Source organism: Pipra filicauda, unplaced genomic scaffold (genome assembly GCF_003945595.2).
Source record: "Pipra filicauda isolate LSUMZ 115617 unplaced genomic scaffold, ASM394559v2 scaffold78_size3787270_pilon, whole genome shotgun sequence".
Lineage (NCBI taxonomy): Eukaryota > Metazoa > Chordata > Aves > Passeriformes > Pipridae > Pipra > Pipra filicauda.
In genome coordinates, this window is record NW_024104964.1 from 2,956,439 (window position 1) to 3,028,527 (window position 72,089).

A 72,089-nucleotide genomic window follows, 5' to 3' on the forward strand; every position below is an offset into this window, starting at 1 on the left:
AAAATCCTGCTGCTCTGGTTCACCTGGGGAAAAGGGGCTTGAGCACCACCAAAACCCTGGGAGGGAGTGACTTAGGAAGGTATAAAAAGGGCTCCTCTTAGCCTGGCCTTTATTTTTTTAAGTGGATAACTGTGTTAAGCCCTAGATTTTTTTATTTGCAGTGAATGAGTATTGGATGGTCCCTTTCCAGCTCTTTCAGGGCTTCAGAGAAAAGGATCCAGCTACAGTGGAAATAAATCAAATAAGCAGCACAAGGTATCTCCTCTCGATATTTTCCAGCTGAAACCCTACACTAGGTAAGGTCATTTGTTTCTAATCACATCCTAAAACATGCTTGCAAGCTTTTATTTTTAATTGAATCTGTTCTAATGTTGCAAGGTAGCTAGTTTTCAAATCAGGTGCTTATTAAATCTGTTAAACATCCCCTGGTTGGGTGAGATGGTTGTGTGAGCAGGATGTGCTCAGTGGATGCTTTTAAGGGAGTGCAGGTGGAAATTTCTCTTGGAGTGTGATTTATACCTGGAGCAGTGGATGCAGAGGGAGAGCAGAGCTGGAAAAATGCTCTCAGGTTCCTGGGAGCTTCCTCCAGTTTCAGCTTCAGGTTTTTTTTCCTGGGGGATTCCTCTGAGATTAATTGTGATGTTCCTGGTTGGAAGCACCAAGGACATGTTGTAGGTGTTGCTCCAGCCCTGGGCAGGATGTGTTTGCTGGGAAAAAAACCCCAACAAACCCACCCAACAGAAAAAGAAATAAACCAAAAAAAAAATCAGAATAATATTTGGGAAGGGGCTGTATTTCACAAATCAGTTGCATTCTAAACTGAAAAACTGCTGTCCATGTTTTATTAGCTGAAGTAATGAGGGTGGAAAGAGATTTAGATGTTGCTACCTAAATGCCAAGGTGATTTATCCAGTTGGTAACAATGTTCAGTGGAAGATATCTTCAGGAAGGATGTAAATCAAAGCAGACCTGAGAAAGAAAAGCTGCATATCATCTATAATAAGATTGCTGAATGGGAGTTACAAATGTTTTAATGTAAGTACGAAATTACTGGGATGAGTGAGACATGGCTGAGTGAGAGAAGTGACTGGGGATTTAAAACATCAGGAGTTTATGGGAATGATGTACAAAATAAAAGAGGAGACCTGGGGGTGTTATTGGGGAGGGATTATGGAGGCTTGCAGAGAAATGTGTGTATTTAGGTGATGTGGCAGAGACTCTTTGCATTGGGGTTAAGAGCAGTGAAAGGAGAGAGGTGGGTTTGGTATTTTGTCTTCAGGGAATTAAAGTCAGGTAATTTTTTTTTTTTAATAAATATAATAAGCAAAATGGTTGGTGCATAACTTACTGATTGATAATGTGTATATTAGAAAGGGAAAAACTTGCAATAAGGATTTGCCCCTGGAATAGTCTGTTCAGCAGGAATAGCTGTGGAGTTGAACAACGCACAGCAAGTGAAATGGAGGAAAAAAACCCCAGTTTTCAAATATAAATTCAATATCACCCTTATCTGCCTGTTTTTGGAAATGTCCACATGTGGCATTAAAATACTTTGCTCCAAACCTGCAGCAAGGCGTTGCCTGCAACTGATAAACCTGGAGTAGGGAAGAGCAGCAGGAAAATTGCAAAGTTATGGGGCATTTCTGTTCATATTCACAGGAGCTGGGTAAGAGCTCTTGTAACACCTCTTTGTTTGCAAGTCTGGGAGATACTTCCTGTCACTGGCGTTAAAGGTGACTTAATTTGCCTTCATTTTACTTAAATTTACTTACTTTATCTCTGAAGTTTATCACGTTATCACTTGCTGCAGAAAGGCCTGTCTTTAAATCATCTCAGAAATTTAGGTGTTTTTTTTCTTTTAAAAGGCCATTTCAGAGTCCCAGATTTCAGTTGATACTAAAGGGGTCAAGTGATGGTGATTTGTATGACCTGTAACTGCATCCCTTGGAATTTTCCACCTGGAATACAGGCTGCTATTAATTGCAGACGAGCTCTATTGGTTTGGTTTCTCCAGGAATAAAGTCTGTCGCTTCTTTTACATCCCATTTTTCTGTTGCTTCCCCTTTTTCTGAATCAACTCTTCCGCCATTTATTCTTCTCTGACTCCTGTTTGCCTTTTAAATGGCTCACCCTGAGCAGGGCATTGATCCCCCTCCTGCATCTTCCCAATTTCATTTCTCATCCTGCCCCTTTGAACACGTCGCTCTCTGGTGAAACAACTGCCACCAAATTAATCCAAAAGTCAGCTGGTAACTCCCTGTCCCCAAACCTGCTGTTTTCAGACGTAAAACATCTCCTTCCCTTTCTTCATTTCTGTTTTATCTTTGTAATAAACCGATTCCTATCAAATGATTGCCCAATCCATCTGTCCACCAGGCTCCTTTATAATCTCAGGGAGATTTGACACCACTTTAACTCTCTGTTCCAGCCACTTCATTGTCTTGCTTTGAGAATTAATCTCTCAAAGCACTTTGCCTTCTCCTTTGCTTTACTGCTGTTTTCTCTGGCTTATTATTTTCTCTAACATGCATCAAGTTTAGAAATAAAACCTGACAGTGGCCTTTCAAGACCTATAAATATTGATGTTCTGTGTTTTCCTTTCCTTGGATGTTGACTTATGTGATGGCTCATATCAAAATTTCAGTGGTTCTCCCACCTAAAGCGTCTCTGTAGGTGGAGACAGAGGAACTGATTAAAAAAAGGAGGTGGCAACCCTAAAAAGAGGTGAAATTATGGATAATAGGAATTTATTAGGAAAAGATTCTTCATGGAATGGGTTGTCAATACCTGGAAGGGGCTGCCCAGGGCGGTGTTGGAGGCCCCATCCCTGGAGGGATTTAAGAACATGTGGATGTGGCACTTGGGAACAGGGGTTAGTGGTGGGCTTGGCGTGATGACTCCATGATCTTAAAGGTCTTTTCCAACCTAAATAATCCCATGATTCTCTAAGTTTTGAGTTCTTTTGGAATTGCTGTGCCACCTCTGTTTACCGTGTGGGATTAATTCAAACAATAAATATGAGAAATCATATAAATTGTGTTCTGAAATAAGAGAAAATATTTGAATCTGGTGTGGTACAGGCAGTTTAGTCCATGATGGCTTGGAAAGAGAACAATTAAAAGCTTTCAGGAGCTCATTAACCTCCCTTTTTAGTGCCTTGGTTCATCAATATTCTGGATGACCAAAAAGCACAATTGGCAGAGGTATCACTCAAAAGAAGTGACACTTTTTTGTTCAGCTTGAGAAACCATTTGGTCAAAAAAGAAATAAGATTTGTAAGGCTCTTTGGCAGATTAATCTGTATTTCTGTGTGCAGGTATTTTCCTTTGACATGTTTGTTGGTTTAACAGGTGTTAAAGGAAAAAATCAAGTTGTAATGTGGTAGATCTATAGGGAGGTATTGCTTGGACACAACAAAAATCCCACAGACCACAAGTGGAGTAAAATTAATATGGGATGTGGGGGCTGTGCTTCAGCTGGAATGGGTTCTTGCCTACATTGGAAAACTGAGGCAGAACCCTGAAAATCCATTTTTAGTTTCTGGTCATGTGGTCTCAGTCCCACCATGTAAACCTTGGAATGTTTTTTTAGATCCCATCACCTAAATAAAACCCTTATGTTTTCAGGTGGGTTGTGATTATTTTTCTCCTATCTAAATATCCAATATTTACACCAAAATGTTCAATTAATTTATTGTGAAATGGGTATAATTAACTGTTTCCACTTTGGTCATCAGGAATAGGGGCGAGTTTTAGGGATCAGACTTGATTTTTAGCTTTCCCTAGATGTTGCAATGTTAATTCAGTTTTTTAGGGTGGTTTGTTATTAAAAAAAAAAAGGTTAAGAAATGTTTTCTATGTCCCCAGCTGTGGTGTGTTTCTAATGTGATGGGAAAATTGCTGTTTGTGAGTTTGGGAAGTCCTGAACAGTCAGACCAGTTTTCCATAACTTTCCAGTGCTCAGAACAAAAGCAGAACTCCTCCTGTTTCCAAATGACACAACCATTCCATAATTCCATGTGTGTGTTCTGTCTCTGTCAACCAAGGGTAGAGTCTCAGTACTGCCATTTTTAAAATCAAAAGTAAAATGGCCTAAATTCTGAGTGTGAGGCCAAATACCCTCTTGCCTGATATTTGTTATGACAGTTTATTGCCTCAAACCAATAAAAAAATATCATCATTTATCCAGTTAATGATTCCCACAACTGCAAAGACATTGGAGTGCAGTAACAAGCTATCTACTGTCATTTAATAATGACCACGAGGCAAGTGCACCTATTTATTCTGATTATTTATCAGTCAGAGGTTGGTGTTTAATAGGCTCATAATCTCCAAATGAATGCAGTTTAAGTGTCTATACGTGAGGCTGTTTAATTGTTATTTAAAGCACAGGATAATTCCTGAAGTTGCAAAGCCCCAGACAGAACAGGCTTCCTAAAAAAAACAGCACTTCCAACAAAATTCCTTTATGTGGTGTATTAAACTCGACCCAGGGGTCAAACACACGCAGTAAAACCCAGTTTTTATGGACTCTTTGGCTTTTGAAACATCCTTTTTCCTCTTTTTTTTTTTTCCACATTTGTACTGTGTATATGAGTGTTTCTTGATTTATAAGACCATCTTTTATTATAAACAATCCTCCTGGTAGTTTTTCACTTGCAGAATATTGAAACTTGGGGGGTATTATTCCTAAACACGCATTTAAAAGCCAAAAAGTAAACCCAGTCTCACCTCCTGCTCTCCTTGGGAACAATAACTGTCTGTACATTTTAGGTAGACCACAATAGAATGTCATGAAATTATTATTTTATAGTGATTTCTACTAGGAAATATTTTTTTTGAGTTTGAATTGATATGTTTCAGCTGTCCCACTAAGTGCTAAAGCTCCTTTAGAATATAAGTGAGTGCTTTTCATGGTTATTAAGTTAAATTAGTGGCTTAAAAATATTTCAGGATGGTTTGTGGTTGGACTTGATCTGCATCAGTTGGAGGTTGGTCGGTGCCTACAGGGAGCATCATATAAAAATCAAAATTCAGCTTTTTGGGGCACTTCTGTAAAGATATTTAGGCCCTGTGACTTCTTCACCAATGTCATGATACAAGAACAGCTAATTCATACTGTGTGTAAAGAATTAGACTTCGAAAACAACTTTTTCTTTGCTTCAGTGGCTTTAAAACTTAGTCCTTTCCATGTTTCCAGTGGCCCATTCAAAAGAAATATTGCAGTTAAACCTGCACATGGATCTTTGAATGGGAAGAAATAATCTTTATATGGAAAACAATCATACCCAAATTAATTGTAGAAATGGGCATAACAAGCACTGTAGCCTTAAAAATTAGTTAGAGAAGCGTAAAATTATAAAAAAACCCATAACATTGGGGCATAAAAATGCTTCAGCTTTGGAACCAGGGGAATGGCCCTGCCTGGCTTCTTGGCTTCCTTGTGCTCCAAACTTTCTTCCAGTTCTCTGTTCCCATTTAACTCTGGCACACAGTCATAGCAATAGATTTCATTTCTTCCCCCATTAAAGCATCCAGATTTAAAAATAAACATATGAAAAGCGTGGAGTGAGTAGGTGGAAACCCTTTGTTGTTGAGCCAAATGGAGAGATGGACATTGTGAAATTTTGTGACACAGTGGGAGCTCTGCATGAAGGGGGGGAAAAAAGAGCTCTGGAAGCCACATTTCCCTTTATCAGTTCATGTGCCTTGAGTGCACTTTCTAGTTTAAAACTTTTAAATGACTTTAATTACAGAAACTAAAAAGGGCTGCAGCAGAAATCATCCCCACGCAAGTGAAAAAGGTCATTAAAAGTTGTGGCTCTCCAGCTAATTTGTGAACAATGCAGTGGGTGAGGAGGTGTTCTGGCAGCAATAATTATATCAATTATCCTGCAAGATCCACTTGGTGCCACGGCATTTCCCTGCTCCCTGCACAGCCCCTGGCACAGGGGGTTCTTCAAACTGCTCTGCAAGAGAAATCACCAGTGGTTGGTATCACAGGTGAATAATTGTGAGCCTCAGCCAAACTCAAACACGTGTGGGGCTGAAATAAAACCCTGAAGGGTCAGGCTGTGGTTGGGTTCACCTGAAATTTTGTGAGCTGAGTTTTGTGACACTTCACAAGGAAGGAGGTTGCTGTCTTTCCTGGAAGATTATATCAGGAAAAAAAACAGGGAGGCTGAGCTTTGGCCAAGTAATATCCCAGAATATCATAATATCCCAGAATGGTTTGGGTTGGAAACTTTAAAGATCTCATTCCGTTCCTTGCCATGGGCAGGGACACCTTCCACTAGCTCAGTTTGCTCCAAGCCCTGTCCAGCCCTCAACACTCACCTTTCTTACTTTAGTTCAGACTTGGTAAATAATCAATGTCTTGCTGAATCTCTTTCACTAAAGATGAGATAGAAAATTTTACATGGAAAATCCTGACCTGGAGTAGAATTGGTAGTTTATAAACATTGCAGAAACCTTCTGGCAGTTCTACAGCTGGAATTTCAAACATCTGACTGTGACTTTTACCTGTCCCAGGGATTTGCAATAGAATCAGAGAATTGTTTAGGTTGGGAAAGGTCTCTATGGTCATGTCCAACCATCCCCAGCACTGCCAAGGCCACCACTAACCCTTGTCCTCGAGTGCTGCATCCACAGGGCTTTTAAATCCCTGCAGGAATGGGGATCCATCACTGTCCTGGGCAGCTGTGCTGGGGCTGGACAGCCCTTTCCAGGAGGAAATTTTCCCCAATATCCAACCTGACCCTCCCCTGGTGCAACTTGAGGCCCATTCTTCTCATCTTGTCACTTGTTCTGTGGGAGAAGAGACTGATTCCCCCCTGGCTCCCCCCTCCTGTCAGGGGGTTGCAGAGCCAGAAGGTCCCCCCTGAGCCTCCTTTTCTCCAGCTGAGCCCCCCCAGCTCCCTCAGCTGCTCCAGCCCCTTCCCAGCTCTGTTCCCTTCCCTGGACCCTCCCCAGCCCCTCAAAAATACATATTACAAAATAAACTCTTCTGCTGTAAGTCCAGGTGAACCAAACCATGATTTCCAGGTTCAGGAGCTCATTCCCTGCTTTTCAGCTCTGCCAGGCAACATCCCCCAGTCTGGGGCAAGGAATGGGAACCAGAGAGCTCTTCCCCTTCCTCCCCTCCCCTACTGGAAGTTCAAGTTTGGTTTGCAGACAGGTTATTTCATCTTCCATTCAGGCCATGGAATTTTGTAACTTTATCTCCTTTCATGCACATTTAAATGCTGTCACTCACACAGGGGCTTGAAAACTAAAGGTGGGAGCTGAGAACACATCAAGCCCTTCTCCTGTCTCTGCTGGCTCAGAGGAAAGAGGAGCATCTCCGTGGGCATGTGAGGAGCAGCCTTGCAAAACAGGGCGAGATTTTGAAGAGGTGACATATTTTTGGCGTGAAAAGAACAAAAAGGGGTGAAAAACTCGCTGGTGTAACATGGGGAAATAAACTGGAGTCACTGAAGTGCAAAACCTCACTGAAATATCCAATTTCATCCCACTGAAGGGGTGGTTAAATGTTGGCACTAGTTAGTTGAGCTAAAATATCTCACTTTTCCCTTTGTGTATTTATAAAGAGACTTGTGAGTATATACCATAAATGCACTTTGCTTTGTACTTTTTTGCTACTTTGCTTTGAAACCCAGCACCTTTAGGTACAATTTTCTCAGTCCTTTCAGTGACAAAGTAACAAAATTTAGTTTTCAGTGTGGAACTGTTGCCTTACCTCATGTTTGGTGGCTTTTTCTTTTATTCAATGTAGAAAAAAGGTATTTTATACAATAAGATATCTATCTATAATTATATAGATGTAAGTATGATATAGATATGTATAGGATATATATAAATATTTTATTTTTATAGAAGATATTTCATATAATAAGAGATGTATATATACACAGCATATATAAATATATGTATAAAGATATTTTATTTTTTAACTAACTAGGTTACAGAGCTCCCATACATGTAGTGTTTTTTTTTTTTCTCAAGGAATTTTGACCTGTACATATTTTCTCATGTTACGACATCAACCTGCTTTTCCCACACTTTGGAAGCCCTTTTCCCCATCCCATTTTTACTGACATATATCCCACAGCAGTAAATTCCAGCTTGGTTGAACCCTTAATGTGATGTTGGCAGCAGGAGGTGGTTTTCCTTAAGCTCTTGTGATAGTTATAACACCAGCACAGCCCTTAAGTGTGACAGGAGAAATCAAGCCTGAAAAGCTGATTTTTATTTTTTTTTTCAATCTTGTAGATAATATTTTCTACCTCGAGAACGAGCTGTGAAATATTAAATTCGAAGCATAAATACATAAGTTTTCTAGTCATACTTTGCTGAGCAGGAGTTTTGGTGTTAATGAAGATGTTGCCACGATGGGATGGGACAGCTGATGGTGGTGTGGGATTAAAATAACCCAATAATTTGGGTACCTGAGAGTTGGTATCCTGTGAGAAAGCTGATATTACATCCTCTGGGGCAGAGTTAGTTTTTTCCATGCTTAATTCCCACAGAAAATGTCCAGTTTCAGGCATCTGAACAGCTCCCTGTGCCTCCAGCGTGTCCCAAAGGCAGGGCAGGAGCTGCCTGGTGACAAAGGCTAATAAAGAAGAGGAGATTATTTAGGAATATTTCATGGTTAAACACTTTAAAACTGTCTCTCTTTAAAGAAATTAAATTATTCCTGCCTGTGAAGTGCCATTAAATCCTGTTAACCCCCTTGGGATGGACAGTAGGATCCTGGGGGCTCTTTGGCACATTCCTCCAGCACATCAACATCACCAAAGCTGTGGCTTCCCCCAAGGAACCAGGAGAATAAACCCCACTTTTTATTCTTCTCTCTTGGAATTCAGGGCTGTTTTCCCACAATCCCAATCTGTGGAAGTACTTGGTGATGCTCTGGTTATTTCCAGCTTGAAAACTTTATTTATTTCCTCAGCTCTTTAAGCAAACAGACTTTGTTGCCAGACTCTACATATCCCTCTTTCTTTTTTAAATCTAATATAGTAACCATATTTTATTATTCCCTTATTTAGAGTAATAAAGCACAGCCTTGGAATAAAGGAGGAGGAATACAAAAAAAATTACCAAAAAAAAAAAGCACAATATAAATGTAAATCAGGCACAGTTTTACTTTTCAGAGCAGTGTTAGGCTTTCATCAGCTGCTCCACTGTGGTAAACCTTCTCAAATTGGTTAATTTTCTTCCCTAAACCCGTGGTTTCATTAAATTCACATTAAATTATACCAGTGATATACAATTATTAAAAAACAAAGCAACTTTGCCACTCAGACTCAGTGCTCAGAGACTTTTCACTGGAGGCATCAAGGTGTTGTCAGGTCACAATTCCAGAAAGTTCTGGAAAGAAAAGCTGAACCTTCTCATCCCACTCTCCCCAGTAAGCAGCCAGTCCAAAGAGCCTTAAATATGTAATGGGGGAGGTCAGAAAAAGCAAATTTTAAAAAAAAATGTTAATGATAAATCCACTCCTCTATATCATTTATTATTTGAACAAGTTCAGTAGAAAACAGTTCTGAAAACATTGCTTTAATGAGATATTTTATTCTTTCTCTACTAAAAAAAAAAAAGAAATAAAGACCAGCTTCAGAAAGCAATAAAAATGAAAATAGTTTTCCCTCAGTAAAATCTGCCTGGTCAGACCCTTCAGTGGAAAAAAAACTATTCTGAGAAAGGCTGTAAGAAATAAACTTCCATAATATATTTTAAGGAGAATGAGAAGGAATGAAAGGAGTGAAGAAATCTGTTTCATGTCCAACTTTTTTAATACATTTCTCATTCTGAAGTGCCTTTCAGGTGAATATTTCTGCTTTCTTAAGCCAATCCTGGCCCTTCTTTTGTGTCTGGAGATTTTAATTAAAGCTGACCAGGGAAAGGGCCATTATTTGAGAGAGAAGCAGCTGGTGAAGGTTTCCTGGAAACAAAATTTCTGCCTTTGTTCATGATTCTTTATTCTACTGCTGCTCCCTGAATAAGACCGAGCAAAATGGGTAGGCCAGTATCCCATTTTTCTATGGATTGCTCCCTAAGTTGGCTTGTAAAGAAATATTTTATTTAATTGAAGTACTATAGGTGTTAAAACATGACATGAAGTTGGTAAGATTTTTCTTTCCTGGTGTATCTCCACAGTCACTGCTCTTAAAATTCTGCCATTATTAGTGCTAAACCCCCAAATAAGAGATGAATAATAAGAGTCATTAATAAGAGTCATTAAGAGATCTGCAAGTTTGCATTTAAAGATCTTTTTTTTCTGTGTAATGTGGTTCACCCCTTCAGGGTAATTCGTGTTCCTTCAATGCTGTGTCCCCACTGTACATGAAATAAAAAGCTAAGAAAAGAAAAGGCAAATAAAAAACGGTTGGTAGAAGTGTCAGGAGTGGTAAAAAAATGCATATTCTGGCTGAAGTTTGGCATCATTCCAAAGGTAAAATTGGGGTGAATGTGTTGGACCACGTGGCTGTCAACAGGGAAAGGATTTGTGGAGCATTGGGAAGCAGGAATTGCAGGGATCCAGCTATAACAGGCTGAAATAATTCCTTGCACCTTAAAGATATTCTTATTTTAATTTGTAGGTACTGATTTAACTGGCTTCTACGTTTTCAATCTATTTTTAACAGAATTATTGGATCAAATATAAGACTAATACTTTGTCAGACCTTGAACTATGGTGTGTTCAGTGTTTTGTGAGGAGTTAAGAGTTGTTGGGGGGGGTTGATAATATTTGAGAGAGTGCTGAATTAGCTTTTGGGTATTGAAAAGGTGTTGTGGCGACAATCAAGATGGATCAGGTTCTCCAGAAAACTCAGGAAAAGCTTCAAGGCATGAGAATTTTTGGGGGGAAACACGAGGAAAACGTGCAGGAAAGAAAAATGCTGTTTTTCAAAGAACAAACCTCATTCTTTTGCTCTTTTCTGAGCGAGCACAGTGGGTTTTGGAGCTGCTCTGATGTTGGTTTCTCTTTGATGTGTGCTCAGGTGACAGGGTCACACAGCTGCAGGCAGGGCTGTTGGTGGGGAATAACAATTAAAGCCCCAAAATTTCCCCCAGGCACACAAACCCCACGTCCTGGGTAGGATTGGCTTCAGGCTCTGCCAGCACGTGGTGCCCTTTCCCACCTTCTGCTGGGAAAGCAGGAGTCAGTCCTGTTGGAATCATTTAGGAACAAGTATTTAGTCCAGCCAGTGTTTATCCCAACCCTGGGAATCTCAGCAGTTGCTGGGAGCACAGATGTTGCCCACCAGCTCTACACGGACACCAGTGAGGATGAGGCCAACCCTGGACAGCTCCAAAGTCATTCCCACTGCTGGAATCACTGCCTGGCAGCTCAGCTCTTCAGCTGAGGGAGAACAGGTGGGAAGCTCTACTTTTAGGATATGGATAACACAGGGACCAGGACAGATATTTTGTGGGGGAACTGGTGATGTTTTTATTTTGTATTTTTGTATTTTTTTCCCCAATACCAATACTCATCTCGGGCCTCTGGACAGCTGTTAGAGGGGTCAAGACTGGGTTGTTGTCTTTCAAACCCTCCTTACAAGTACTTGTGATATCAGAAGCCAGGGAAAAGAGTCACCTTTTTTTAAATGGTGCTTTGTATAATTTTGGGTGAACCAACACTCTCAGGGCTTGTGCTGCTGATTTCTCAGTGAGAGGAGCAAAGTGGTGGTGCCTCTGTGTGGGACTGCATTTCTTCTCTGGTTTTACAGAAGAAGAAATAAAACCAGTCTGAGCAGTAAGAATTGCAGAGCAAGAGGAAGGAAACCTGCAGTAAATACTGGCTGTGACACCACTCAAATATCATTATTGGTGTTGCAACTGCAAACAGCGATCCAACCAGGGGTAAAATTAAAGAAATCCCTTTGTGCTGACAGTCTTCAGGGTTTTTCCTGCGGTGTCTCAGCCTCCAAACTCTGAAAATATCAGGCAAATCCAGGGCTTTGGGACTTCCACGTAACCAACTCCAGAGCAAATCTGGGTGTATTAAATAGCAAGTTCCTAATTGCTTGCTGAGAAATGCGTGGGCAGTCACAGTCTGGCAGTGCTGCCTCGTCCTAAATCCTACTATTGTGACATAAAACAAATGTGACGCTTTAAATCTGACAATACTGGATAGAAACAGTGTCTGCTTTTGTCAGTTGTCTATGCAAGTCCTCCACTCCTCACAAATTAATTGGACTTCCAGCCCCTAGTAAGTGAATAGTTTTCCCAAACACAAATAGTTCGATGCCTCCAGCTGGGAATTTCTTCGGCCTAAAAATTATTTTCCTGTGTTCCACGTGTTAAATTGCAAATCAAAGGCACTGAGTCATCATTAGATTTAAAGGTGCATCTCCCCTTTTCAGTGTCTTTATGCAACCTCTGCACATGGACAGGGCTTGGAGCAGCCTGGGATAGTGGAAGGTGGGTGTGATGGGATGGGCTTTAAGGTCCCTTCCAACCCAAATCATTCCCTGATTTTCTGACTAAGACCTCAGACTGCGAAAACCATTCAGACCAAATGGAATTAAAGCTGAAGCCTGGCAGATGTAGCACTTCTGGGTCCAAATTCCAGGTAATATTTCACTCCTGAGTGCAATCTGCAGCCAAACATAATGTGTTATTTTTGCCCTCTCTAGACAAGCAACAGAAGGACATTAAAAATACACAATGATTTAATGCAGTGAGTTGAGTTTTATACTCTCTAAATCCACGTCCATCTTGCTGATTCACTTTCCAACTAAATATTGGAAGTGAAAGCAATAATGGCTGAGGAGGAAACACTTTGCAATATGCAGAGGAAATATCAATAAACTGCTGTGGAAGAGCAATAAAAATCACTTGTTCTCCAGAGACTTCTGTAATTATTAAATTCTATTTATTAATTAATTAAATTCTATTAAATGCCAGTAAAAAGTGGTTTACTCATCACAGAGCATGTGGGCTGCTATATGATGTAGTTCCACTATTTTATGTCATCCAACCTTGCTGAACACTTGATATAAAAAAGCATCACACCCTCTGTACATCCTAAATTAATCACTCTTCAAATTTTTAAGTTGAATTTTTCAAATATTTTTCAAATTTGAGATAGTTATATTTCTTTGGGATAACGATATAAAGATAATAAAATATTGAGAAAGTTAATATTTGATTTTTAGTCCCCTCGAAATGAAAGATATTGGTTTTTATTGATGCAAAGAGACTTGTAGAAAGAAATAATTGCTGTTCATGTCATCCCGTAGCATTGCTCTGACTGAGCATTGGGGGAAACCAGGGTGTCTTAATAGGAATTATATAATGAAACTAAAAAGACAGTTCTTGGGAAGCCTTTCCTAGGAAAAAATGAATGCTTTCCTGCTGTTAAGTCTGAGGTTTTTTGGTGAAAATCACATTTTTTAGTTTAGTGCAGAAATAAACAACTAGAAATACGTAACCTAATAATTTCTAGGAAAATACCTGGAAGGAGCTTTGTCTGAATTCAACATTCACACCTCCAAGAGGGTCAAATGTAATTTTTTTCAGTACAATGTGGTTTTTATAGTCAAGGAACAAAGAGAGGCAGATAACAAGGAGCATTATCTGAAAGGTCAGGAATAAATTCAATAAAAGATTGGAGCTGTCAGTGTTGTTGATTGTTGCGTGGAAGAAACAGGGGTGTCTAATAATATATTGCATTGATGGAAGGACAGTATTCAATGCTGGTAGTTGTGATTTCCATGTTAATGGTGATTTTTATGGCTTTTATAGTGAGGAAATTATTTTCTCAACAAGTCCACTTAGCAAAATAAACCCCTTCTTACCTTTATTTTAACATATTTGACATCCCGGTCCCTTCTTTCCTTGTAAAAATTTGATTTAGTCGCTGTAGTTATCTGAATATAATGAAACACTTAAAAAAGCCACAGAAAACAAATGGATGAGCAAATGTGTTTAAACTGTTCAATGTGGGAGGTAAAAGTATTTTTCATTCCAATTGTAAAAACTGAAGGGAGAAAAGAAAAGAACAATCAAAGAAGCCACTTGTGGTTGCTGAATTTTCATTTTTAAAAAAAAAAAAAAACAAAAAAAACCCCAAAATTGAAACAAAAAAACTAACAAGTGAAAACAAACAAACAAACAAACAAAAACCAAATAAAACTAAACCAAAATCATTAAAAACCAGTCAATTGGAGGCCTGTTTTCATCTTGCACCAAAGCTTTTCAAACAAATCCACAGGAATTTCCAACATCTGAGGCTTTCTGGGAAGACACTTTTCTTTAGACTTGATCACTGCAGAGTCTAAGGAGAAAAATGAGTTTGCCCCCAGGGCAGAAAAGATGCCTGAAACAAATGTCTGAGGAGAATTATACTTTTCTTTATGCTGTGTGATTCTTTTTTTAGGACTTAACATAAAATTTTCTCTGGTAAAGGGATGTCTTGACTGCAAAGTCAGCCAAGTGAATCATTGAATTATTTCTTAAGGTGCCTGGAGTTTTTCCCACCTGGAAACTGTCAGTCAAAAGCCATAAAAATATATGTACTTCATGTTATCACCCCAGTTTTATAATGTAAAACTAAATCTCACCCTCTTACTGTCAGCATATAATTCCATTTTCCATTTATGTTCCTCACTCTTATACCTTTCTTTTTTTTTCTTTGACAATCAGGCTACAATAAAGTATCAGTTATAATTTGAGTTTATTTAATGAAGAACTACTGGAGAGGTGGTACTTTCTAATATTCAGTAAACAGAACTCAAGAATCACAGGTAATGGTCCAAAGCTTGGTTTAGTCTGATTTTTTACGTTTTTTTAATTAATAGGGCATTTCTATAGTGTAATAGCTGGAATATAATATTTATAATAATAATCTATAATAATAATATCTAAAAATAATCTGGAAATAATTCTGTGAATCTCTGAATGAAGGGAGAAAGAAGGTGGGCAGGGAGGGAAGGAAGGAAGGTGGGGAAGCCAATATTGCTGTCTTAGACAGGATTGGTAAGATTTGCTCTGTGGAACTGGGAAAATCCATTCTCTACATTCGGAATCAATGACATTTTGTGTAAGAAATGTGTCTGGAAATGTGTGTACACATGTGATTACGGGAAGGCAAACTGAATTACAGCCTCACAAACTATTGCACTGGAAGGAGCAAATAGCTGTGGTACCTCTTCAGAGAGGACTTGCTGTAATAAAATAGGAAAATCAATATGCAATATGCAGCTTTTATGGGCACTCTTGTTCAATTGGTTTAGAGAGTTTAGGGTGATCTGGGTGACAGTGGCTGGAGTATCTGCTTTTGTGATTTGAGCAAAGGCGTTTGCTCCATTTTCTACACCCAGATTTCTTTGTAACTTCAATATCTGTGCACGAGCATCTCCCTGGGCATCTCAGGATGGGCAGTGTGGGCATCCTGTGCTCTTTGCAGTGGTGCTCTGAGGCTGCCAGCTGTGACCTCCAGCAGAAAGCTCTGCAAGATGAGTTTTGCTTCTTGGAGATGCCAAATAACTTGTTTAGACTAATTTTTTGAACATACCCACTCTAACCACATCCTTTTTGTTTCCTTCCATCTCTGGTTACATCTACGCTCGTGAAGGTTGGCAAAGGGGCAAAGAGCATGTGAAGGATTATTATAGAAGAGCATTTACAGTATTTAATGTATTACAATGAGAGCTTTAATAACTGTAGATGCCAGAACTGCACTGAAGTACAAAGAGATGGGATGTAATGTGTGTATCCATAGTTGAACTATCACTGCTACTTAAAGTGCAGCACTTACACCCAGAGTGCTCCCTAATCCATTTTAAATTGAATATCATACTTCAGTGATAATGTCATCTTTTTTCATCAGTGTGTTGGCTTTTTTTAAACACCATCATTGATCCTATAAAAGCTCTGCATTTCTGCCTGAGCCCATTCCCAGACATGGGGTTGGATTTGCTGTGCCTGGATATTTGCTGGCAATAAGGTTTGGGTTTAGTTACAGTGTTGATGTACTAAATAAAAGTTGCACAATGAGTGGCACAGAAAGAGATTCAGCCTTGTGAACCACCCCTAAAATGTTATTCTTTATTTGTGTTAATTTATTTACAAAAAAAATTATAGAATATCCATACTTATTAACCAGGCAATACACGCTTGGATGTGTTGCCCAGTGCTGTGAGCACTTTGCCTTTCTCTGGTTGCACAGGATTTGTTTCAGGGCTCAGTGAAGTCCCCCTTTCTGTAACAAAGTTTTAGACCCTTTGGGAGGTGTGGGTTTTGTTTCTTGTCTAAGTTGTCAGTGAAAGGCTGTAAAGCCACATGGTCAGCAGAGCTCATTGCTCAGCAGAGGGTCTCAGATCAATGTGCTCTGAATATTACACTTTATTCTAGAGTTGCTCTCAATCTTTGGAAGTGGATTCAGTGTGAATCCACTTTAGGGTCCCTTTAGGGTCCCTTCTCTATTCTTGCTGTTGGAGAATGCACAAACACATTAAAAGTGCAGCAGACATTGCTGAAGGTAGAGGACATTGTCTGGGGATACAGGCACACGTGGAGCTCCAGGGGACCAGAGCTGGTTGCTCAGGGCTTTATCCAACCCTAAATACCTCAAGTAAATAAAAATCTCTCCTCTGCTACCTCCTGTGTTTTGGCAGCTGTGCCCATGGAAGCACCTTCTCCCAGGGCACTCCAGGGTTTCGGGAGGGTGTGGGTCCGGGAAAGGGAAGTCAGGATCCCACAAGGCTTTCACACATGAACCCTGTGGTCACCTGCCCCTGCTTCTTGTGTCCTTCTCTAAAAACTCTCAATAAATCCCAGAATATGCTGGACTGGGAGAGACCCACAAGGATCATTGAGTCCAACCCTTAGCCCTGCACAGGCCCATCCCCAAGAGCCAGTGGTTTATAAACATGTGCAGGTTAGGTGGGACAGGGATGGTTGAAACAGGTTAGACCTGTATTAAACAGCACTTCTGTGAACAATTTAACAACATCCTGTTCTTGTCCATCCTTCCAGAGCCACAGAATCATAGAATATCCTGAACTGGAAGGGACCCACAAAGATCATCGAAGTCCAGCTCCTCACCCTGCTCGGGACAATGCCAAGAATCCCACCCTGAGCCTCACAGCATTGTCCAAATGCATGTTTTAGCAAGTCACAGGTAAATATCGATTATTTTTATTCTATTTATTATAAATAATAGTTGTTGTTATTAGCACAAAGTCTCCTCTGCCTAGAGATGGTTTTATTCCCACCAGATTTGCTCATGGCATGGATGCCGTCTGGGAACATCCTTGTTCTTCTGGCAGGAACCTGGAAATGCTCAGATTTCAAATCCAAATTGTTGTGAAGTAGCTGAACCAGTGAGGGGTCGAGGGGGGACGCAGCTCTGTGGGGTGAAGGGCTCGGGACTGAAGCACTGCAGTATTTGAGATTAAATACTCAAGAGAAAAGCTGGGCTTCCCCATCAATTTTGACCAGGGTTTGGATACTGCAGGATTGTCTGGTTTGATGGATATTGCCCCCAGCACCTCAAGGGCTTTGGTGAGGAGCAAAATGTTTTGGAGCGACCGAAAGCTGGAGCAGTGACAAGAGCTGCTTCTTTCCAGAGGAAAATAAATCCAGAGCTCCTCCAGCCCTTCATCACTCCTGTCCTGACAGGGTCTGGTGCTGCCACTTCATGGTTTCTATTGTGTTTTCTGTTGTGAAACTCCCTGGTGAGACAGAAGCAGGTGGGGCTGCAGTTTGAGGTAGAACCTCACCAGCCCTTCTGAAAGATGTTGCAGGAGCAGAATCCTTCTCTTCCTCCTTCTTGTCGTCATTCAGGGGGCTTAGGGAGTGGATTTTAGGGGATGTCTGTCCACTCCCCACCTGCCCCTGGGGTGTGCAATGTGCACTTCCCTTCCTTTTCCTCGTTCCCTCCTGGCTTATCCATGGAGCAAACCCCCATTAAACGGGGGATTGCAGCAGCATCTGCTGAAGTGTGGCCACCTTCATCTCACAGACCTCAAAGGCCTCCAGCATCCCTGCCCTGCTGAGATGCAGCAGAGCCAACAGACACAACACCTGGCACAGCCCAGCGTGGCACGAGGACACCAAGAGCCTTCCCAATATCCCCAAAAAGTGCCCAGCAGGACAAACCCAGCAGGGGCCCAACCAGCACCAGGCTCCTGTCATGCCTGGCACCTCACAAACACAAAATGAGAACCATCTCCCGCTCTGAAGGGACCTAAAAACCAAAACAGAGCAGATAAGAAACAAGAATGGGAAGGGGGGGGAAAGAGGTGAAGTGTTTTGATGAACTCAAACCAGGTGTTTGGCAAAGCTAAATAGAGACCTTCAGGTTTTCAAGCTGTGGCCCAGAGACTGTGTTGTTCTCCCTGCTGATAACACTATCCAACACTTAGGAAAATCAGGTTCATTAAACAGTGATTTCTTTAGCTTTGCTGCCAAGATATGAAATGGAGGAAATACATGAAAACCTACCAAAAAAAAAAAAAAAAAAGCTTTATGGGCTTTCAATTAGAATTTTCTTCTTGTTTTTTTGTTAGACTCAGCAGAAGAGACCCAGAGGGACCAGGCATTTTTAGGGATAAATGTGGTGTTACCCCAAACTGAGACATGTTGGAGTGAAATTAATGTGTCACAGAAATTTAAATTGTTTCTGGCCAGATTGGAATTGGAACATGTTTGGGTTATGCTGCTCTTTTGTAATGGCCAGATTTGACAGTATTTATTTTTTTGGGGGAGTAACAACCTACCAAAACAGGAGCCAGAGAGGGCAATAGCAGAGAGTTTGTTATATTGTGGAAGTTTCCATTAGGATTTTTTCCTCTGAATATCCCCCCTGGTGATCCCTGTCCTCCAGGTGAGATGAGCCACATCCATCCCTCCCACATCCCTCCCTTCCCTGTGGCACCACAAATCTCTTCAGCTCCCCACGTGCAGCTTTGTCTCCAGCTCTTATTCTAAAACTTATTTACTCAGCTCCCTGCATTCCTGTGGATGTTGTATTTTCTTTCATTAAAATGAATGTCCTGGTTCTGTACATGGATATTCCTTGCTCCTGTGAAGGATGGCAGGCTGCAGTGATTCATTAGGAAGGTTTTGCAACAGCGATTGCCCTGCGCTGACTTTTCCTTAAAAAATTCAATATAATTCTGGGGTTTTTTTCTTAAGAAGGCTTGGGAACACAATTAATTTTTTATTATTGTTTCACCTTGAGAGGGGAACTACATTATAAATGGGTTCAGAAGTTTGTGCAGCTTAAAAACTGCTTTTGGAAGTCTCTGGGGTTTGGTGTTTTGAGGCCCTGTCACAGGTTGCCCAGAGAAGCTGTGGCTGCCCCTGGATCCCTGGAAGTGTCCAAGGACAGGGTGGAGCAACCTGGGCTAGTGAAAGGTGTCACTGCCCATGGCAGGGGTGGGACTGGATGATCTTTAAGGTGCCTTCCAACCCAAACCATTCCGTGATTCTGTGATCAGAACAAAGTCATTCTCTTAAAGTTGTGATAGATCAGGTCTCAACGTTCTTACATCAGTACCATGTGCCCTGTACATTAATACATGTTTTCCTTCACCCTTTTGTCTGAGGGAAACTATTTCTGCTCCTAAAGAAACATCACAATGTTTATTTTTCTTTCCAAGACTTTATTTATCATGGAATACATACAGCAGCAATTGGCTGGACTGATATACAGACACTGATAAAAATAACATCCAGGAGTTGTTTGGGTTTTTTATTAACATTGCAGGTTTTCAACAGCTCTGAAATTAATTAGTCTTTTCTCTTTTTTTTTTCTTTATTTGCTTTATTATTGTGGATTTGCTCTCTGGAATCACAGAGCTGTGGTCAAGTTGCTTTGCCCTTGAATCAGGTCCTTCTCCATGACAACAGGTGGCACTTGTTTCCTGCAGTTATTAGATGAACATGTATTCATTGAAACCATCTTAGCCTTGTGTTAATCAGCACAGTCATCATGGAATTAGCAGGAGGAGTTCACACGGGCAGAAGAAAGTGTCTCCACCTAATTACAGCCTGACAGATGCAGTAGATTCGGGGGGTTTTTTTAATCCCTTTTTTCTCCTCCTGCGGAAGGAGCAATGGAAGGCAGTGTGCAACTGTGATGTGACTTCCCCCGGCCCCTGCTTGCAACAGGATTCTAATAAACTGCATTCAGAGAGCGATTTTTCATTTGGAACTAAACAATAAAATGACATCTCAGCAGCAGCAGCAGCGGCTCCAGCGACCTCCAGATCGCCCGTCACGGGCCATCAGTCCCTGAGCACCTGTCACAGTTTGGGATTTTGTTAAAAAAATGTCACAGTGGCAACACATTTACCATCTGAAACTTTTCTCTCAGCATCTCCTCTTGTTTTATGCCCCCATCACTCAACCCTAAAGCGTTAAAATTCCAGCAAAAGCTCTGGAAGCGGAGCAGGGATGGTTGGTAAAGGAATGCTCATTTCCTTTAAGTACTTCCATCCAGCCCTGAAGAAGTAATCACTTTACAGCAGCTAATAAAGAATGGATTAAGCTGCAGCTTTGAAGAACTCATCTCAAAAGGGCCCTGAAACCACTGTCTAAAAGCAATATTATCAGTATTAGAAGCTGAAAAATTACACCAACAGATCTGGGTCAGTGCATTATAGGGGGAAACAATAGAACTGATGTCAGAAATATTACCAAAAATCTGCCTCTAGTAGTCTGGGGGGATTTAAGTCATCAACTTGGTCTCCCTCTGAAAGGTTTGTGGCATGGCTGGATGTAAATTTGCATCCTCATGTTTGAGATTTGGCTCCCAAGGAACAGTTCTGCCTTGGTGGTTTGTTTTAAAGGCCAACCACTGGAGGAGAGACTTTCCTGTGTGTTTATTAAGATGTGTTGACTACTGAGAGTAAATATCTGTATATTAGTCAAGTTGTGCCAGGGGAGGTTTTAGATTGGATATTAGGAAGAATTTCTTCATGGAACCAGATGTCAAGCATTGGAACAGAGTGCTCAGGGCAGTGGTGGGGTCACTGTTCCTGGAGGGATTTAAAAGCTGTCTGGATGAGATACTTTGGGACGTGGGTCAGTGGTGGCCTTGGCAGTGCTGGGTTAAGCTCAATGATCTTAGAGCTCCTTTCCAACCAGACTCTCTGACTCTGTAAATATTGTATAAATCCTGAGTTTCCTTCGGAATGGTTTTTTTGGTTGCACGCTCATGTTTCTGTGTTGTGCAGGGAGCCACAGCAGCACATCCTGACTCACTGGGACGGTCCCTGCTTGATCAGCCATGACACCACAAACCAGTGGTGACTTCTGTGAGAGCAAATCCAGACTCTCACAACTTCCCAGCAGGAGCTGCAAGTGAAAAAAACCTCCATGGAGAGGGAGAAGAATGAGCAGAGAGGAGGTAGGTATGAGCAGCTTTGTAGAACCACTTTCATACCCTTCTCAAAGCACCCTAAAAAACCAGGTTGTGTGTCTTCAAAGCTGTTTCTATGTCTGCTCTTTTAAAGGGAAGAATTCTGGGAGCTGTTCTATGCTGTGAATGTTATTTTCATTGATATCAGTTGTATATCAGAGCTGTAAAAGCCTGAGGATGTGGCCCCACTGCAGTGGTGTGGACAACAATTTAACGCCAACATCGGCGTGAAGATTTGAAGGAAAGGCATAAAATTATGGGTTTGATTTCTGGAGGTTTTATCTTCTCACTCTGAAGCCTCCTGTGCTTCAGAGGCATATTATATATATTACAGCACTGAGGCCTGTGAAGTACCTAAACACAAAGGGCTGGTAATGCAGACACAGTTTAAATCCTGAGCTGAATATTTTGCTGTTATGTAAAACTAAGGGTTTGCATTGTTTTAGCATCCTAATTGAAAGCAGAATTTTAATAATAAGATAATAGAGAAAAACAAAGATGACTAGAGTGTCTGTGACAAAATTATAAAAACATCCTTTTCTTTTTGAATGCTGATGAATACCAGGAAACTACCTACCTTGCTGCTGTGTAATTTGATTTTGTGTACCATTGCAAAAGATAATTAAGCATCTGAAAGGAGGGGAAAAAAAGGAACAAAAAGGAAAAAGTGCCAGAATAAAATGAGTTGTATAGCTACAGGAAAGCTATTTAAAAAAAATCAATTATTCTCTGAAACATGAGAAGCTTCATTTCAGAAATTACAACAAAAGGAACTGCTGGTAACCACCCCACTATATATCCATTTCTCAAAATAGTACAAGCACTTGCAGAGAGAAGCCAAGTCATTCATTATAGAGGGCCCCCAGGACGTATATTTTTCTCCAAGTGAACTTCACATTCCTTTTTTGCCAAGGAAAGCAAACCTGAAATAAAGAGAAGTGCTTAGCAAGAAAACTATAGTGGCTTTTAAAGTTTATACAGAGAATAATATTTATGGGCAATGCAAGAATTTTTGTGTGTCAGGTCAGATTATTCATTATATATTTAGAAGTTTCAAAATCCTTAGGTTTGGATAAAAACTCTTTCTCTGTAGGAGTAATACATCATTCTTTTAAATGATTAACCTTCAGCACACTTAGCAAAGCACTCAGGTGAGTGGTGTTAAAAGCCCAGAGAGGAAGAGGTTATATCAGATTTGATTCACCACTGTGACTGTTGCTGCTGCAAAATGACAGTACTTTATGCAAGAGCCTGGATATAATTCATGGAAAAGCAGCCAATACATACAGTAGTATTTCCACAAGAAAATGGATTTCCCACAAGGGAAATTACAGTTTTGCAAAACTGGCGAGTCAGACACAGAAAAGAGCCCTCTCAAAATTGATTTTTTTCCCTGCCATTACTTTTTGATAATAAGACAATAAATTACTCTGTTCTACTACTTTATAATTTGGCTTCTAAAGGTTTCACTTTTGCAGAGGATTAGCAGAGCTGATGTAAAAGGTAAAGAGACTTTGCTTTTAACTGTTTTCAAAGGGATTTGGGGTTTGACGTCTCCGCAGAGCTTTACCCCGGAATGGTTGTCTCAGGGAGTTGGAAATCTGGCCCTTTGCAGGAGAGATTAACTCTGGACCTTTTGCTTGGCAGATTAGCTCCATGTACAAGAGAACTTTGATCAGCTGCTGGACAATGCAGAGGCCTCTAATGAGGTCGTTTTTAAGCACTTCTTCCCCACACAAAAATGAAAATAATCTCAGTGTCTGCAGTGCTCTCTTCCCTGTGTTTTCCTCATGTAAAATGCTGCCCCTCACTGAGACTTACTTTATTCCAAAAGGTCAGCTCATTGGGAACTGAGCCAACAAGCCTTTCAGCAGCGTCCTCCCTCCGAGCTTCTGCCTCTTTGAGACCTCAAATATTCCCTGAGACTCAGACACCAATATTCCCTGAGAGCAGGAGGGAGCAGTTCATTTGTGGTTACACCATGAGCAGTGCACCAAACCTGCAGCTTTTTGCTGTGGATCCTTTATGCAAAGCAGCTGATGAGATAAAAATACCTTGCTTTTGATCTTTAGGTGGTTCAGCAGCTTAACAAACACCTTTGCTGTTTGTGGAAGAGGGATTGGTGCCTGTAGGATAGCAAGGATGAGAGGTGGTGGTCAAGGTAGTCACTGTAAGGATGTTTTCTGATTTTAAACACAGTTTACTGAGTGTGAGGGGAGGAAATGAGTTGCCTGACATCAAGAGCCATCCCCAAAACCTGTGTCTGTTTTTCAGCTTCTATGACCTGGGGCCTGTGAGACTTTTGGCAATGCATCCACACCTGTCTGGAGTGGATTTATAGGCTACATGAGCAGGGATCATCTGATGGAAGCTCAGCCATTACAGAAGAAGAACCATCTCCTTCCTAGGACAGAAGCAAAGGAGTATCACAGAATCATGGAATGATTTGGGTTGGAAGGGACTTCAAACACCATCTTGTTCCAACTCCCCTGCCATGGGCAGGGACACCTTCCACTAGCCCGGGTTGCTCCAACCTGGCCTTGGACCCTTCCAGGGATGGGGCAGCCACAGCTTCTCTGGGCAACCTGTGCCAGGGCCTCCCCACCCTCCCAGGGAAGGATTCATTCCTAACATCCAATATATCTTTTTCTTATTTCTGACCTGAGTTCGACTTGCAACCACCTCAAATATACCTGATCAATACCCAGAGTTGTTCATATTTTGCTGTGTAAAGTTGCATTTCAACTTAGAGGTGCAATGTTGCATTAGGATTTAAAGCTCCCTGGATCTCCCAGACCCACAATCCACAACAACAGTCCAATCAAACGACCTTTGGTGGGTCAGCAAGAAAGAAAAGGAAAGTCAAGACAAGTGGAAGATATTTCATACAGGAGGATAAATAATGCTGCTTAAAATGGTGTACCATCTTTTTTTACAAAGTGACATGAAGTTAAAACAATTAATGACTTCAAGTCTAATGTGAGTTCATTGTACTTTGGATTCAACAGCCACAAAAAACCCAAAAGTCACCCATTGGACACGGTAAGTAATGTCATGGAAATGTATCCTCAGCAGGAATTGGGGATTACTGCTTATTACAGGCTTTGAAGTGTCTATTTGGAAATATTTTGCAGCTGCCACTTGTGGACTTTACATATTCACACCTTCTCCTAATGCAATTGTACATTACTTAAATGATTTTTTTTTTTTTCTTACTGCATTTTTATCTGGTTCAACAGCTCAGGAAGGCTGAGGTCACCTTAAGCTGTGTCTTACAATTCTGTCTAGTATATAATTGAACATTTTGAGTACATAATTGAACGTTTTGTTAAAAAATTGACATTTAAAAAAGTAGCAACACTCATTTTCCTGTTGAAGCAGATGCAACATGAATTTATTTAGTACTCAAGACTGTTCTTAGCAATGCCTACCTAATTCATTTCCTCACAATGGGGAAAGATAAAGAAGAGCATTTTATTCTCAAGGTTCCAACTATCCAAATTCATTCCAGGTTTCTGACTTGAAACAGGTTCTGTTTGCACGTTCAGGGCTTGATCACAATCCGTTAGAACAAGATATAATTCCCAATTCATCCTTTGCTTTTGATTTATAAATGGGCTTTATGGCACCATCTGATCTGCACATGCTGTTCTCGCACTTCAAGAGAATTTAATACATTTATTTTGACTGCAACTTTTTGCTTAATAATAATATGCCAGTCTTAAACCCTGGCTGGCATAAATAATTCCTTCAAACAGCATGTTGCTCTCACATTAAAGTGTTCTTCAAATCAGCCTTTAGTAATTGTCTTTAGAAATTAATTTCACTCCAGATTGAAAGCTCATCCTGTGTATGTTTTATATTTGAATTGTCTGTTAGATGGTGAAGTCCTTGCTGGTGCTAATTTTGGGGCTCTTGACCTCTGCTCTTGGCCTTCCAAAGTTCAGGTCACCTTTGAGTCATGTGTTTGTGGCTTTTCTAAAAACAAATAATTGACTTTTCTTTCACCTGTTGTTCAGGTCAATAGATCAAGGAGTGTTGCAAAGGTGCCCATCTTTATTTAGGTAGGATACAGAATTTTAGACTATTTGGGAATATTATTTACCACTCCTGATCTCACATTTTGACCAGACAAGGCCAGTAAGGCCATGAACTGGAATACACTTGGCATCTTCAGAAGAAAATTTCAGTAAATTCTGGTTTCGGCTCTTCTGGTTTTGAGGCCAATTAAGATAGATCTATTAATTCCAATATTTAATTACACAATTTCTATAACCTAAATCAGATCTCATTAATCTCCTGTTTTCTGTGTTTCTACAGCAAGTCCATCTGAAGAGATTTAGGCAAGTCCACCCCATCTGTGACTGCAGGTGTGGAGAACAGAGCGTAGAAGGAGTTGGTGGGAGTGAATTCTTATCAATATGATGAATTATGGTGCAGTCACTGATCAGGAATTGAGAAAGTGGCAGCATCTCCCCCCTTCCAACCCCAAAATCCCCCTGAAGCCCCCAGGAGTGGGGTCAGCACCGCCCTGGACACAGGTGGGACCCTCCCCTGGGCTCACTGGGGTTGCATTTTCTCCCACAAACACCTGAGTCCTTTGATTTCTTAATTTATGGATTAAATTACCTCAGAAAAGAACAAGGGGAGGGGCTTTGAAAGCATTGCCAGGTTCCATTTAGGGATTTTTTTGATCAAGGCAAGGTTGACTTTTGGGGGCTGCCTGTGAGGTGATAACAGGGAGGAACAGCAGTGCCAAACCCCAACCTTCAGGGGTGTGAAAATGAGCACTTTTCTTGTGGCTGAACTATATATATATTTGTTAAAAACATGAATAATTGAATGTGTTCCTCTGGGGGAAGTAAAAAAAAAAAAGGAAATTTTGTATTTAAAAATTTGCCTGGAATTAGGGAATGTGACTTGTTAGAATTAAATATTTTCCAACATTGAAGCAGAGTTTTGGGACTGGGTGAGTCCCTTCTGTAGCCACATCCAGACCAGGGTTTGTCATGACCTTCTCTTATTCTTCCTCAGGAAAAAGAGTTCATTTCACCTGTTTTTTCTGAATCTCTCTCAGAGAAGCTGAAGGAGCTTTAGTTTTGCTTCTGCTTGTACACTGATATTCTCCATGGGTGGGTCAGCCACACTCACTTGGCTCATATTTATAATTCTAGGTCCTTTCATGTGTTTTAAGGATCAAGACAATGTCTCTGCAGCTGTTATTTAGGCCAGTGTTTCCTCACAGTTACAAAAAAGATAAAGTTTTTAAAGAAACAAAGATTTCAGTGAATTCCTGTGACTTCAGGAACTGGGAAAGGACATTTGAAATCTTTAGGTTTTGTTTCTCCTCGGTGAAGGTGATGTAATTTCTGGTTTTTCTTGCTGCTGATATTCCCCAGGATGGCTTAAAAAATGGAAAATTAGGAAAAAAAAAAGTACATTCTTCTCTTCTCCCAAAGCACATCACAGGAGATGTTTTTGTGCCCTGCAATTTTCATAGCACGTGTTTAAGAAGGAGGTTTATTTTACACCTCAGTTCGCCCCCTGGGTCAGACAGACCTGAATACACGATGTAGATGTTCCCAAACACAGGAACAGCATCTTTACACGTGGCTTTTGATTTTTTTTTTTTTTTAGGGAAGAGCTCTCGGAAGGATTTCCATCCAAACCAGTGTCCCCGTGCACGAAAAAAATCGCAGCTGAAAGATGTTTTTTCATGCAGTGAATTCACCAGCTGTAAGCAGAGAGCAGAGTTGGGACCAGGAGGAAGCAAGTAAATCTTATGTTACACTGGCACAAGTTTACTGTTTACAGGGTTTGTTATTAATGGTTTAGGGAGTATATTTATTAAATAAATTAAAATAGTTGCAGAGTTTATACTTTTTATTTTAGTTTCCCTCGAGTGTGTTTTCTAAGCAAACACCTAAAAGTTAAAACTGTAGTATGACTATATCAGAAAGACCTTTTCTGTTTCCTAATGCCCTTTAATTTGATAACAATGAAATAATAATAATAATAAATCTCTCTTACTACCATCAGTCACACTTAAATCACTGTGAATATTTTATTAAAAAGAAAGATTGCAACAAAGTAATTTGAAGGCAGCAGAATTTAAGTCAGTTCTTGTGGGAATGAACTACTGTTCTTTCCTTCAGTCTGTGATTAATTTTTAAATAAATGGAACTACACAGGCATGAGACCTTAGAGGCTTCTGATTTTTCTCCTCTCTGAAATGTTGAGATTAAGCAGCGAGACAGAAGGTTTCCAATGATCCAAATTTGAAAACTGTTGTAAATATTGCAGGTTGTTTTCCACTAGAAACTTGGGATACGAAGGGTAGGTGCTGTGATGGATATTTTATTGGGATTGATGTGGTAGGAGTTCTCTGGACCAGGGAGGGTCCTGTCAGTGGGAGCTGTGGGGTGAATTCAAGGTGATGCAAAGGCACCACTGACAGAATCATTTAGGTTGGAAAAGAGTTCCAAGGTTGAGTCCATCCATCCCCCCAGCCCTAAGGCCACCACCAACCCATGTCCCCAAGTGCCACATCCACATGGCTTTTAAATCCCTCTGGGGATGGGGATTCCACAGCTGCCCTGTTCTGGGGCTGGATAACCCTTTTAGTGAAGAATTTTTTTTCAAATATCCAACCTAAACCTCCCTTGGTGCAACTTGAGGCCGTTTCCTCCCACCCCTTGTTCCTTGGGGAAAAAAGACTGACCCCCACCTGGAACCAACCTCCTGTCAGGGACTTGTAGCTCCACACCCACCCCTCAGCCTCCTTTGCTCACACCTGAGGACACCTGAGCAGCAGGTTCAGCTCCAAATCCTCAGAAGAAACCTCATTTTTCTGCTGTTTGACACATGACAAGCAAATAAAATATGATCCCGTGTCTGATATTGCCCCCCTGGTCAGCACCTGGCTGCTGGGAGGTTTGGCAGGGGATGTTTGTCATGCTCAGCTGTACAGTAACACCCCCAACACTCATTAGGGAGGCTTTTATTTTTGGGGACAGTTGGAGCTTTGATTTAAGCTCAAAGGCAAGTCTTGGTGACTCACACTGGTGTCTGAGAGTTATAAATTTAGCAAATACAGTCCATAATCCTCCAACCAGCAGATGTTTACTCCATCTGATGAGAGCCTTTGGTGCACTGGCTGGAACAGCACATCTAAAAAACACCTTAAGTGGCTTAATAATTGTGCCAAATGCTGTTTGATTAATGCAGTTCCTCTCACCGTTGCTCCACCTGCAGCTTTGGACCATTCTCAACAAAAAAAAAAGCCTCAATAGAAACTAATTTTAGTGTGTATGCAACACCTCCTGACAGTGGGTTCATAACAGCCTATTAAAGCTTAATTTACTTTCCTGTTTCAGAACACTTACAAAATCTAAACCCCCAAAATTACCACAGAAGACTTTTTTTCACACACACACACACACCCCACCCAGAAAACAATTATTGTACCTGACTAATTCAATCCTATTGGCCTTAAAGTTCTGGAGCAAACAGGTGAAGCAAAAATGGAGCAAAGCTGTTTTTTTATTTATTTATTGCAGTTGCCAACTGTCCGTGAGATTTTGTCATCCTTAATCATCCCTGCACGAAATCAGGAAAAGCAGGGAACTGATCTGCTAAATGAGTCAAAGAGCTGCAGTGCTCCTGGACAGTAGATGAAAGGGGTGTTATGTGACAGAGCTGATCTATTTTAGCAGCCTTTTTGTGTGGATTATAGCCTATAAATCTGTTCTGTTTTGTTCTGTTCAATATGCTTTGCATCCAGGGCTGTGTCATTTTATCCCAGATGGGATCTGCCTCATTCAGCCTGACGTGGTTTGTAGCCATTTGGCTATCTGTTAAGTCTAGATTTTTAAGAAAAAAAAAATTATAATTTGTCTTTTTATGGAATTAATTAGATCAGACAATGTCTATTGAATTATGTGCCGGTTTTGTGTAACTGTGATAAGAACTGAGTTGACTCAATATTAAGAAAATTTAAATATCTGCCCCTCAGGCAGTAGAAACAATACAAACTTCTGAGGGCTCCCTGCATGGATTTCGTGCTTTAGACATCTGCTCTGATAGCAGAAAAGCCTGGATAAGTGATTAATATTGTGTCAAGGATTTGGAAAGTTTCTGCTTAGAGTGGAGCACTTGTGACAATGAACCCACTAATCTTTTTGCTAAGCTGGAAATAGAACAATCTGGAAAAAAAAGGATAATTTGCATGACCCCCAACCTCAAACCCCAAAACTGCTGCTTGAGAAGTTACTTACAAAAACTGGTGAGTTCTTTTGCATCCCAGGAGCTTTGAAATGGCATAAAATACAAGATGTTGGCAGCTCCACCAGGCACAGGCTGTGATTTAAGAGTTTCTGGTGTCTCGAGCAGGAGTAATGGTTTCTGCATTTCTTATCTTATGATCTACAAAGTGTTTCTGATAAATCTCTCTGTGATTAACTGATCCTTTCAGCTGGTGGTAGGTGGGCAGTTCTGCACTGGGAATGGGAGGAACTGCCCAGAGCTCGGGAAATCATAGAATCAGCTGGGTTGGAAGGGACCTCAGAGATCATCAAGTCCAACCCTTGATCCAACCCCGCTGTGGTTCCCAGCCCATGGCACTGATGCCACATCCAGTCTTATCTTAAAAACCTCCAGGGATGGAGAATCCACCACCTCCCTGGGCAGCCCATTCCAATGGCTGAGCACCCTCTCTGGAAAGAAATTCTTCCTAATATCCAACCTAAACCTCCCCTGGCACAGTTTAAGACTGAGCCCTCTTGTCTTGCTGATGGTTGCCTGGGAAAAGAGACCAACCCCCCCCGGCTCCCCCCTCCTGGCAGGGAGTTGCAGAGAGTGAGGAGGTCTCCCCTGAGCCTCCTCTTCTCCAGGCTGAGCCCCCCCAGCTCCCTCAGCCTCTCCTCACAGCACTTGTGCTCCACTCCCTTCCCCAGCCTCGTTGCTCTCCTCTGGACCTGCTCCAGCCCCTCCATGTCCTTCCTGAGCTGAGGGCCCAGAGCTGGACACAGCACTCCAGGGGTGGCCTCACCAGCGCTGAGTCCAGGGGCAGAATCACTTCCCTGGACCTGTTGGCCACCCTGTTCCTGAGCCAGGCCAGGATCCATTGGCCCTCTTGGCCACCTGGGCACACTCTGGCTCCTGTTCAGCTCCCTGTCCATCCCCACTCCCAGCTCCCTTCCTGCCTGGCTGCTCTCCAGCCCCTCTGGCCCAGCCTGGAGCTGCCGGGGGTTGTTGTGGCCAAATGTTTAAACAACACTCCCAGGGACATTGTGGGATCATTGGAGTGTCCTGTGCAGGACCAGGAGCTGGACTGGATGATCTCAGAGGTCTTTTCCAACCTAATTGATTCTGTGATCCTTGTGGGTCCCCTCCAGCTCAGGATATTCTGTGATTCCACAACCCACATGTTGTGAGTGAACACGGCAGCACATTGTGAACCCACAGACTGTTGGTAACATTGCAACAGAGATTTCATTGTGCAACAGGGATAACGGGAGGGGAAAATGGATTTAAGGAAGGTGTTTGAAATGAGAAAGAGGAGTGTCCAACTGGAGATCCAGGTGTTAGTTTTTCAGGGAGTACCTGAGAGGAACCCTCTGTCAGAGCATCATCTCTGTGGGATGATGTGGGGTTGTCTCCAAACCCCCCCACTAATGTTCACTGTGCCATGAGTACAACTGGTATCACAGACACAACCCTGATTAAATGGTGGAAAAAGAGGAGAAAATTTGGGTTGTTGGGCTCGACAGGCATAAACCATAAGTGTGTATAATACATGTGGGGATGGGGGCAGCCAGGAGAAGGGGAAAACACACCTGTATGTGCCCAATGGTACTGCAGGCAGACAGGAGCTGTGCACCAAAATACAGCCTGGAGACAGTAAAGGCAAACTAGTGACATCACTGATGACTGCAGTGATATTTATAACCAAAAAAGCCCCAAAAACCAACTACTTGATGTAAGATTTCATTATGTTTACCGGTAGCTGTTATTCAAATACCATCAGAGAACATACAAATTCTGCAGGTTGTTCACTGGGGCTCAGAAGTGCTTTTTTGCCAGTGTTCAGTGAGTGACAAATGGAATCCAGGAATCTCCAGTCGAGACAATGACCGGCCATCTGCTCATCATTCACTTGTGAAGCCTTTTCATACTGGGATGGAAGGGATAGGATTGAAGTCGCTGGGATGCTTTGGACAGAGAAACACTTGTGTGTCTTTTTATCCTTTTAGGAATTCCCATGGAAAGCCTCATATTTTGAATTTTGTGGAAATGTGGATTTCAACCTCCGAAATATAATATTTCTTTTTAAGTGATGAATTTGATAGGGGAAAAAAAGGCTATTTTCCTGCCTTGCAAAGGCTCCCAAGTTAATCAGTGGGATCCCTTTAATGGAACTTGGAGTGTTTGCCATTGACCAGCAGCGTGTTGGGATCGACAGCAAAGGACTGATTGCCTGGAAGAGGAGCAAGTGGATGAGTCAAGGGAATTAATGCAAACTGTTAATGAAAGGGACAAGCATTTTCCTCCTTCCCACAGCTCTTCCTCAAAGCATCTCTAGAGACAACTTCCAAAGCAGCAAAAACTGAACCAGCACAATGAAGAAGAGTGATTTTGTACCAATCATTAATGTGCTACAAAATGTTAATTGCAAGGATATTGATTCCAAAGCAGCTCATTCCAGTTGTGGAGAAACATATGCTTGTCTTTGCTCAGGTTTGGTGAAACATCAGAAATAATTCCATAGTTGTTACATTGGAAATTTTGGTACAGTTCTGGTTTTGCTCCTTTATAAACCATATCCAAAGACACAGCAGTTTTCAGCATAATTTTTGAAGGATTAAGTTTTATCCCGATCAGATCTGAAATAAAACAGGTAAAGAGTTTCTGAACTCCTGCTAAATCCCTCCATAATTAAAAAGAAAAAAAAGGAAATTTCTTTAAAGCCTAGTTTAAAGGATTTCTATAGGAAGAGCCTGCTGTACTTTACATCCCCTTTTATTGCAATTAATAATGTAATTACAACCAAAAGGGATCTGAGTGGGAACACTGATAAATGGGGACTCTGAAAAGCACTTTGGCATGGCAAAATTTGTCAGCCTGTGACAAAATCAAAGACTTTTGCCTCTCACTTTTGACACTGTTTGGTCAGATCTGCAATGCCAATGTTAAAATAAATGTCCTTATTTTATAGAAAGTAACACGACCAAGTGACTCGTCAGGGCTGGCAACTCCAATGATGAACCAAGTTTAGAAGCTGCTGTTTGAAGAGTCCAGGAAATTCAATTTCAATGGTTTTCATGGATAAACATCCTTTAAACGAGGTATGTGTGTATGTTTTTATGATCCCTTTGCCCTGCCTTTCTTGTGTTCTTCAGAAACAGTCTTGTTTAAAGGAAGGTTTCTGTTCTGTGATTGCTACAAGCCCTTGACTCCAAAGAACACAAAATTGCAACGCCCAAGCGTGTCTGTGGAAATCATGATTGATAGACAAGGGAACAAACTCCAGCCTCCAGCCCTGGTTAGAGATAACAGCTCAAGTCTTGAAATGTGAATTGTTTGCTTGCAGAGACAGGACGGGTCCAATATGTCAAGAGGAAGAGTTTGCTTGTTTTCCCTGATTTTTATGACTTTTTTCCATGCTTGTGTTGGAATATTGTGGATTTCAGTCATTTAGTCAAGGGCTGGATTCAGCAGAAAAGATAATTTAGTAAGGAAGCACAAAATAAAATATATATATATATATACGTGACCAGGGAAATCAACAGTGATGGAAAGCTGCTCCTTTAGATAAAAGAATTGGGTCAGGGGAGAGAGAGAGCTGGAGGAAACAAAATCTTGAGCAAAAGAGCACCTTTATCAGTAAAAAGAGGAGCTGTATTGATGGTCAGACAGGCAGAGAACAAGATTAGAAAATCAAATGGCATGGCCTTTCCTGTTCCTCTTTGTCAAGGTTCAGTTGGGTATCTCTCTGAATTTATATTGGCATTATCTTTGGACAATTTTGAGGTACTGTAAAGTCCAGATGATGTTTAATTCTTGGTAAATCTGCCACAAAATATGAAATGAAATCTGATTCTCAAACTCTCCTCGTAATCTGCATTCTAATTATTATTTCTTCTAAATAAGAACATAATTTGTTCAACATGGATCTCTAATTGATTACAAACTAGTAATTTATCACTGGATCATTTATTTAGGAAATAGTTTTTAGCAGTATTGGACTGGCTGTCCAACTGGTTGAATAATAAATAAAGTAAACTCTGTCTTACTATTAATTGAAATTAAATTATATGGGATCTGCTGGTTGTGATTGCCCCATGAATAAAATACTTGAAGTAACTAAGAAAGTTATTATGAAAGAAATATGAGTAAAATCTCCTTACCTATACAGTCCTTGCTTCCAAGGAAACTCCTGTATTTTTTAGTTACAAGATCTATATCCAAGAATAAGTTAGAAAGAAACATTAATGACACAGTGATCCTTAAAATAACTCCGGGCAGGAGCTGTTGAACAGAAGGACTTTGCATTGTTGGGGGAAAACAGTGTGGACAGATGCACTGAATCCATTTAAAAACCCCTGAAATGCCATTTTATAACGTCAAAATACACAGGCACACACTCTAAGAAGCACCTAAAGGAATGAAGTGCTGTGCAAGGTTTTGTGCTCATGAGTAAGGCGGGAATCTACCAAAAATATTATTTTTATATATCTAATGGCACAGAGAAGTTCCTGCTCAGAGCAGAATGAGAAATCTGGTTAACATATAAAACCTGGTAAAGATATTTCCCATTGTACCAATTCCCTGATAAGTTTGTCTAAACTATGGTTCTGTAGTGCTTTGATAGATGTTGATACCTGCACACAAAAATAAAAAGGTGTTGAACTATAGAATCCCAGAATGGTCTGGGTTGGAAGGACCTTAAAGGTCATCCAGTCCCACCCCTGCCATGGGCAGGGACACCTCCCACTATCCCAAGTTGCTCCAACCTGGCCTTGGACACTTCCAGGGATGGGGCAGCCACAGCTTCTCTGGGCAGGTCTAAATTGGAAAGCATAAGATAGGAAAAAAAGCCATTAACCAGTTACTGGAAATGATTATAAACTTGTTGATAAAATATATATTATATTAAAATTAAATTATTTTGTTCATTTAGCCATGTAGGGCCTGTACAGAGTATCTGGGCTTGGTAAATTGGGAACAGTGCAAAGTACCTTCTCAGTGTCAGTGATTCCTTGTCTTCATTCCCAGTGATCTGATGGGAAATCTCACACTGGAAATGTGGTGATACCCTCAGGAAAGAGGTGTTTGTAAAACAAATCCTGATAAATTCTGTTTGACAAGGCAACATGAGAGAGGAAAGGGAAGAGTCTCTCTCACTCTGGCAGCAATAACCAAGCACAGCCCTTGCTGTGGAATCAAGGCACTGTTACCTGGATTAGAAAATGAAACGGGTCCTCTGAAAAGAGGTTATATATGAATTCTTCATCACAGAGCTGTAGCTGGAGCAGGGACATGACAGATTTCCATCCCAGCTCAATGCATATGGATAGAGGAGCAGTTGGACAGAGCTCAGACAGAGCTCGTGGGTCTCAGGCTGAAATCACCCCATGGGACAGTTGTGGGGTCGGTGCTGCAGGGGAGGAAGAGGCTGAGGAAAATGGGAAGGAGTGGCTGTTTCTGGGCAGGTCCACCTGAATGTCATGTTGGGAAAAAGAAGAGAAGCAAAGAACCAAAAATTGAGGGTTTAAGTGATCAGCAGGCCTGGTCCCAGCCAGCCCTGAAATTGTGGCAATGAGAGAAAATAATGTCCAAGGAAATGGTGAAACCTTCTCCTGGACAGGGAACAGCAGGAGACCTGATAGATGGATGGATGGATGGATGAAATGGGCCAACAGGTTCATCCCTTTGGATGGACAGCACCTGCATGAAACATCAAAGGAAACAGGACTTCTGTAAGCAGCATTATTTCTAAGTTAATTTAAACCCTTAGAAAACCTTATAAATTCTTAAATGTGCTTATCTACAGGGCTGAGAACATTATAATAACCAGGAAAATATGGGGTTTGTTGCTATAAAATTAACTCTGAGATCCAGCATTCATGCCTAGATGTTAAATGTTTCTTCTGTCTCACTTTAAGGCCGATCAGAAGACCAAGGGAATTTTATGGGATTTATTAAAATGTTATTGTCCAACCCAGAATGGGTTTCTGGCATTTGGGGGAGATGTCACATGGAAATCTCTCTGTGTGAATCTGTTGTGTCACATTTAAATGAATCTCTTTCAGAGACAGAGGAGATGCTGCCTCCCAAAATACCTGAATAGATCTGAAGCAGAGAGCTGGACCACGGAGCTCATATTGGGATCATGGAGCCTAAGCTGGCAGAGACAGTGGGATGGGAATATTCTGACAACCTTGGAAGAAAAGACTTGGCTTTTCTGAGGTCAGATGTAGATGTTCTGCTCTTTGTGGGTTTGGATGATCTAAAGGAGGGTTTTGGAAGAGCAAGGGTTGACCCATGGGTTCATTATCCTTGATGTGCATAGAATCATAGAATCAGCTGGGTTGGAAGGGACCTCTGAGATCATCCAGTCCAACCCTTGATCCAACCCCGCTGTGGTTCCCAGCCCATGGCACTGATGCCACATCCAGTCTTATCTTAAAAACCACCAGGGATGGAGAATCCACCACTTCCCTGGGCAGCCCATTCCAATGGCTGAGCACCCTCTCTGGAAAGAATTCTTCCTAATATCCAACCTAAACCTCCCCTGGCAGAGCTTAAGACCGAGCCCTCTTGTCTTGCTGATCATTGCCTGGGAAAAGAGACCAACCCCCCCCCGGCTTCCCCCTCCTGTCAGGGAGTTGTAGAGAGTGAGGAGGTCTCCCCTGAGCCCCCTCTTCTCCAGGCTGAACAGTCCCAGCTCCCTCAGCCTCTCCTCACAGCACTTGTGCTCCAGTCCCTTCCCCAGCCTCGTTGTTCTCCTCTGGACCTGCTATAAGACCTCAATGTCCTTCCTGAGCTGAGGGCCCAGAACTGGACACAGCACTCCAGGGGTGGCCTCACCAGCGCTGAGTCCAGGGGAAGGAATATTCCTGTTGATGTCAGTGCCAATTCCTTGGCAGGTTTGTCACCTGTGCTGCCCCCCAGGCACTCAGGGATGGCCCCAGAGAGCCCCCCAGCCCCAGCCCCCTCGGCTGGCTCCTCCTGCTCCCATTGCACCCGTGTGTGCCAAGGCCTGGGAGCTGCAGGACATCAAATCCCCTATTTCTGACTTTCCCCTCTCTCCATGGACGTGATCAGAGGCCCAGGAGGTGCTCACAAGTCTCTCGATTTGATTTGATGGGATTTATTTTCTGAATGGTAATTTGTGTGAGAAGTCCTTTGCCTGTGCCAGAACAAAGCCTTGGCACCACACGCTCCTCCACTGCGTGTGCCCGGAGAGATCAGGCTCAGAGTGGCTTCCTGGGGAAACCATGGAGACAACTGAGAGTTCCCAAATTTGTGTGAGAAGCGTTTTGCCCTCCAGTGCAATTCATTCGTTATTAAAAATATGAACTGCAGAAGTTCTGCATGCACGTAAATGTTCCTTTTAACATCACAAATCAAACAGGGCGGGAGGGGGGGGACTGTGTTCTAATTCCCAAATATAATTGCTGTTAAACTTCAGAATAATTTGGGATATAAAGCAGTTTCTAAATAATCAAAACCACAAATTTGCCATGTCTTCTGTCGCAGGAAATACTATTACAACTTTTTTAAAAGTCAGCAGAAGTCCTGATGTTCTAAATCTCCTTTTGCACCTCCAGGTAATTTTAAAATAATAATTAAAAAAATGCTTCTCTTACGTAGCATCTCATACTTAATTTTAGTAGAAAAATGAACTTTTGGGAAAGGTCTGAAAATCTGGTGCAGCCACTTTTTTATTATCTTCTCAACATGGAAAATAGATTCCATTTTATATTTGAAAGAGGTTATTTTAGGGACACCAGTAACTAAAAAAATGGACACCTTTCCCACTGTCTAGGTTGTACCACATTTAGAGCATTTTCTCCTTGCTGGTGAATGGCTGTGACAGATTTGAAACTAAAAATAGTGGCACAATAACTACAATAATATAAAAATTTTAACAGCAACCTGACATGGATCTTGCTGGCCATTGACAGTGTCTCATGTCTGTAATCGGGGAGGAAGACATTTCAAAGGACTCACACCAAGTCCTTCTGGATTTAAACTCCATGGGCATGGAGAGCATTCCATGTAGTGGAATGTAGTTTTCAGCCCAGCTGAAAACATTTTTGCTTCACCTGAATTGTTGCTTCTTACTTTGAGATTTTGTTTAAATTCTACCCTGTTGGTTTTTTTCTGCAAATACATTTGAAAATAACCTATTCTGACTGGAGGTGAAAAACCCATAGGGATTAAAAACCTCATAAAAGATATCAAAAATCTCTTTTTTTTCCTCTTGTAATCAATATCACCTGCCTGCAAATATTAGTTGCAGCTTCTTGTTCAGGAATTCTCTGACCCAGAAATTGCTGGAGGCTGGAAGTTTATTCCATAGATGTTTAATGATGAAGCTATTCCTCAGATTTTCCTCATTGGAATCTGCATTTAGCCAATGGCTCCTTCAGTCTGAGCCAAAGAATTCCTTTTCTTCTAATGGTATCCATTTTTATGATGTTTTCCAAATGTTTAGGCATTTCATCTGATCCTGGATAATTGTAGCACAATAACATGTTTGAAAATAGAGAATTTAACCCTGTAAGAAACAACTGGATGAAATATAGGAAATATGGACAAGCATATACTGGGTTTTCTATGAAAATAGGCTGAAAATAAACTGCCTGTGCCTTGCAATCTCTCTCCAGCACCCAGATGGCAGCAAGATGCTCTCTATAACACAGGGCAGTGCTTTGGTGAGGATGCTCAAGGTTCCCACGAATGTTTATTGTGATTATGCAAAGCACTTTAAAAAAATCAACCACCACCTACAACCTAATAATTGTCAGGCAGCTTAATGATCTCATAAAAGCTCAGTTAAATACAGCTGTAAATTCTCCTACCACAAAAATCTATACAAGAGTGGAATAGCTTTGTAAGTCCAATTTATCTAATTTTTTTTTTTAAGAGCAGGGAGTATCTGAATGTTGAAGGCTGTAATACATCCGTGTGGGATTTAGGGCCAATTATCTGCTTTTTCTTGGATTTCTTATATCTCCTCAAGTAATTTAGCTCATACCCACACTGAGCTCATGTCTGTTTAGTTATGGAGACCTTGATTTAATGAGTGGTGAGTTGCCCAGGCAAGGACAAAGGTATTGGTGAGGCTTAAGGGTTCTGAGTGTAAATTAAATACTGGTGGTATCAGTGGGATTCTGGCATTTGGGAGGTGCTTAAACAGTTGCTGACGGAAATCTGAAGTTCTGTGATTTAACTTGGAAGTTTAATAGCTGAGAGAAGAAAATTGTGCAGAAGTGAGCTAAAAAAAAAAAAAAGGCAAATAAAAAAACGATAAAAAAGAGTAAGCTGGTGATGACAGAAATCAAGAAAAGGCTGTATTTTGTCTCTTGCCCAGATTTTTCTGCTGAGCAGCAGCAGAGAAGGACGTGGCCTTCCCTTGTCCACAGGCAATGGCTTCTCCCCCAGCTGAACCAAGATCTCGTGTCCAATGTCTGCAGGAAAACCTGGGACCAGGCAGAGCTCTGGTCCTGCACCAGAGCCGGCAAAATTTACATTGGGAAAATGCACCATTCCTGCTCAAACTGGGGCACAATTCCTTCCTGTTGGCTCCTCTGTAATGGAAAATTAGGAAATGTGCTGCTCAGTCTAAAACCACGTGCAGGGGGGCTGGGTGCTGCCTGTGGGATCAACTATTGATATTGTGTGCACACAAATTCTCTAGAGATAAGAAGATCCTGAGTTATCTGCTTTGGGAGGCAATTTGACTCTGAGCCCATAGCACGTTGCCCAGCCCTTTAAAATTCAGCTGTGTTTGGGTGTCTTAATACATTTTCAGAGTGTAAAGAAGGGAGGAAAGGCTGGGAGACTTGGGATTGTTCAGCCTGGGGAAGAGAAGCTTCATGGTGACCTAATTGTGACCTTCCAGGACCTGAAGGAGCTGCAAGAAAGAGGAAGAGAGACTGTTTACAAGGGCCTGGAGTGACAGGACAGGGGGGAATGGCTTCAAACTGACAGAGAGAAAGGTTAGATTGGATATTGGGAAGAAATCCTTCCCTGTGAGGATGGGGAGGCCCTGGCACAGGTTGCCCAGAGAAGCTGTGGCTGCCCCATCCCTGGAAGTGTCCAAGGCCAGGTTGGACTGGGCTTGGAGCAACTTGGGATAGTGGGAGATGTCCCTGCCCATGGCAGGGGTGGATTTTGATCTTTGTGGTCCCTTTCAACCCAAACCATTCTGTGACTCCACGTTTATATTGTGCTATAACTGTGTCTCTTTTGCATTCTTATTTTATTTATTTTTCTATCTTTTTTTTCTCCTAAACTTGTCGTCTCACTCTATAATTTTTCTAGGATTTAAAAAGTAGGAGTGACAAGAAGATGGACAAGGGGCATAAGATACCTGGGGCTCGGTTTGCCCTGTTGTGCCTGAACATTTGCAAAAGGAGATGGTTTTCATGGGATGGCACCAGTGTCTGTGCTGTTGCAGACAGGGTGGGATAGATGGAAAGGGAAAGGAAGGGCAACTCTAATTCCTTGGTCCTCTTATTCCAGGTCCTTACGACCTGGTTGGAGAAGAAGTCACTTCATCATGATATCGATTTATCTCATCTGCTAAAGGTTCACAAGCTTGAAGGCCACTCTTCCAAAAGCAGCAGCACGAGTAGCAAAGGCACATTTGGAGAGCAGCACTGAGATGATCAATCACTGCTGACAACTCCGAGTTTCCATGGTAGGATGTGCAGGAGTGCACAGCAAACATCTGCTCCGTGTGCACGACCAGCAGCAGCCACTGATTTCCACAGCTCTTCCCAAATGAGGAATCTGCTGGAAATTCAGCAGAATTACACAGAATACAGTCATTTTTGTACACGAAATGTGGGCAAGAATGGCTCTCTAAACAGATGAATTAATAAATGATGTATTTTCGAGCTGTAGATACATCACAGGAACCGTAAAATCAGACTCTTTTAAAGTTCTAGTGGACAGAACACTTTTAGACTTTATTGATGTGATTAAACCAACCTGTGCTCCAAAACTCCAACCTGCCATGCTTTTAACACCGTTTAACTTCCAGCAGCCTTTCAGAATTCCATATATCCACCTGACCTGCTGCTGTGTCACTAAAGCATTTTACTGTTGAATTCTTTTATAAATCATCATTCCTGGTTAAGTCTCCTGTCTTCAGATACTTAAATTAAGTGTGTAATCAGCAGTCAGAATAGTTTTCTATATATGTAAGCTATATATAGTTTATTATATTTTTAATATATTTTTATATATATCCTTATATTCCCTAATTATATATTTATATCTAATTTACATAGATGTTCTCTCTTTATCTACACTATTTTTATTGATAGCTTAAATAGAAATTTGCTCTTTATATGAACTATTTTAATATATATTTTACATAGATATTTTCTCTTCATATCAGCTATTTTTATAAGTAATTTACGCATTTTCTTTTTACACAAACTATTTTTATATATGACTTACATTGGTATTCTCTTGATACAAACTATTTTTATATATAGCTTACATAGATATTCTCTCTATAAACTTTTATATATAGTTTACATAGATATTATCTCCTTATATAAATTACTTTTACAGATAATTTACATCGATATTCTCCCTTATATAAACTATTTTTGCAGATAGATATTATCTCTCTATATAAACTTTTTTTATGGCTGTTGTCTCTATGCATTTATATATGGATGTACGAATATATCCCATTTCTCTAGGTGATATTTTTACACCCAGGTGGGATGGAAGATCAACTCAGTGGCTCTCAGGAAGGGTGGCCTTGGCTCCTGGCCAGGGGGTGTCACCTGTGCACGTGGATCCACCTGGATTTGTGTCCATACAACTCCAAGTCCGGTCCTGGAGATGCTTTCAAGCAGTTCAGGGGTTTACACTGTTTTTATGAAGGTCTAAGAGTGGTGGGGATTTGATTTCCTCTCCCCAAACCATCTGTAGGACGGGGGGGAACAGCTGCTCCTGCGGCAGGTGCCAGCTCCCAGATTTCCTGGGAGAGAAGCTAACGAGGTTTGAGGAGGTCTGGCTGGGAGATCTACCAAGATTGTCCTTGGATGTTGCTGGTTTTGCTCTATTAAGCAGCTTCTGCATTTATTAAAAATCAGTGGTTTAACACCTGGAACAAATTCTCTTCCTCCAAATAGTGTCTGTGTAGAGGCTGGAAGTTGCCACAGAGAAGAACCTGCACTGAAAGGCTGTGTGATAAGGACAGTTTCTGATGATATTTTAATTTTAATCATAATTTCATCTAGGGAAGCAAGAGAAAAAGCAAACTGGGTGGATAAAAATAGATAAACATAGGTAAGCAAGAATATGCACAACTGGTCTAAAAGGAATGGAAAATCAGCTCTGGTAAAGGAAAACTTGGGCAAGTTTCATCTGACATGACAGAGCCCAAAATAAGCATTAAAATACTGCCATTGTGCATTCAGGCAAATTCAAATAATCCCGTGTTTGTGAACAATTTAACTCATTCTGGAGTCAAATTTCCAGGGTTGCCCCAGTGCTTTAGATTTGAGCAGCCTTGGCTTGGTCCAACTTCTGCTGGTCTTCAAGGTGACAAAAGGTCTAAAGATCCCTGTCCAAAACATCCTGTTGATTCTTTTTCATGAACTTTCTGTCAAAGTTCTTTATTGATTCAGGACCTCAGTATTCTTTTTTTGTCCTCTTTTTTTTTTTTTTTTCTGGTAAAGGTAAACTTTTTTATGGCTTTCTCTAATTCAGGGAGTATTCCAGTTGTCCTCCAGGTTCAAGTGATCTCCCTGACCAGTGTTTCAGATCTCCACCAGGTAACTGAGGTCATTGATTTCCACCAGGTGCCATCCTCCAAACTACAGAGGTCAAAGACAAGGCTGCGAAATAGCAGATTTTATCTCCCACACTTATCCAGGCTCAAATGAACTAAAATGTTTTGCACAGAGAATTTATAGGCTGATGGTTTCCCACTCAATGCAGTGCCCACTTACAGAAATGTGATTAAACTGAAGGAAGTTCAGTTTTCATTCCTACATGTAATGACAATAAATATATTAATTTCCCATCATAGTAATTGGCTGAATTGTTGTATAATTTTATTAGGTAGAATCAAAGATACTGCACTGAAAAGAACAAATATATTAAAATTTGACATTTAAGTTTTGTTGATCTTATGAGATATGCATGTCTGGTAACCATTGATGAACATTCTGTCTATTTTAATCACCATTCTCAGCTTGCTTGGGCAAATATTTCAATGACTGACATGGCTGAAATGCAGATTCCAGAAAAAAACCCTCCTAATCTCTCTGGGGGAGTTCCTAACCCAGTTTTTCAGGGCTTGGACCTTCCCATTGAGCTTTTTAGTTTCCCCAACAGAAATCACTCCAAGCTGAAGGTCTGTATCAAACAACTTATACTTGTGTTACGTGGTATATGTTCTATTTTCATCATCCTTTTTAGACTTTAGGCCTAATTTCTCTTGTAGTTCACTCATAAAATTATCTTAGAAATAGTTGTAACAACAGTGTATTTGATACTGAGAGTTGCCTGGAGGCTTGGAAATGATTCAGTGGAGGGAGGCAGTTTCCCAAAAGAAAAGAAGCCTTTTTTTTCCAGTGGAATCTAAAGGTCAGACCATTTCAGAACTATTTTAGTTATTAGTGGAGATGCTTGAAAGCTTGAAGGAAAAAGCTGAGTTTAGAGCTGTCCTCCAGCTCATTTGATTTTAAGATGGTCTCACTTTGATAAACACTATATTATACAGAAGGCTTAAAGATGGAAATGTTGCAAACAGAGAATTAATTATCTGTGTCCTTAAATTTGAGTAGAATTCCATGTATATTTGCATTTTGAGCATTATTTGAACATTTCTTTACCTGGTGAGAACATTTGAACCGCTAAATATGAGATCAAAATACAGCTTTTGGGAAAAGCAGTTTATATTCCTACGGAAGAATCTACTGCTGCAGTGTTGTCATGTATAAAGTCATTGTTTTATCAAAACCTGTAAGAAATTCAGCAGAGCACTAATTACACACGTGTGATGAGCCTGAATGTATATTTTTCCACAGCTGGTGTTTCTGTAACTCCTTTTTCTCCAGAGACATTTGAAATTATGCTGTTCTGGAGGTTGAATTAGAAGCTCTCCAGGGAACACAAACACATTGTCTGAGAGTTAAATGAAATTATGGTGAAAGTTTTCTCTCCAGGAACAATAATCTCAGGCAGTGTCAGAAAGGCTCTTGAGCTCACTGGGCTGTGGTTAAGAAGAATTAAATTTCTTAAGAAATAATACCTGAAAAGTGATGCAAACAACCAACTTATTGAAAAAAATACTTTACCTGTAACCTGAATTATATCTGCTTCAGTGGACCTGAACAGGTTCTTTTGTTATTAATGCCTACTGACTAATTTAGTTGCTAATACCTGCTAATTCCATTTTTATCAGCTCAGAAGAAAAACCAAAACCCATCACAAAAACACCGCCCGTAGCCGAACAAACTCTCTCGTGACGCATTTAAAAGTGCTCACAGAAAACTTCCAGCGTGATGGATGTTAGAAAGAAAGGCTGGATATTAAAAACAAACAGCAAACTGTGGGAGAGTCACAAAGGGTTTCGGTGCTCACTGCTTTGCTGTACTCAGGGAAACCAAGTACTGGGGCTCTGAGAGACCTTTTGGAGATGAAGGGCAGTGAATGATGGGAATCTTTGATGCTGAAACACTTCCAGGGATCCAGGGGCAGCCACAGCTTCTCTGGGCAACCTGTGCCAGGGCCTCAACACTCTCCCAGGGAAGGATTTCTCCCCAGTATCCCACCTAAACCTACTCTTTCAGTTTGAAACCAATTCCCCTTGTCCTGGCACTCCAGGCCCTTGTAAAAAATTTCTCTCCATCTTCAAGGTCTTTTTCAACCTTAACAATTCTATGATTAAAACACCATCTAATTAGGTCCTGGAGGTGAAAGAGAAATCTTTATCCACAGGTACATCTGCTGCAGCTGAAGAACTGTTTTCGCTCCCTTTTCAGAGCCCCTACAGAGCCAAGACTTTTAAATCAGCAACTTCTGCTCTGATCTCTTGTTTCTCAAAGTGGAGCACACAAACAATGGAATTTAGTCTTGGAAAAGGGATGAACAGACCATGGAGCTCTCACAAGTTTACTGTTTTTTTTAAATTATTATTTTTTATTCCCAGAAAAACAGCAGCCCGTGTGTTGACACAGCCTGGACAAGCAGTTCTGGACAAGCTTCTGCTGGATTGCAGGTGGATGCTACAATATAATTTTCAGGTTTGTGTTTTCTCTCTTCACTTCACTGATTTGCTGTATCATGTTGCAGGGAAATTAAATTACCTGCTGAAAACACACATCTGGGAATGTTTGCAGGTTATCCAGTGCTGTCTCCTTTCTATTTTTTTCTGCTAATGCCAGGACCTGAACCCAAGGCTGGCTCTTTCCAGAAGCAGGACCTGTATTGCCCATTCCCATGCACTCAGCCATGGTTTTAAGATCACAGAGGAAGGGATGGTGTTATCACATCCCAGTTTTACTTGTCTCTCTGTAAATTCCTTTGGCATTTCCAGGGCTGGGCAAGCTCTGCTCTTCCCAAACTGAGCTGAAGAACGACCTTGATCAGGCTTGAGCTGCTCCTTGCAGCAAAACCCCCAGTGTCTGCTTGCAAACACAACTTGGCAGGAAGAATAACTTCCAAAGGATGGTGGGATTGCTCTGCAGGAAGGTTTGATACCAGCATGGGTGCTGAGCTACCAAGGCTGTCAGGGCTGAGAGTATAAACCTCCCTGGTTTGGGTAGGAAGGAGACACTTCTGATTTCTGCTGAAATCACAGAATCACAAGTTTTCCCCAGTGCAGATGATTCCTTTGCGGTGGATTCTGTGCTATGTTGGCAAGAGGCAAAACTGGGAAGTGGGAAACCTTAGGAGAGTCTGCAAGAAAGATGGAGAGAGACTGTTCCCAAGGGAATGGAGGGATAGGACAAGGGGGAATGGCTTCCCACTGCCAGAGAGCAGGATGAGATTGGATACTGGGAAGGAATTCCTGGCTGTGAGGTGGAGGCCCTGGCACAGGTTGCCCAGAGAAGCTGTGGCTGCCCCATCTCTGGAAGTGTCCAAGGCCAGGTTGGAGCAACCTGGGCTAGTGGGAGGTGTCCCTGCCCATGGCAGGGGGTGGCACTGGATGGTGGTCCCTTCCAACCCTTCCAACCCAAACCATTCTAGGATTGCCTGATCAAAATCAAAAGAAGTGGGGAAGATCTCAGGCCTTTCCTGAGTGTCCCACATGACACTGTCACACCCACTGAGAGACACCACAGCTCACCTTCTAGAAAGTCAGTTTTCCACAAGTCCAATCAGGCAGCTCTGTTTGTTGCCTGCAATTACCTCAGGAGCCATAAATTTGAATGGAATTATGTGTTAATATTTGCCTGCATGAGCAGCACAACAGTGTATCAACACTGAGTGTTATTATGTGAAGGGAATTATTTGACACAAGCCTTTAGCTGATCTGAATGTATTTATTAATATTTCTTTTTACAATCACTTGCTCTCCAATTATAATTCTATTCCTTATTCAGCTGGCAGACTATAACCTTAGAAAAGATACTTGTAATAACAAACTTGTTACATTAGTTTTTTAAATATGGAATACATATTTAAAATTTATTAATCCTAGCACTCCTCAGGATCAATTTTTTTATGAAACAGAAGTAACTTCCTTCATCTGATAGCCCAGGAATGAGAAATGAAAAGGGGATTGAACATTTTTTTTTTGACAGCTCTGTCTCAGCAAATTATCATATTTCTTCATCCCACCTAATCAGAAATGAAAGTGTACAGAGGTTGTTAACAGCTAATTAGCGAAGGTTATAATAATTTCTTTTGAAGTTTTACTTGGAAAAAAAAAATTCTTAGGGTCAGATAACATTTGTCTCCCCTGTCAGAGGACAAATAAAGCCTTTTTGCTGAATACCAGAGCTAAGGAAGCAAAAATCACACAGAAAACTTCCCCCAGTCAATAAATAATAAGTGACTTGCCAAATGTGATTTAAAAGGGAAAAAATTAGGCAATGATGGCATCTCCAAACACCTACTGGAGCAGCAAGGCAGAAGAGTGAGATTATTAATGCCAACACCTCCTATAGAAATCACCAGTCACTGCACTTCAGCTTCTCACAGGTAAAGGTCAACTGAGCCAAGGCAGCAACACCTTCAGAGCTCCAAAATTATAATTATTAGAAGGCAAATACCTCAAATATAAGAAGAAAAGCCCTAACTTTGAAATTATTACCTGTGAGCAAAGCATTAATGAGTAAGAGCAGAGAAGCAAACTCTGAGCTGGGGAGTTCTTTGTGCTGCTGGGGGAGATTGTCCTCATTTGGGGCAAATTCCTCACTGCTGGATCCACCTTGGATGGGACACAGATGGGAATCCACAGTAGGATCATCCAGCACAATGGACCTAGTTTGTGTTTACACTCCTGTAACCAAGCTGGGGATTTGGTTTCCAGCATCACACACAGCAAGATTTAATTTTCATTAACTTCTGTGTTGACAGAAAGAAATCCTCACCAGGAATCCTTTCAATTCCTGTCTCGTTAAAGCAAACCAGGACCTTCAAAAAGCCTTTTTCATATTTCACCTGCTCCCTTATAAAGCCTTTATTATGCTTTAAAAATGCAAGTCAGTATTTTCATCTGGATCCTCAATCTTTTTTTTTTTTCCCAAAAATGTTTTGGTTTTTGGTTTTTTTTCCTGGAAAATGCAGGATATGAATATTCACAAACCCTGGTAAGAGCTGTGCCAAAGACATGGTTGCAAACAATAAAGCTGTAGCCAGGAAAATGCACAGTGTGTGAACTGCTTGTTCACCATTTACAAGCCTTTCCTCCACCTCAGACCTACTCAAAAGGTTCTATTTAATTGCCTTTTTTTTTTTTCTTTTCCAGGTTCTGTTCATTTTGCTGGATGGAACCAAAAGGGAAGGGGTCAAACAGCACCTTCTACGCTCCCTCTGGTCTTTGCTTTCTGGTGTGAGTATGTGGAAAGGAGAAAGTGGATGTTTTTCCACTGCCAGAAAAGGCTTGGGCTCAGTTTCCTCCACTTAAAGACTGATTTATGTAGGACCTGAGTGGTAGAAATGCCATTAAAATGATACTAAACAAATAATAAATACATATTTTAGTCCCACATCTACAGCAAGCTGAGCTGTAAGACCAAATTAATGTTAATTTTTACAATACTGGGTCTTTAATTATTGTGGGTCAGCATCATTCCTACTAAAAATCAATCAAACCCATTGGAAATATGACACAAATTATTATTCTTCCGTGGCTGCCAGTTTTCACTTGTCTGTACAGAAGAGTTTATATAACAGAATTCTCATAATACCTTAAAGGAAGGGGGGGGGGGGAAATAGCAGGCAAGAAATAGATGTGTTAGTCTTTCATCTACATTTAAAGGGGAAAAAATAGTTGCAATGAAATTAGAGATGTGCTGAACTATCCATAGGAGATTCCAAGCCATTATTAGCCTGCTCACCCTGCTACTTATCTTCAAATGCACACACCAGCAGCAGAAAGGATTTAGGTTACAGTTTAGTAATCCAAAGCTTGTAGGTACTGGGGGTTAGTGAAACTGGAGCACTTGTTACTATAATTTAGCTACAAAAACCCCCAGCATTTAGCAAAGTAAGAGGTCTGACTTAAATGCACAAAAGCAAGGAGTTTGGGGGCTGTATCAGTGAGGTTGGAGTGTCAGTCTGGATTTTCAGCCTTAAATCTGAATTTCCTTGGGTTTGTGGATTTGTCAAACATGTAAGAGCGTTAAAATGTAAACTTTCTGCTGGGTGATATTCAAAGCTCTGTCACACAGAAGGAAAAAGAGCAGGAAGAAGCAGCAAAATCAGCAGCATTGGTGTGGCTGTGGTAAGGAACAGCTCCTTGTCTTGTGGTTGTGTGGCCAGAGTGAGAATCAGACACCCAAGGTCCTTCCTGGGGCCTCTCAGGAGGGGTTTTTGCCTTTCTCTTCCCCAGTTTCCCAGAGCAACAACTGGAGATCATATCTGCAAGTCTCAGATGTCCTAATTAGTAACATGTCTCATGTGTAAAGTGGTTTAACACACCCGGATGGAAAATGTTATGGACCATTTGAGACAGGATTTTAGTTGTCAGTGACCGGACAGGACCCCAGTGCTGAGGATTTGTCAGCAGAGTTCAGCCCTTCTGAGCATCTCCCATCAAAACTGGTCAAGGAAACAGGCTCTGGGATCCTAATTCCTGCCAGTGTGTTATGGAAAAGGTGGATGACACTTCTGAAAAATGGGGATTGGATTGGAGGGAGCTCATCTTTTTCTTTGCAAAATACACGTGTGCATATTTTCTGTTTTTCTGGGGTGCCTTGAAGTAGCTGTTGGGTTTTGGTTTTGCTTCATGTATAAACAAAATATAAGTGAAATTGCTGCCAGATTCGGGGTTCTTTGAATTTTTAACCTTGGGCATCATTATAGAAAAGAAAAAATATAGAAGCCTATTTGTCTAATGGTAAAACTGCAATTTAACCAAAGTGAAGCTATTTGACTACTATTATAATATTAGCCCAGGTTGTCTGAATCTAATTGATCAAAACTAAAACTGCGATGGAAAATTTAACTGGAAAAATCATTATCAGAGATAACCCCCCCTATATCCATTTCTCTATTTAATCTGCAGTCTCTATATCCCAAGTAATCCCACTTATTCTTGTTACAATTTCCTCTGTTAATGGTGCTCTATGGAAGGAGGAAACATCACTTATGCATAACACAAATGTGTTGTGAAAATCACATTGTGTGGTGTGTGAAAATGTTCGGGCCTGGGTTTAGTTCAGTAAAAATCTTTCATTCAAAGTCTAAACAAGAGCAGAATTCCACATATCTGGCTTTCTGTGGGTGCAGCCTCCTCGTTTGCACGTGTCCTGTTGCCTGTGCTCTGAGCTGCTCGGGCTCTGATTAACAGAGGTCACCAGAAGGGTCTCCCAATTAATCAAAATAGGGATCCAGTGCTCCAGCTGTCAAACATGGAGCTGCATTTCTGATGGCAAATTCATGAGAGCACTGCCAGCTTCCCCTCCCTCTGTTATATCACACTTGCTTTGCTGGGTTACACCGTGGAGACAAAGTTCACTCGTTGGTGGAATAAGTTACTCCAATTTGAATTTGAAATGGCTGACATCCCATTATTCAGCTTAATCGAAATTCAGAAGAATATGCAATTAAAAGTGTTGTGTTACCTGTGAAATAAATCCTGAGCTGCCTCTAAATATCTGGCTCTGCAGGGTACTGTTTGGAGCATACATGAGAATGTGAGGAATAATCACCGAGGGCGGGGAGACAGGAATTGTTACACAGGAAGGTAAAAAGCAGGAGAGAGACTTTTATTACATTTCCACCAGGATAAACAGAGTGGAGAGGCCCAACAAGAAATTATATGGAAATTATATCCCTGGAAGTCTCCAAAGTCAGGTAGGAGCAACCTGGGATGGTGGAAGGTGTCTCTGCACAACGAGATGATCCTTAAGGTCCCTTCCAACCCAAGCCAGTGGTTCTGTGGTTTAATGATATGGGATATATTTTGCACCAGAATCATGTAAATCCAGGTGGGGTTTTTTCATGTATTTATCATTATTTTTGAAAAAATTTGTAGAGAGGAAGTCCCAGACACTGCCAGGGTAAGGGTGTGCTGGGAATATGTGACCTCTGAATTATCTTTAGATCCACTACAAGTCCCATCCAGAAATAAAGAAGATATCTGCACCCATCCCTGACTATTTGTGGGCAGGGTGAGAAATCCTACAAATACTCCTTTGGGAAGCTTTTTGCAGCTTTATATCTTACAGAACTATTCTTTCAGTTCAGCATCTTATTGCCTGCCCGAGACTCAAGATTTATATTGTTAATTTTTCAAAGTTAAGCACTCTGGGTTAATTTCAATCTGTACTTAATTGAAGTTTGAGTGACTAATGTCATAATAAACTTGTTTGTTATTCATAAAGGCAGGGTTTTTTCTCCTGAAATGAACCACAGAGACTTATAGCGTTATATTTTTTTTCCAGTGAAAGCATAATGTTGAGTATCTTTGGGCAGGTAGAAACCTGTGGAGAGTCACAACCCCACAGGGTAACATTCCCTTCGTGGACCTTTAAGACCTGTTGGTTGCTGCATATCTGGACATGCAAGAACTGGCTCAGTGGGCTCTAATTTGAAATCATTACTCTCAATTTTCTAACAGTAAGCAGCCAGCTGATATCACCACCATCAGCCTGTGCAGGAATCTTCCACATATTTCCACACCAAACCAAGGGTTTAATAAGCAATTAATTGCTGAAATGATGCATAGCTATCTGCAATAGCCACTGAGAGTCATTGCAACAAATTCAATACAGAAGAAGAATAAAGTTGAGCCGGTGAGCGTTTCTAAATGAACCTGTTTAAAAAAAAAAAGATAAAAATAATAAAAATAAAAAGCCAGAGAGGGGGAGATTATTTGTAGAAGGACCAGAGGGATAGTGAAAAGGGCAAGCTGTCACTTTTTCAAGTTAACTTTTAGAAATCTCATTTAAGTTTCTGCAGCTGAACAGGCTGTAAATGAAGCATTTCTGGAGTCAGGTGGAAAATTTTATCGTGGGCAACCACAGTTCCACCTGCCCCTGAGGCTTTCCCAGCTCCTTCCCATGAAGGTCTTGATCAGCCCCTTGAAAATAAACCACCCAAAATAGGCAATTAATAAAGTATTTCTATGGAATGGCACTCTCTGCATGAGATATTTTCCTTATGATGTATATATTTATGTAATAGATTATGGATTAAACCTTTTGGGATCTGCTGGAGCTTAGAGTGCCAAGGAATTGGCATGGAGACAGTGATGCTGGGAATCACTTAAAAGCCAAAAATTAGGACATTTTTAGAACAAAATGGCACTTATCCCTTTGTTGGAAAGGGCAGGAACAGAACTTTTCCCATTCTATTTCCATGAAAAAGGATGGTGGGAGACAACTGATGCTCAGCACTAGATGTAGCTGCCTTTGGAATATCCTCTCTGGATCCCAGCAAGAGGCAAATGACTGTCACCTTCCTCTTCTGCTTGCAATATTATGGACATTTAGGCAAGTGATGAGTTCAGGAAGTTTGGAGTGAAGCTTTGCAGGCTCAGGAGTAGACAGGGGGGGTTCCATTTGCTTCGTTTTCAGTTTAACCTAAAGAAATAAAACTCCATTTTTCTCCCCCTGCTGCTAAAAAAAAGCTCAGTTCCAGCAAAGGTGTGCCCGTGCAAGAAATCCACCACCTCAGAAATCTTTCCTGATCTTGCTTGGAAAAATTTAATGGCTTTGAAATGCATTTTTATGGCTTCAAAAGCGGGAGTTTTCCTCTCCTTGCTCAGCCTTTGCTCCACGAGGTTGGGTCGTGCATAAAACTCTAGTTTATACACAACTTGTTAGCGAGCAGGAAAGCTTTGATTTCTTCCAGATTGCCGAGAAATAATGGAAATTCCCCACTGATGTTAAAACCCAGCCTTGCAGGTATTGCTGCTCAAATCTAACTGCCCTCAATTAGGTTTATCAGCACTGACTGATCTGCCGGCCCAGCCTGAAAGGGTGTGAATTGGGAAAACAAAGCCAAAGGATTTAAAACAAACTGTCCAGAAAGGTTTGGAGTGTGTTTATACACCCTGGGAATGTTGAAGAGCTCTTGTGGTGGATGCTTTAGAGCTAAAGGCAATATCTTCTAACAGTCCCATTAGGTGCTTGATGGCAATTGCTGAGCTCTTTAACACTACTTGTAGTTCTGGAAAGTTCATTAAAATTAAGGCACTGGCTTTATCTAATTAAGCAATTAATATCCATCTCTTTCTTTCAGTTTGTCTCCTGTTAAACTGGTTTTAAAGCCAAGATTTTTGCTTGAAAGCTGGTGGTGATATTTGAATATTTTTCCTCATGTCTCTGACTATATTTATCTGATCTTCTGGTAAATCCTTTAGGGCTGAATCTGGTGAATCCATTATCTCATCTGCACTCGTAGAATCCAATTCAATAATTCAATACCATCCAAAAAAACCCCCATTTAAAGCTATTTTTAGACACTCAGCTCCTCATTCAGCTTTTTCTGTACAACCAACTGCAGCTGGGGATCGTTTTTCATATTTCCCTGTCAGTGTTTTATCAGCTATTTCAATTTGGGATTTTAATTGAACCAAATTAATTCTCACCAACACACTGTGAAGAAAATGAGCAGAATTACAGAGTTTTACAAATGGTACCTCTCTAACAAGTGCCATTTTTAATGGTCTAGATACAATGTTTGACCTCTAAACTGCAAAGTGGATCATTCAGCAGGGATTCACGTAGTACAAGGAAATATATTTTAGTGATACAGCAGGAAAACGAGACTGGTATTTTGTTAAAAAGTGTTTGCCCAGGAAATGTGCTCTGTACGTTAATTTTATTACCAAATTGGTACACAAAACTGAAAGGCTGAATCCCCAAAAGGGAGCTCAGCCGTCAATTTGTCAAGCACAATGTTACAACTAAAAATAAAAAACTCAACGTTCACATGAAATTTCTTGGCTTGAAAACGTGCAGAGCAGATTGTGCAGCCCTTCCTGCTGCTGAATACTAATTTCATGTGTAAACATTTCCTTAATCTGGGTGGCATTGTTCTTTGTTTGACTCTCACCATCGCTTTTAAACTCGAAAATACAAAATTATACTTGCTCACAAAGTGAGTCTGAAAATGTAATAGATGTGGAACTACAGATGAAAGAGTCTGAGAAGTAAATGGTGTGTTCAGTGCTGACTCTCAGCATCCCTTGTATCCTTTGCCAGTGATTCCTGTTACCATGGCACTGCCTGTGTTTCCTATGATCACTCTAAAGTCCTGCAGTAAAGCCAGTCTTGGGGGAATTGGGTCCATGGGGTAAAACATTGTAAGTTCATCTGTGCAGTGCACCAATCCAAAAAAATTAAAATGCCCCTGCAATCAGTAAGATTAAAAAAAGGAGATCACCAGGGGACAAGTTGGAAGGTTTATTTTCCCATTTGCTCCAGGAAAGACCAGGCTTTAGCTAAGGCTGAGCTTTGCCATCAGCAGGTTACAAAAGGAAAATAAACTGGTTGTGTGGGAGATTTGGGGCGGGGAAAAATAGAATTTGTATGGATCAAGTACACCTAGTGCAGTGTCCTTCCCATGGATAAGAGCTGCAGTTTTCTCTTGGCATAATATGAGGCTGTAAGAAGGGTCCAAGGCCAGGTTGGAGCAACCTGGGATAGTGGAAGGTGTCCCTGCCCAGGGCAGGGAGGTGGAACTGGATCTTTAAGGACTCTTCCAACCCAAACCAATCCAAGATTCTACATTGAAGGCTTCCAGACACTACAATATGTCACAGGTGGGTGCTGCTTTAAATTCTGGGGCCCAAAAAGGACAAAAAATAAGGTCTCGCCACTCTCTAAGATGAGACATTCGTTCACCTTGCAAAGTTATCCTACATTTGGCACTTGGCACCTGCAAACAGTGTTTGCTTGAGTCTCTTGTTCCCTCTTTAGGTTCTCCTGCCCCAGTCATGCTGTATCACATGCCAGGGGGCCAGAAGTTGGCAAGAGATTTGTTTTCTTGCCACGGGAGCCCTGTGATTCCCAGCCAAGTGTGTTTACTCACTGCATTATACACCCTTGCCTAAAAGAACAGCCTTGAAAATCCCTGCAGCTCACAGTTGCTTCAGGTGGGACACGTGAGTTAGATTGGCAGAGAAATACTTTTTTTTTTATTGTTACCCTCTGAAAAAACATCTTCCTGCAGATATGCCTGTGTTAAATCAGGTGTGTCCCCAGAGTCACCATCCATCAGGTGCATGTGACTCTTCTGGCTTTCTTCCCATTAAAAAAAAAACAAACTTCACTATTTTGAGTTCATAATTTCAGGTTGTATTTGCGTTAAAGAAATGGTGCATCAGCTGGTGGAGTGGTCAGGACATGAAATGTGTATTAAATCACATACTGTGGGAGCTGGTCTGTCTGCAAAGGAGCTGAGTGTGGTGTACATTTTGAACTTGATGATCTTGGAGGCCTTTTCCAGCATTAATTGTCCTGTGACAGCCTCATCCAGCACCTGCCAGCTCCACTCCTCTGCCTTGTCCTTGAACACCAACCTGTTGTGTGCAAAATGAAGCTTCAGGTGAGATTTTGTGCCTGAAGGGTGCAGGAGGACTTCGCTGAGCACAAGGCCATACTTTTAGATGAATTTATGAGTCACTTCTCCAGCTTTTAAAAGACTAATTCAGCTCAATAACTGTTTGGGGGTTTCACATGACTCCAGCGTCGGGGAAATGTTTCCTGTGGCAGCTGAAATCAGAAGCTGCACATCCAAACATCAGCACAGCACAAGGACAAGCAGCAGCTTGTTCTTGCCTGGCATTTGAAGCTCTGGAGAGCAAACTTCTTTGACAGCTGATCAGACAGCACGAGTTTAGCATTTGAGCATTTAAAGGGAGAATCTAACAGGAGAAACAGCACCTTCCCACAGTGTCATTAGGAGATGACATTTAGAAAAGAAAGTCAAAGACTTATGAAAATTTGATGTGTGCTCCAGGATCGTCTTTGAAGTGAATCCCTCCCCCTTCCAGCGAGGCTGACTCCCAGGCTGGCACGAGCATTCCCGAACCCTCAAAGCTTCAGGAATTCACCCTTGCAGAACGTCAGGAATTCAAGGACCAGCTCGATTTGGAGGGGAACATTTAAAATTCCTGCCTGCCCATTGTTCTGGCCCACCAGTGGGAGCAAACCTGCTGCTTGCTGGTGGAGTGGAAAGCAATTAGAGAAGCTGCTGCTGCTCAGAGCTCTTGCTGTAGCTGCACTCGGTTGTTGCAGGTTGCAGACATGCTGAGAACTGTTTATTTGGGAAGAGACTCACTAAAGGGAGGGATATTCACACATTTGGGTCGCTGGCAATTCTGTGTAGAGCTGTGAAGTGCTGCTGGTTTTTGCTCTCCCTGGGAACACGGTCTGTAGCAGAAACAAATCGCTGCAAGCAGAAGAAGCTGCCAGAGAGGTCAAGGAGTAATTTCTGTGGCCAGATAGGATCAACTGGTGTTGAGAGAGGTGGATAAGGAAGGAAATTGTGCAGTCCCTTTGTTTCCAGAGGCAGGACTGATTAAGACATCAACTTGTTCTGCTTCCATCTTCATTTATTAAATTGTCAGCCTCTATCTGTCCCATGGGATCTCCTGTAGTGAATCTTCTCTACAGAGAGAGATTCCTGGAGCTGGGTATGATATTTCAGGGTTAGCTTCCCACTGTAATCCTACTCATTTCAGGGGCTTCAAAATGGAGATAAATTACATAGTTGGTCTCATCTTTTGTCATTCATCACGTGTGATTTTTTTGGCCGAAGTTCAGAGTCCAGTCCTTTAATTTCACATCCCACCTGTGCTCACAGTGTCATGTGTAAGATGCAGCTCTCAACTTTCAGCTGGCTTTGGCTTCTCTCCAGGCAGTTCAGGCTGACCCAGAACCTGGGAGGAGAGAAAATTTGGATTACATTGGAGTCCTTCCTCCTTCTCCAGGCTGAGCTGGACCCACTCTTCATCCAGTGGTTTACCAGGGGTCACCCCACCCCACCCTAAATGAGCCTCACCACGTTCTCATGATGCATCCTGTGATTCCTGGCTCTGTGAAAGGGCTTTGCACAGATCAAAAATGTCTTATAATGATCAAACACCAAGTCATAAGGTCTTGCTGTACCACAGGTGTTAACAACAGCACCTGGCCTGAAGGAGAGTTTCCTTTGGCTCTCCTTTTAGCTGCTCTGCTTGCTCCTTTCACACTAAATGTTTATAAAGTCCAATGAACAGAACCTGGATGTGTGAAAAGGTGCAAATCCTGATTTAGTTGATTGAAGAGTCCTCAGTGTGCAAACACCTTTACTGCATTCAGCACAAGCCACGTCCAAGCCCACACTCTGGGAATTTAAGGCCCTAATTTGTGTTACCTGCCCATGTTTGGATCTGTGTGCTGAGGGAGGCTTCCCAGAACTGCAGCAGACCTTTGCAGAATGATATCAGAGCCTGCTCAAAGTCACAGCATCCTTGAGCCTTCATTGTTATTATTGCTCCTGTTATTAGACTTTGTAATGCACTGAGCTCCCAAGTGCTCCCTGCTATTGCCAAGATTACACAATACTTCAAGGAATTTTAGAGGCAGCTGTTCTGTGCACGCTCCAGAGAAACAGGGCAGGGGGAGAAGTTGCTTTTTTTCACTGATAATCAGCATTACTGTACAGAATTAAACTGGAGAAAAGACCTCTAAGACCTCCAGTGTGCAACAGGAAAAGGTAAAGGGCAACTCTTCCCAGGAATTGTGTCCTTCAAGGCACAGCTGACACTTGGATAGAGGTGGAATGACTTGTTGCTTTGGGTCAGAAACCAGGATGGAGAGCCCAGAAAGGTCTCAAAAGGTCGAGTGGTCCATCCTGGTCCTTGTCCCCCAGCAGAACCACACTCACAGCATTTCACAGAATCATTAAGGTTGGAAAAGACCTCTGAGATCATTGAGTCAAATAATTTCTTGCTAAATGAATTTAATTAATCAGGGTTGGAAAGCGATGAAAGAGAAGATGGTGGAGAAGAGAAGAGGAATAAAGTGAGAAATTATTTCAGCCACGGGTTTTTGAGAGGAGGGAATGAAAGACCTTTATAGTTGCAAAGCTCCTCTGCATTTTAAAACTGTGCTGTGCCTGCAACCTGAAGTGTGCAGCAGGATATACCCCTGATATTACTGTTAACATTTTTAAATTCATTTGAATTCCTAGGGGCAGGCAGTTTATACCATCTGAGTGCTCCCTTTCTGTCTTAAACAGTACATCCCTAATTTCTTCCAGGAGTTTTGCTTGAGGCTGAGCCTGGGCTTGGCCAGCCTGTAGCAGCCTGGGATAATTTTCCTGTGTTTGCTTTTGGAAGAGACCTAACAGAGCAACACACAAAAATTCTGTGTATTCATGAAGTCTAAAAGTTCAGCCTAATTTTCACAGCTGAGATATTCCAAGAAAGGTTCATGTGAGCAGGAAAAAAACCCAACAAAAAACCCTCCTCATAAAAATAGTCACCTAATGCAATATTAAAATAATTCTGATAAATATTTAAGGCTGGAGAGCAACTCACTTCATTTTCTGCCTCTAATTGTGTGGTTAATACACACATGGGGTTACTTAAGACAGCAAAGGGCTAATGCCAGGAGCTCACTGTGGGCTCAAAGAGCCCAGGTGGGGCTTTCACCAGCCCACAGTGGGTTGACCACACCTTTAGGGTGGCCCTCAAAAGGTTCTCCAAAGCCCCAGTAGGGGGGTGGTGGAGGTGAAGTCACCAGAGCAGGGATGGCAGCTCAAAAATGCTGCACAAGAAGGGAGATGAGAGAAATGTGAGCCACAGGTAGGAAAAAAATATGTCTAAATCAAGTTGTGTTTGCTTGGGTTTCTGCTGGGAATGTTGCTGCTCCAGGGGGGAAATTGAGGAGCATATGCTGGGTTGGAGCCGTGCAGGGAGGGATGCAGGGAATGGAAGGAAGCAGAACGAGCACATCTGTTAAGTTATAGTCCATTTAGGAGGAAGAAGCTCTTTTAATGTTGCAGTGGGAAACATCAGGTAATTTAATCACCAGAAGTGACAGTCAAGCTGAGCACAGTGAAAGCCCAAGGCCACGAGGGCTGGTGTGGGTTTATCTCGAGTGAAGGGCTCCTGTTATCCTGTTTTAAGGGGATTTTGGCAGTGCTGCCTCTGCTGAGGTGGAGGGGCTCCAGGTGAAGGAGAGCTCAGGAGCCTTGGGATCCTTAGAAAATCTCTGCCTGAGGCAGTTCAGGGGAGGAGAGGATGCTACAAAAACCAAGGATAACTCCAAGGGGTATCCAGGTGGTATCCAGACTTCCCTGATACCTCAAGGAAAAGGGCAGGTGAAGTGAATTATAATGAGAATTATGGATGCTTCTGAGCAGGCACCTCAATCCAAAACTTCCAGGAGTGTTTCTGCTTTGCTCTTGATGGATCTGGTCCTTAGAATCCAGTGATGACTGAGAGCCATCATTTTACAGGTGTGTTCTGCTCTGTGAGATATCAAGGAGGGAGAAACAACTAAAAGCCCTCCTTTTGTGGATGGAAAAAACAAAATGAGATATTAAAACTGCTACTTATAAGCTCATTTTTTTTTTCCCAAACAGCCTCAGGAAGCTGAATGGTAACCAGGGATCCTAAATCGGGGTGACTGGGTGGTGGTGGTGGCAGAGGCTGGGGAGACAGAGCAGCCTCTCAGTAAATAATTGAATGAATGTAAAGAGTGTCAAGGAGACCAAAGAATTATTTCCTGTGACACTTGGGGCATTATGAGAGGAAGGAAATAGGCTGAAAAAACTAGAGAAAAATGTCAGCTTTGTAGCGGGGAGGGGGGGTGGAAATATCACCTTGACAGAAATGTATTGGACTGAGGGACAGCTCTGAGGAGGAAGAAGGTTTGGGAAGCTAAAAACTATCCTGAGTAATATCCTTTAGCAAATTATCATAGTAATTTACCAGCACTTAAAATGGTAAAATGCACAGCAGGGAATGACTTTTCTCAGTCAGGAATTCCGTGGAGATGATGGATGTGCTTGGGGGTTTTTGGCTGTTGTTGTGTTTGGGGTTTTTTTTCTGAACCTCCTGTGGGAAAAGGGGTTGGATTTCATAAATGAGGATTTTTTTCCAAGCGAGCCTTGTCCTGTTTGGGATCAGCAGCAGATGCTGTGTGGAGGTGTTTGGTGCAAGACTGTCCCTGAGCTGCTCTGATTTCCCTCCTGCTGCTCAGGCAGGAGCTGTTGGCTCCTTGTTTTCGGGGCTTTGGCTGCCATTTGTCACTGTCACCTGTCACATCCCCTGAAGTCCAGCAGAGTGACTGCTGTTTGTGTGTCTAACGCTGATGTAGGTGTTGGTGTCATGTCAGGGATGATGTGCCAGGAGCAGTGGAGCAGATTTAACCTATCTCTGCTTTTTGGCATGTCCCATATTCCTCTTTGTGCCCTAGAACTTGGAAAAGTTGGTCAAATGACATATAATCAAGTTAATCAGTGTATTTTGGTGTCCATACAGTGTTTTCGTGGATAATAATAATGATAATAATTCACCTTTCTTCACATAATTGTTCATATCATTATTATATAAGATGACGTATTTGGGGCACTTTAAAGAAAATCTGATCAATGACAAGACATCTATCATTAATAAAATTATATATAAAATATAAATAGCTATATGTTTAAATAATAGGGACAAAAAGAAATTTTCAACATTTTGTACATTAGGGATTAATCCCCCCCCCCCAAAAAACTCAAACCAAACCAACCAAACAAACAAAGAAACACCAAAAAATGAAAAAGAAACTCAAAATCTAAGTGATAAAATCATCATGTTCAGCATAGGTTTTGACTCTGCTAAACTGAGTTTAGTGTAGCACAACAGCAGGAGATTGACTAGTCCTGGTTTACATTTTAACAGGGTATATTTTTCTAAGATACAAACCAAAATAAGGTCAATGTCTTAGTTTGAAAGTCAATTAACTCAGGGAGCAGAATGAAAATTCATCCTAATCCACTAATGTGCATCTCAGTGGTAATTAATTCAGGTCTTTGTAGTTGGCTTCAGGAAAGTAAATCACTGTTCTATAGGAAGGATCTACAAAATGTTTGCTTTGGTTCTGGGGCCTTCAATTATGATGAATAAATAATTGGTGTGGTTTTGTTTTACAAAGCCATTATAAAGTCCTGGAAGACTGGGATTGATTTGTTGTGGGGTTTTTTTGGTTGTGAATAGAGTTCTGCAGAGCAAGAGGCAAAGGAGGATCAGTTGAGTTTTTAAGCTGTGAGTTAGCATTTAATTTAGGTGTGATAATCACTCACCTACACCTCCCACCTCTCAAAGCAGGGGCAGTTGCTCATCTGACTGAAACCCCAGCAAATATCTTAAATAACCTAAAATTCAGATACTCCTTCTCTAAAGAGAATATTGTTGGCGACGTACAGAATTTCAGCATGAAAACAATGAAAACTTGGGCACAAAAATGCCTTTCAGTATCTGATGTTTGTGGTGTTGGAAAGGACTGATCAGGGGTCAAAACCGAGGGCAGAGGGGGTTCATTTTCATTGTGAAGGACCAGGGAGATATAAGGTGGGATAAGGATTTTTCCTGCAGTGGTATGAAATATCAACAAAACTGTAATGAAAAAATAGATCATTTACAGGAAAAAATGTTGAATGGGACATAAAATAAGGGCTGTGACTCACTCACCCAAATCTACAAACTATATGTCACTTAATACTTACTTTTTATTAGCCACTTATGGTCTAGTGAGTTCAGGGCTGACTGAGGTTATTGAAAAGGTGCACAATGACATGAAATACCTGCAGAGAAATTAGATGTTTCTATTATGTGGTTTTGATTTGAAGCTGATACCTTATTTCACAAATATTCATCTACTTTCTTGTAAATCAACTCGTTTTTCAGCAGCAATCAATTCTGAAATGCAATTACTTGTTGTGTGAGAATGGAATGTGAGAGTTTCACTCTTTTCAGGGTTTAGGGAACGGGTGATTCCCAAGTTGCAGAGTTCTGAGCCCACCAGGCTGCAGGGAAGTTACAGGGATTTATGGCATTATGATCAGAGGATGGAATCAGTCTCTTCTTAAACGTGCCCAGTGCTATGACAAGAGGTGACAGAAAAAATGTAGAACACGTGAAATGTGATTTGAAGGATTTATTTTTTTTTTAAGGATTTATTTTTATATTTTGATGAGTGGGGTCAGATCTAAGCAGAGGATGTTGTAAGACCCCCACCTTCCCAAGCAGTTAGGAATTTTCAGAGAGTTTGACTCTGCTGAACAGACATTTGTTTTCCAAAACCTGGGAGAATCATGAGACTATTATATTGGGCCTGACGTCTGGAGGCAATCAAAGAGAGAAAGGAACTAAACCCATCCCTCTGGCTCGCTGCCAAACAACCTGAATCCTGGCAGAGCGGGATAATAAAACCAATTGGCTCATTGTCTTCTTTAAAAAGCCATTTCCATTCATTCTGTTCTCTAATTGCTACCCCAGCCAGCTCTTCATTTACGTGGGGCCGTGTTTGGGCTGCAGAGCTGAATTCTGGTGCTGTTGCTTCCAACCCGTGGTTTGAATTCCAACCTGTGAGACCTGGAAGTCAGAGCCCAGCAGGGCATCAGCCCTGGGAAATCACACCAGCAGAAGGGCTGGTTTATGAGGAGTGTTTTGCCAACAGGGAAACCTGTGGCACGTTATAAAAGGCGCGTCATAAAGTCGTGGTTGGAAGGGATCTCCTGTGCTGGTTTAAAGGTAAACCAGCAGGGGAAATGAACTCAACTCAAAAGAGAGATAATAAATCAGAATAGCAATTTAATAAAATAATACAATAAATACGATTATACAGACAAACAGTTGGGTTTAACCCACAAAACCCAAATGTATAACCCAGCACTCTGGGGCATGAACAAAGTGGTGTTCATTGGGCCCCCTGAGTTCAAAGTAAAAGGAGAAGGAAAAAACCTGTTGGTGAGAGTGGTGGTGCAGTCTGGTCAAGAGTGGTGGTCTCAGTCTGGTTGAGACCGGTGATCTGCAGCCTTCCTCTGGATCCCACAAGTGGTTAAAAAAGTCCCAAGACCCCAGGATTATATATCCTCCAGTTCAGGTAGGAATGCCCAGTACCTCCCTCAGGGCGGGGAGTTCCACAATGGGTGTGAGGACAGCAGCACCCTCCTGTCTCACAGGCCTCTGAACACCCAGTTTATAGCCTGAGGAGTCAGGGCTGCTCTGGGCAGAGGGTGTAAATGCTCTATTGATAACAGTTTCTGGGCAATGGCATGGAAGGCTCTAGAATACACAGTTTTGGGTTACACCCACCCAGTGATGAACTGGTCCCAGCTGTTCTAACTAGGACATCTCCAAACAGGGATGGTCCAGGAAGCACCTCGGTGCACAATGTGGGGGGTGATGGAAGGGGGATCTCTGTGGAAGACCCTGGTTTTCTCCTTTCAGAGCTGCCCTGCTGCTGTCTCAGAGGATGCTCAAACCCTTCTGTCGATGCCTCTTGCATGAATCACATCTAACAAGACCAGCAAAGTGTGTCATGAATGGGGTTTGATTAAGCCACTCTCATCTTTTGAAGATCGAGTATTAATTTTCACAGTCTTTCTGACCTGAGGTTTGATTTCACTTCTCTCATGCTCTGTAAGACAAAGATATTTAGTAAAATTAGTATGATTATAATTTAGTACCAATTATTTGTGTGGATGTTGTTTAAAATCACATATGAAGTGATCAGGAACAACTCGAGAATAGTCAGTTCAGGGTAGTTTGAATCCCCTGCTGGAGAACTGTGTGGACTACAGAGGTGAACAAGACTTATATCTCAAATACTTAGAGTGAGGTGAAGACTAAACCATCACTAATGTCTTGTCTTAACAAGTTTTGACACCAGGAAATTAAAATTGGGTGTGAAATCAAAGGTTGCATGATTCCTTACCTCTTGTTTGCTCGGTATCATAAACCCACCAGAACCACTATTAAATGTTCGTTCACTCTGGACCCAGAATGGATGTTTTGGTCAAATTTGGCTTCACAAATGGTGTGTGCAACTCATAATTCATAGATAAATTTAATATGAATCTATGACTTGCCACAGAATATTGCAGTGCTTGGATGTTTCTATGATTTCTATGTTCTCCTCCAGTCTGCAAATAGCCATTTACGAAATTGGGCTGTGAAATCTGGAATGACTCAGTTCATTATTAAACCTGAGAGACTGGAGATAATTACCTTTTGCATACTATTAAAATCGTTCATAAAAATTGACATTATTTTAAGGTTCAATGAGAGGTACATGACTAAAATAGCATTAAAGTTTTATATTTTCCTTTCTACAAATACAATGACATTTAAAATATGACATTTAGGAGCCAGAACCTCTAATATCAAATAATGTCAGGGTGTGTGGCACTATTTCTTCCCTGACTAGGGACAAATGGCTGTCAATGTCACCTTCAGCACCTGCCATCACTTATTATCAGCCCTGAAATTCTGGTGGGAGAAGCTTTGTAGCATTTTATAGCCATCAGGAAAGTCAATTAGTTAGTCTCCTGATATACGAACAGTGCAATTACTTCACCATTCCCTTTGATTTTTGTTGACCAAAAAATATTGGAGTCCAATTAAGATATTGTGGGATTGCAGTTCCCATTCCTGAGTGCTTCAGGGTCAGGATTTGCTGTGTGTAACTCTTATTATTTCATCTACTTTACTTTTGCCTTCATGTGCTGCCATCTGTGTTGCTCTTTAAGGGAAGCCCTTCTTTGGAGTGCTTTTCCTTTTAAATCCGGAACACAAAGAGTTTGGAATACAAAGGGAAAGGATTCAGTGTCAAACCTTGCCGAGTTCCTATTTAAAAATTATTTCACCTGAATATCCAGCTGTAAAAATGTGGATTTTACTGGGTTTAGGCTTGTTTTCCTCTTTTCATCAGATATCTGCAACCATGAAACAAATCAATGTAGCACTTCCCAACGTGGGTTAGTGAGGAGGGTCATATCTGATTGAAGGTTGGACTTGATGATCTTGGAGGTCTTTTCCAGTCTTAATGATTGTAAGATTCTCTAATCACATACCAGGCTGAACTCTGAAATTCTACTTAGCATTTAGTCAATAAAATTGCATATAAAAAAGCTTAAGTTGTTTGGAGGTTTGGGGAAATTTTTTTGTTTGGTTGGTTTAGAGTTTTTTGGTGTGTTTTTTTTTTTGTTGAGTTCTGACCAGCATTCTGGTGACTTCTTAGGAAGCTCAGGCAAGTCTTCACTTGATTCTCAAATTGATTTCTGAAGATGATGGCAGGACCCTCAGTGAACTTGGTCATTGAGATGATTCTTTCTCTCCTCATAGTTCCACTTTCAGTCAGTTTAATGGTATAGCTGCTATTTAGAGGAGTTTTGTTTAAAAAATTGCCATCAGATTTAGCAGCAGAAGGGATTTACAGGGCAAAATCATCTTCTCCTCATTAAAGCAGGACCCTGAGTTACTTTTTAAGAGGAAGGAAACTGTCCCCAGGAGAGCGGAGATGTTCACCATTGAAGGGTGCCAACAGTCAAAGCTGACTGAGATGAGCAAAGAAAATCCCCCCCCAAAAAAGGGAAAAAGAGGCAGAAAATAAACCATGATTCCCTTTGTTTTTACAGTACCCACATGTGCAAACCAAACCAGCTCCTTAATGCACACAACACTCTCGGATTTGTTTCCTGAGCTGAGCACGGGGGTTTGGTTGGAAGTTGGGTATCAATCACAACTCAAAACCTGCTTTGAAACCAGTTCAGCAAGAGGAGTAGAAAGACAGACATTAAAATGCTGCTGCCCTTTGATATCTTTTGCACAACATCCCTCTGGCCACCAATTACCCAGACAAAAGAAAGATGCTGCTCACAACAACATTGGGCATCATGTACTCAATGTATTCAATCATCTTTTCATGGCTTTTATCCTTTGAAACTAAAGCCTTTCAGTTTTCCTGATATTGCATGAAACAGCAGATATTTTAAAATGGGGGGAAATCCTGTTTATTTAATTTATTTTTTAATTGTTCTGAATTGTGTTACTTAAGTTTTTTGCGGTTTTGTTTTGCTTATTTCTTTGGGTTTTGGGGTATTTTTTGCTATTCTGTAGAAGAAGAAAAATGGCAACACGTCCCTTCAGATCAGGGATAAGCTTAAAAAGACCCTTTAGTTGTTACATTTAAAGTTGTTATATTTTGTTGGTCGATTGGAAGCAGCACATTCTGCTGCTTCCAATATTAAGGTGAGCGTTGAAAGGTGTTCTCGAGGGAATCCGCTCTTGTGGGATTTGTGGAGGAAATGTGGATTCTAATGCTTCAAAAATCACAGATTGAAAACTGGAGTTAATATTTATACCAACTGTGGAAAACAAGAGACTTCCTGCCCAAGTTATGAGAGCGGGAGAATTTTAATAAAATGTCAGGAAAGTGGCTCCTCTTTCATTTTCTCGGGGTTTGGGTGGAGGGTGGTTTGTTTGTTTGTTTTCTTCAGACCCATCTGAGTTTTATTCCCAGTGAGGGAACTCAGCTCTGAGACTGATGTGACAGTGACTCATCGAGGGAGGGAGATGGATGTCAGGCTACTGAAAAGCATCCTTATGAAAACAATTAAAGCTTCAAGGGCTGATCATTAGTTTTAAAGCTGTGATAGACCCAGAAAATGGAAGGCACTTCATTTTAAGATTGTCACCCTTCCCTGTTCTTTCACGCAGAACAACAAGCTGAGTGCTCTGCATGGCGGTTTTAGAAGACAACAGAAACTCTTTCCTTTCTACTCTGCAGGTAGAAAACCTGATGCTGAGCCCCTGAAGATGATACAAATCCAGATGCAAATCCAGATCCAGGTTCTATTGTCTTTCCCCAAACGCAGGTCAGGAAAAATGTGCCTGGAAGTGTTCAAGGTCTAGTGGAAGGTGTGCCTGTCCGTGGCAGGAGCTTTGAAACAAGATGAGTTTCAAAGGAACAAGGTTCCTTCCAACCTGCCCTTGAAACTAATGGAAAAGAGTTAAAAAATGAGCACCCATTTCCCCAGAAAATCCAGCTTAGTGGAAAGCAAAATGAACAAAAAAATGGATCAGAAAAGGAAATTAAAAAAATCAAATATGTTGAGGGGATAATGAGGAAGGGTAATCAGAATGACTCATTTAAAAGCCTAAATTATACCCACTTCATGCTAGGGAGCCCTAGCAGGAAGGAGGGCATGGCTGGGGTGATAAAATCAGTAGTGAGAGCCTATTTAAGGTGAATAAATCGGGTGAGGAAAAGGTTAGAAGAGTGACATTTTATGATAAAATTAATATCAGTTGTTTTCTACCTCAGGAGTAAAAGATCTTCAACGCTTATGGGTCAGTGGCCTCAAAGAGAAAACCAGAATTGCTCTGTGTAACAAGTCCTGAGACCACACCTGAATATTCTCTTTACAGCAGAGGCAATCTTTTGATTTGACATATCCAAATATTGTTTATATTCAGGGAATGCTCTTAAAAAATAAAAGCAGTGGATGCAACTGCACAAGACATTGAATGGTGAATGTGACCTTTCCCCAGGAAGCAGAATGTGATTCACATACCCTCAAATTCATTCCCATGGCACAGATTATTCAAACAACAGTCATTTTAACCTGTTCTAGAAACAGGACTTGTACAGAACACCCAAATAATAATGAATATCTTCTAATACCCAAAGCAAATATGGAAGGAAACTTCTATGGAAGGAAACTGTTCCAACCTCTCCAAGTTTTTGTTTTCCCCAAGCTGTGACCACTCTTCAGTGCATGAGGTTCAAAGAGTGAATTCTTGAGAGGGAAGTGAAAGAGATGTTTCTGGATTTCCACTGAATGGCAAATGAACTCGGGGCCTGGATAAGGCAGGGCAGGGAACTGGTCTCCCTGTGCACTGTCTGACCCAAATTAGATCAGAAATCAGTGGGCTGTCAGGAATGAATCACACTGAATGTACCTAATAATATAACTGGGTCCCTGACAGGAGGAGGAGGGAGAGGTTTGCACGTTTGAAATGCTAAAAGGACCCCGGGAAAGAAGGGGAGTCACACTGAGACTGTTCCTGTGGAGTTTGGCTCAAATCTGCCTGATGACAAGACTGGCGTTTCTGGCTAAGTGATGACACAGATTTCAGGTCTGGTATCTTGTATATGCTGCTTGCTTTTCATCTAATTTGAATTTGTGTTCATTTTTTAATACATGTTTTGGGGAAATTTTGGGAGGTGTCTGAGTCGTCTCCAGCTCAGCAGGAGAAGGAGCCACGGGCAGCAGTGGGACTCTGCAGGAATCCATCCAGGAGCACCAGGCATGAGTCCCAGAGGAGAAACACAACTGTTCTTGTGACCAGATGACAATTTTCACTCCGTCACTACATGGACTTACCACTGTCCCCCTCCTCCTCTGTGCCTACTCCCTCCCTTGGGGTGCTGGGATCACACTCTGGTCCATGAACACCAGTCCTGCCTTGACAAGGTGTTGAATTACTCTTAGACCACCTCTCTAAGGGCTTGTTTTTAAAAATAGATCCCTCAAATAGCATCATATTCCTTAAATCCAGACATTGATGCTATTCACAATGCCTGTATCCCCTACAAATCCAACAGGAACAGCCTGTTGTAAAGCTCCCAGGGAGGAATTTCATTTCAATAGGAGCAAACAGGATTATTTTAGGCAGTTCTGTTGTCAATAGGTGGCAATGATATCCTGCACTGCAGCTCCTTAATCTCTGTTTACAGTTTTCCACCGCCCCAGGTGGAAATTTTATAACAGAGTCCCCAGTTATTTATATCTGCAAAGTTCTGCATTTCCCCCATTATAATTCTTCATGTCACTATAGGCCAGCTATGGGGGAGGCATGGCATGACATTACTTTATTAAAGTTGACACTTTGCCTTGAATTGAATGAGTTTTCATCTGCTGTGTCTGCAGCCAAAAGTCATTAGAATTCCAGTCTTATTTCGTGATCAACTAATGTGCTCCAAAATATTTGCAGGAAATCAAATTTATAAACCAGTCAGACACGGACAAGAAAGAGAATTTAACGATCCAGGGTCGTGGTGTTGGTGTTTAGGTATTTAGAGCGTGGAGGAGTTGCACTCAGCAGCATTCCTGGGGACAGACAGGGAATGTTTTCCACAAGAGCTGTCACTGTTTCCCTCCCTGCTCCTGATTTATCCAGGACGAATCCCAAGCGTTTCCAAACACGTGTTTCCCTCCTGCCTTATCACAAAGGGGTGATGACATTAAGGCTTCTTGCAAATTTGTCATCTTTGAAGTTTCACGGAGCGAAAAAGCACCTTTTTTATTTGCTGGATCAATTTAAACCCACTCACACAAAACCACCGTGGGAAAACATTCAGACAGATGCAAAAACCAGCCAGGGTGGACACTGGCAGGGGCTTTTTGCAGGGGTTAACCTGCCTTCTGACAGGCTGGTTATTTCAATCTCTTCAGAAGAAGAGAACAAGATTTTCACAGCAGTTTTGCCCCCCTGCCTCCCCAGCTGCAGGTGTGCAATATTAGGGGCTGCTCATGACACACTTCCCCCACGCAGGGTTTTAGGGGTTCCAGTGTTAAAATTGTTCTTTTGGATCACAGTGTAAAGTTTCAGCTTTTAAATTTGATAAACAGCATCCACTAATGTTTTCCTGAAGTCCCTTTCATCAGAGAAACTGGGATGTTGCCCACACTGTGCATGAATATATATATATAATAGTGTGTCTGAGATATTTTATTCCCAATAGATATTTTAAAACCCCAAATATGTCTGTTTTTATACTGTGCAGTTCTTCATACACATTTCCTATTAAACTCACAGCTTGTAAAGCAAATTAAATTAATTCCAGGAGTTGTTTAAATACCACACACTTATAAACTATCTGGAAACTTCTCTTCCCAGAGGAGCAGCAGCTTGGCTTTGGGTTTCCATGATGGGGTGGAAGGAGCCAACTCTGGTCCCTGATGCTCCAAAACCTCCTTCTTTTCCCATCAACCCATCTTTTTGTCCCATTCCTGCCTCTGAGAACCCAAAACCTGAAATTATTTTCACACATCAGTATTTCCAAATAAAATTATTTAGTGGGCCAGTGGTTATGTATTTAAAAAAAAAAAAAAGGTAGATATTTAATAATTATTTTCATTTATCCTTAAGATCTGTAATAGCCATAATACATTTTAATAATTATTATTTGCATGAGGGAAATATTACTTTTATTAGGGAAAATACAGCAGATTCCTATAAAGTTTTTAAGTCTGCCATTATAAAACTTCTGATACCACATTCCTGCACCCTCTGCCACGTGTGATAGAGTGAGATCTTTCTCCATCAATATTATCCACACTAACCTTGCCAGATGGAGTTTGGGAAAACTTTTTGCTATTGATCCCTTCTGGTTTCATCACATCTTGTCTGGCAGATTGCTTTTGGGCACCCAGGGAATGCTGATGAGGGAGGGCTGTTTATTGGACCACTGATGGAGAATGACAATGAAGCTCCTTTTGGAAGAGTCCTGCCTGGAGAATTCCGGCTCCGAGGGAAGCGAAGGTTAAATGCGGATAAAAGAACTGGCGAGTTGGAGCAATAAATGTGATTAAACTGTGAGATCTTTGAGTCCTGCTGTGGTTTGTGAGCTCCATTTCCCAGATCAGGGGTCTAAGGCTGGATATTTCAGGCTGGATCCAAAGGAATGGGTGACTCCTTGCTTTTCTCAAGGTGGGACACGAGGATTTGGGCAGAGAAAGGAGTTTTCCCCTAACTCCCAATCCACACCCAAGAGGTACAAGAAGCCCCTTTGCCACAAACTTTAGGGACTCCAGTGAAATTCTCTTGTTTCCATGGTAATGCAGCCGAGCAGAGATTTTCAGGCTTTGGCTGCAGATTTAGGTGTGTGAATTCTGCCTAAATCCATTGCAGTGTTCAAGGCTCCGACTATTTTTAAAAGCACCAATAGTCCCAACCCCCGGGAAGCTGATCCTGCTGATCCTCTGCTTCCTTTTGGAGTTTCCAGTCCAAGCTGTGACTGAGAGATTAACTTGATTTATAGAATCACAGTATCACAGGACAGTTTTTCCTGGAAGGGACCTTTAAATGTCATTTATTTCAACCCCCTGCCATGGGCAGGGACACCTTCCACTAGCCCAGGTTGCTCCAAGCCCTGTCCAGCCTGGCCTTGGACACTTCCAGGGCTGGGGCAGCCACAGCTTCTCTGGGCAACCTGTGCCAGGGCCTCACCACCCTCACAGCCAAGAATTCCTTCCCAATATCTAACCTAATTCAACCTAAATCTAAATAATTGATTCTTATTCCTTGTTTACCTCCCCTCTTGAAAAAAGGACAGTTTAGAGCCAAGATTTTACTCCTCTCTGAAATAATCCTGTGGGAAAAATTGCTGTTTATCTACAACTGAGTAAAAAAAAAAAATTAAACCACATGTATTCCTTCTTTTTTTTTTAAACTTCAGATCTTTCCACATGGGCCTAAATCTCCCTGAAGGTGCCAGATTAACAAAGCTGTGGAAGAACAGTTTCGCTGGTTTTCTGCTCACAATAAGCGATGGGTAGTGAAAGAGTTATGTACAAATGTGGAGGTAATTACCTGGAAAAAGAGTAGCACAGGACAAATAGAATGACAAAGCCAGCAGCAATTAAGAATTGATAAAAGAGATGGGACACAGAGCTGAGTGTGTCAGTGCAACAGGGTTTGAGTTTTAGGTAAACAGAAAGGATTTCAGGCAGAGCACAGCCAGCACAATACAACAAAATGGGAATACAGTAAGAAAAGGGAAATACAGGGAAAGAATGAACAGTAATTACTAATTGTAAAGCAGCAGCACATAAAATCTGTACAGCGTGTACATAGCTTAGCAAATAAATATAGATTATCTCAGTACGAGGTGATTTTTATAACCTTAGCACAGGATCAGGTCAATCACTGGTGCTGCTTTTTAACCCCAGTAAAGAAATGTCTTTGCACTTGTTAAAGTCATTGTGAGTGAAGGAAATGATGGAGAACCACTTGATTTCTTAAAAGAGAGAAGAAATGATGCCAATGGATGGGAGAAAGGGCAAAGTGAAATGATGGGATGGGAAATGGGATAAGGAATGTGAATGGTCCTGTGTCACACAGGAATGGATTTGGTCCCTTCAGTGCTCTGCAGTTCTCCCAGACCCAGCTGAGCTCATGGTAAATAAATGTTTAACCATTCATTGGATGAGCAGCACTGAAAATCGAAAGCACCAGAAATCAGAAAATGTGATTTTTATGAGATTCACCCCCTCCTGCTTTTAGTATCATGAGACACTGGAAATCTCATGTGTGCTATATGATGTGACAGATATTTAAACACTGCTCAGGAAATTCCAAAAACTGCAGATATGGAATAAATCAAAACCAGTAAAACCAAACTGAGATTTATGATTTATTGGCATTTATCTTGGAAGGAGCAGATCTCACTCTGCATGTTCTCCCAACACAGGTTCTCCCAACACATGTCCTCCAATCATCTCTAACTTCAACAATCCTTCACTGATCCTGCTGAAGTAACACATTTGGGAACAAAACTCTGCCTTTTATTTTCCCCTCATTTTGAGGCTGAACATGGCAGTGGGGAGTCCTGGGGACTGTTGCCAAACTGGCTCCCAGCCCGTGGTGTGGTGTAACAGGAGGTGCCAGCTCATCCCTTCGCTCCATTTGCAAACATCCCTCTTCTGATGTGAAACCAGCCCAGGTCTGAGGACTTACTTAAAGGGGAAATATGTTGTGCTGGCTGTGGCAAAGAAAACAATTGGATTTTCCAGGCTTTGGGCTGCAAAGGGCAGATGTTTGG

General features: G+C 41.4%; 2 long non-coding RNA genes across 3 annotated transcripts; both read left to right on the plus strand.

Annotated features, from left to right (window-relative positions):
- Window positions 1-24,085: 24,085 nt before the first annotated feature.
- LOC120324962 lies at window positions 24,086-27,136 on the plus strand. Its single transcript, XR_005566698.1, has 3 exons — window positions 24,086-24,426; window positions 25,705-25,925; window positions 27,022-27,136. It is a non-coding gene; the product is annotated as an uncharacterized LOC120324962 (long non-coding RNA).
- Window positions 27,137-31,653: 4,517 nt separating this feature from the next.
- On the plus strand, window positions 31,654-35,853 carry LOC120324960. Of its 2 annotated transcripts, none has more exons than XR_005566697.1 (3): window positions 31,654-32,121; window positions 32,600-32,729; window positions 35,697-35,853. It is a non-coding gene; the product is annotated as an uncharacterized LOC120324960 (long non-coding RNA). The 2 variants fall into 2 exon arrangements; XR_005566696.1 differs by lacking the exon at window positions 31,654-32,121 and adding an exon at window positions 32,230-32,281.
- The last annotated feature ends 36,236 nt before the right edge of the window (window positions 35,854-72,089 follow it).